Source organism: Osmerus mordax, chromosome 4 (genome assembly GCF_038355195.1).
Source record: "Osmerus mordax isolate fOsmMor3 chromosome 4, fOsmMor3.pri, whole genome shotgun sequence".
NCBI classification, from domain to species: domain Eukaryota; kingdom Metazoa; phylum Chordata; class Actinopteri; order Osmeriformes; family Osmeridae; genus Osmerus; species Osmerus mordax.
Genome location: NC_090053.1, coordinates 20699732 through 20771820, shown reverse-complemented (window position 1 = coordinate 20771820; position 72089 = coordinate 20699732). Strand labels below are relative to the sequence as shown.

At 46.2% G+C, this 72089-nt stretch overlaps 1 protein-coding gene across 1 annotated transcript; it reads right to left on the bottom strand.

The window, feature by feature from the left end:
• Positions 1 to 16535: 16535 nt before the first annotated feature.
• si:ch211-272n13.3 (ankyrin repeat domain-containing protein 26) lies at positions 16536 to 42772 on the bottom strand. Its single transcript, XM_067235144.1, has 42 exons — positions 42570 to 42772; positions 42051 to 42165; positions 41654 to 41827; positions 40929 to 41035; positions 40682 to 40819; positions 40365 to 40525; positions 39650 to 39686; positions 39481 to 39550; positions 39341 to 39401; positions 39064 to 39257; positions 38733 to 38852; positions 35301 to 35364; positions 35137 to 35198; positions 34948 to 35044; positions 34560 to 34652; positions 33913 to 33995; positions 33751 to 33829; positions 33592 to 33636; positions 32997 to 33311; positions 32799 to 32900; positions 32438 to 32694; positions 30090 to 30301; positions 29473 to 29691; positions 29136 to 29166; positions 28787 to 28934; positions 28007 to 28220; positions 27531 to 27714; positions 27107 to 27253; positions 25991 to 26959; positions 25671 to 25823; positions 25163 to 25338; positions 24800 to 24893; positions 24658 to 24681; positions 23914 to 23991; positions 23033 to 23167; positions 22645 to 22757; positions 21801 to 21942; positions 21106 to 21396; positions 20569 to 20804; positions 20073 to 20316; positions 18073 to 18118; positions 16536 to 17963 (listed from the first exon to the last, which is right to left on the bottom strand). The coding sequence occupies exons 1-42, from the start codon at positions 42770 to 42772 to the stop codon at positions 17821 to 17823; spliced, it is 6576 nt and encodes a 2191-aa protein (XP_067091245.1). The 3' UTR covers positions 16536 to 17820.
• Between the last annotated feature and the right edge of the window lie 29317 nt (positions 42773 to 72089).

Here is a 72089-nt window from a genome sequence, read left to right as displayed (position 1 = left end):
TGCAGGAGCAGTCAGACAGCAGCTTGCAGGAGCAGTCAGACAGCAGCTTGCAGGAGCAGTCAGACAGCAGCTTGCAGGAGCAGTCAGACAGCAGCTTGCAGGAGCAGTCAGACAGCAGCTTGCAGGAGCAGTCAGGCAGCAGCTTGCAGGAGCAGTCAGGCAGCAGCACAGGGGAGGGACGAGCTGAAGGAGACACCAGCGGAGGAGGGAGCACAGAGGAGGTGCAGAGTCTCCAGCACAAACAGGTACCTTCATCCTCCTTCTCTTCCTCCTCCTCCTCTTCCTCCTCCTTCCACCTCCTCACTCTTCATCCTCCTCCTCCTCCTCCAAACTTCTTTCTAGAACCTCAATAATAACTCCTCGTTAACTGACAACTTTGTCACAACTGTTCATAATGAATGTGTAAAAAACGAATACATTTGATATCTATAAAATCATTGGGAACACTGTGATTAGACTACTAGACCACAGTGACTGATATAATTATATTGTGGACTTCTTCTGGGAGAGAATTTGGTGTGACACAGTCATGTTTGTTGTGGTAGAGATTTCATATGAGGTGTAATCAGAGTGGAGAGTTTACACGCTGCTGTTTGTCCTTCATTATTACTCTGTAACACAGGGCTGGAGAGCAATCACTGTCGACAGAGCCAGTCCAAACAAATGCAAGGAAAGACAAACAAGCACAGCCAACATCATTTTATGGTTGTCCGTTACAATTGCCTGTGAGAGAATCTTAATCGAGGGAATCAATATAAGAACAGAGAGGATGAACGTTCCCCACCCTCCTCCTCCCCTCATCCTCCCCTCCTCCTTCCCTCCTCTGTCTGTCTCTCTCTCTCTCTACCTCTCTACCTCTCTGTCTGTCTGTCTGTCTGTCTGTCTCTCTCTCTCTCTCTCTCTCTCTCTCTCTCTCTCTCTCTCTCTCTCTCTCTCTCTCTCTCTCTCTCTCTCTCTCTCTCTCTCTCTCTCTCTCTCTCTCTCTCTCTCTGTCTGTCTTGTCTGTCTTGTCTGTCTGTCTGTTTGTCGTGAACCTTGCTTTGTCAGACAGCACTTTGAAAGTATCTGCATGACCTTGAGCGTGCTTTGTCTGGTAACAAGAAAACATAGTGACATGATAATAGACATTATCATGGAACGTATAAAAGAATGCGTTTGCAAGTGTGAACTTATTGTCATTTCACATTTTGATGTGGCTGATGTTAGGGAAGTCAGTCTACATGCTTGAACTCTTTTCAGATCCTGAAAGCAGCAAAGACCTTACTGCGCCAGCAGTACAGGACTGGCCTGGAGCCCCAGAGCACTGCTAAGAGTCAGCCTCTTCAGGTGCCATTAAACGCTTTCATATCTTAGAGAGGATTCTTCACTGACACAATCACAGTAATTTATTAGGCCCTGCAGATGAAAGATCAATTATTCTGTGTTGTACAAAATTATTCTCCGGCAATTGCTTGTGTAATCACAAACTATCCTTAAAACATTTTAACCATAGATATCCTTACATGTACGTCTAAGGACAAAAAACATCTAAGGAATAAAACTATTGATGTTTATGAAAAGCCCATAAAATGATTTTTCAAATGACCACCACAACCCTAACTCAACCTTCATGTCCTGAATTCCCCAGTCACATGGTTTTGTCTTTTTGATTATAATTGTATTTAATATTCTGTAACTCTCACAGGTATGTATACAGTAAGGTGAATTCCTTCAGTTACAAATCAGTTGATCTGTGAAGAAATGCCTACCTTATCTTCCTTGAACATGAAACTCATGTAATTTCATCCAGTCTAAGATATCAAAAGAAATGATCCATTGTTGATCCTTTCTTGCCAAACCTCTGATGTCAACACAGACTGTCATTATTCTGGGGGTGTTTGCCTCGACTAATGTCCATAAATTTCTATCAGGCGTCACAACATGCATGTAATTAGTCTGCCGCTGTAATTAACTACTCAATCATCCTCCATCTCATTTTAGGGTCACCTTTAACTGACACGACTTCTCATCATGGCTCCGTAGTCAGTTTAGAGGACTGTGAATCTGTGATCGTTGCACTTTTAAATGTTCCATCCGACTGTCTGGCGCCCAACCCTTGACATGTGTCCTGTTTGGCTCCACATCCCCTCCTCTCTCAGGTCTCCCTCGCCCTGATGAGCCCCCTTCCGGTGCACCATCTCCTGACTCCCAGCCAGATCCAGCTTCTGCTTCAGCAGCAGCAAGCCGTGATGCTACACCAGGTAACACCCCACACTGACCGGTCGTTGTACTGAAGTCTAAGGTAGCAGCATCTAATTCATTTCCCCCCAAATTCTCTCAAATCAAGCAACACATGAAGGACTTTTACAAGCAGCAGCAACAACAGATTTACCTCCAACTGTTGCAGCAGAAGAACCCAGAGAAGAGAGTAACCGAGGTTTGTGACCTAAACGAGATCCTTTCCTGAGGCTTCATGTAAAAATAAGTCCTACATTTAAATCTTCCGAAGCTAGTCTGTCGTGGTCTGACTGTGTGTTCTCTCGGCGTGGCTCAGCCCTCCCTACAGCAGCTGCTGTTTCAGCAGTTGCAGCAGTTGGGACAACTCCTCCTGCCCTCACCCGCCCTGCCTCCAGGTGAGCCTGTCTGGGTCGTCCTGCCAACAGCACTGGGACGTACCAAAGCTTGACCAAAGTCGTTCTTCAGCATTCAAGAACGACTGGGAAGATAAACACGCGGCTCGCAACTATATGGACACACACACGTGCTGTTTGAGAATGGCATTGTGTTATACACACGATAAATACATCACTTTGACTTTGACAGGTGAAAGTAGAGGAACTAGCCCGGACTGTACCAACTCTACCACCACCCCACCGTCTACCCCCTCTACAGCCTCAGTGAACCTGGACCAGGAGAAATCTCAACCCCCCCGCAGAACTGAATGGTACTCCCCTCCCGCTGTTGTTCAGTCAAGAACAGAGTCGATAATACCTGTGTGCACGCAACAAAGACCTGTCAATGTCGGGCACCAGAGATGTGTGTTCACGATTGTAGCAAGGCTTCACTTCAATCCCCACGGGGCAAACACATCCCATTTTGTTTGTTTGTTTACCTTTTTAACAGGCAAAGTAAAATATATTCTAAAAAGCCGTAGATATGTTGAACAGATACGAAATCAAAAGCCAGGTTTTCATTAACATTTTTTTGTGTTGGCCTTCCACCCTGTTTTAAGAAAAACATAACAGCATGTCGTTTTTGATGCTGTAGAGTGTTGATTAAATGTGTTCATCCAACTTGCCCTTCCTGTTCTCCCTCCAGCGTCCCTGATGTGGATTGCTCAGCCACACAGCGGCTCTACAGTCACGGCGTGTGTAACTGGGCTGGCTGTGAGTGTGTTTGTGAAAACATCGGCCAGTTTGTGAGGTACAGTATGTTTCCCAAGACTCTTCACCAGTTTGATATTCATTATTGCCCAAGAATACATGTATTGCAAAATGTATAGATTTAACCCCAAAATGTGTGTGTGTGTGTGTGTTTAGACACCTGGGTAATGAGCACCCCTTGGATGCCCGCAGCACTGCCCAGTGCAGGGTCCAGGTGCAGGTGGTTCAGCAGCTGGATCTCCAGGTGAAAGACCACCTCTTACTCTGTCATGATTGTTTCATAACGAGCTAGTCAAATGCCCCAAGCTCTTAAAACAAATATGCCTAAATATTCTTCCTCACCATTGTCCGTCTCCACTTGGTTTCATCTTCTTGTAACTGTAAAAACATGTCTCGACAACTCAATGCCACGCCTGAACTGTCTTGCTGACTCTTGACTTCTGTTCTCCTCCCCCTCCTCCTCTCTTCCCCTCCTCCTCCTCCTCCTCCTCCTCCTCTTCCCCTCCTCCTCCCCCCCTCCTCTCCTCCCCTCCTCCTCCTCCCCCCTCCCCCCCTCCTTCTCCCTCCCTCCTCCCCCCCTCCCCTCCTTCTCCTCCTCCTCCTCCCCCTCCCCTCCTCCTCCTCCCCCCCTCCCCTCCTCCTTCTCCTCCTCCTCCTCCCCCTCCTCCTCCTCCCTCCCTCCTCCTCCTCCCCCCCCCCTCCTTCTTCTCCTCCTCCTCCCCTCCCCTCCTCTTCCTAAATCAGCTTTCTAAAGAGAGAGAGCGTCTCCAAGCAATGTTGGCTCACCTGCATCTGCCACCAGAGCCTCAGACACCATCCTCATGTGTGAGTCTGTCTTTCACACACATTCACACACACACACACACACACACACACTCTATCTGGGCCTGGGTGACCCGTGCAACTGTTTTGTGTCAAACTGAGAAAAAGCAATACAATTTGAAAGTGTATGATTTTGAAGAAATAATTTAATTAATGCTATGAAGAAACCCTGTCCCACACCCATTTGTGATAATAACACATCTTTCTGCAAGCTCATCTTCTCTGTCCTGCAGCATTGGTTCAGTGTCCTGTTGGTCAGTAATTTATATTTAGTTCCATGACCTAGAGAGCCATAACCTAGAGAGCCATGACCTAGAGAGCCATTTACAACTGACTGAGCATGACAAGATGTGTCTTAAGAGGAGAAAACGGAGAGACGGTTTGGAGGAGGTAAACATGACATCAGGGTTCCAGACTGAGGCTTCTCTATCAGGGTTCCAGACTGAGGCTTCTCCATCAGGGTTCCAGACTGAGGCTTCTCCATCAGGGTTCCAGACTGAGGCTTCTCCATCAGGGTTCCAGACTGAGGCTTCTCCATCAGGGTTCCAGACTGAGGCTTCTCCATCAGGGTTCCAGACTGAGGCTTCTCCATCAGGGTTCCAGACTGAGGCTTCTCCATCAGGGTTCCAGACTGAGGTTTCTCCATCAGGGTTCCAGACTGAGGCTTCTCCATCAGGGTTCCAGACTGAGGCTTCTCCATCAGGGTTCCAGACTGAGGCTTCTCCATCAGGGTTCCAGACTGAGGCTTCTCCATCAGGGTTCCTGACTGAGGCTTCTCTTGGAGGAACGTTTCAGGAGGATTCCTGAGCTCACAAATAGAATATCTTCAATGCGGCGTCCTCGTATTTCTATACATGATTTCACAAATAGATGCAGAATGCTTTTAGATTTTTGTGATGATTTATCAAACTGAAATTTCCTGAACCAAAAACGTTTGATCTATGAAAACGTTCTTATCTGTGTTTATCCCTCCATGTGTTGGCTCTCTGTCTTCATATAACACAGCTGTTGACACCAGATGCTACTGTTTTAAAACAGCAGTCCACCAGACAAGTCAGGATAACAGAGAAAACGACTCCTTAGCTAATCCATCTAATCAATACTGCACCGTAATCACAATTCATACAATACAATTTCACAGTTAAATTAGTAATGATTGGCTTTCTTCTCTTCGGGATATTAGAAGAATCACAGCAAAGGAAGCCTGTCTAATCGCATCTGTTACAGGCTATTTAAAAGCTAATTCCTTCTCTATCTCATTTCTATCCTTCTCTGCCCCCACCCCTCCCCACCCCACCCCACCTCTCCCCTCCCCTCACCTCCCCACCCCACCCTACCCTACCCCACCCCACCCCACCCCACCCCACCCCACCCCACCCCACCCCACCCCACCCCACCACACCCTACCCCACCCCACCCCACCCCACCCTGCCCCTACAGCTGCCCCCTTCGTCTCCAGAGCTGCCCCAGGAGTCCCCTCCACCTGCGGCGGCCCCAGGCAGCCCCCTGTCTCTGGGGTCTGGAGGACCCTACCCCCCCTACCCCGCCACCATCCCCAGCGCAGGAGCCCTGAGACACCACTCCGAGCAACACCCGTCTTTCCTTCCCCTGTCCTCAGGTATCAGTCATCCTTACGAACACTCACTCATTGCAAAACACAACACTTTAGAACCTCACTCTCTCTGTGAGTGAGAAAAGAGAATCTGAACTTTTTATTATAATCTGGGAGAGATGATACTGGCTCCACAAGAGGATTTTTATGGTGACGACCATATAAATCTTGTATGTTTTTAAAACATAAAAAATAACAATAAAAGACATGTAAAATGTTTAAATAAAATCAAAAGTTCTTGTGTAACTGTCTGATGATGCCATTTCTTTCCTAGATACTGGACAAACTTTCGAGCTGTACGAGAATGCAGATATCCGACCTCCTTATACCTACGCGACTCTGATAAGACAGGTATGCACTTGCCACAGTGTTTAATCACCTCCCTGCATCGTAAACAGTGGACACTCGAAGGTACCTCTGCTCTTCAGTCTTGATCTGAGTAGTTTGTGTCCTCCAGGCCATAGTGGAGGCACCAGACCTGCAACTCACTCTCAGTGAGGTCTACAGCTGGTTCACCAGAACATTCGCCTATTTCAGACGCAACGCAGCAACTTGGAAGGTACTGCTAAACACATTTGGAATTTAAGAATTGTAATGATTATATATATATATCGGCACACAATGTTCTTAAATTAAAACGACTTATGAAGGGATGATGAATCAGGCTTGCTCTGTCACCCGTCACACTCCCAGAATGCCGTGCGGCACAACCTGAGTCTGCACAAGTGCTTTGTGCGCGTGGAGAACGTGAAGGGGGCCGTGTGGATGGTGGACGAGGAGGAGTACCTGAGGAGGCGGTCTCAGAAGATCTCAGGGTGAGATGCTGCTCTGTCCCTGTCCAGGACACCGTCCGGTCTGCTCACAACACACAGCAGTGGTCCTCACCCCTGGTCTGCTCACAACACCGCACAGCAGTGGTCCTCACCCCTGGTCTGCTCACAACACCGCACAGCAGTGGTCCTCACCCCCGGTCTGCTCACAACACCGCACAGCAGTGGTCCTCACCCCCGGTCTGCTCACAACACCGCACAGCAGTGGTCCTCACCCCTGGTCTGCTCACAACACCGCACAGCAGTGGTCCTCACCCCCGGTCTGCTCACAACACCGCACAGCAGTGGTCCTCACCCCCGGTCTGCTCACAACACCGCACAGCAGTGGTCCTCACCCCTGGTCTGCTCACAACACCGCACAGCAGTGGTCCTCACCCCCGGTCTGCTCACAACACCGCACAGCAGTGGTCCTCACCCCCGGTCTGCTCACAACACCGCACAGCAGTGGTCCTCACCCCTGGTCTGCTCACAACACCGCACAGCAGTGGTCCTCACCCCCGGTCTGCTCACAACACCGCACAGCAGTGGTCCTCACCCCCGGTCTGCTCACAACACCGCACAGCAGTGGTCCTCACCCCCGGTCTGCTCACAACACCGCACAGCAGTGGTCCTCACCCCCGGTCTGCTCACAACACCGCACAGCAGTGGTCCTCACCCCTGGTCCTCAGGGACCTCCTGTCCTGCATGTTCTAGATGTTTCCCTGCTCCAACACACCTGATTCTAATGAATGGCCGTTACCAGGTTTCTGCAGAGCTTGATAACGATTCATTAGAATCACTTGTGTTGGAGCAGGTAAACAACTAAACACTGCAGGGCAGGGGGTCCTGAGGACCAGGGTTAAGAACCACTGCTGTTCAATGTAGATTCCCTATTGTCCTGGCGTCCTTAGATTAGGAAATATAAGTTATCATGTTGATTGCATACAAAACATTGGTTTGATTGAAGTCTGTCATGTGGGCGTGACTGCAGTGTCTGATGCAGATATGAGTCAGGATAGATATGATTCTCAGTCAGACTAAATTAGGATCTTGGTCGTGGTGATAGACCTTGCCTCTGGCTATGTCAGTCATCAGGGTTTGAGAACTCATACCAGATATTGATTGTTTGAGTATTTCAAATGTATGAGGGCCAAAATGACTTTTTCAGTTTCTGTTGCTTTATTGTTCTTTCCATCGAAGCACATCGGTGGGCAAGCACCTGGCCTTGAGCCTGCCGTATGGGACCACCGTCACAGCCAGAGCGCAGGTGAGCTGATCCCCTCCTCGTCACCGCAGCCAGCTGTGGACGGGGCTGATGTGACACTGGCTGTCCCTGTCTCTCTCGTCCTCTCAGACTTCCCTGGCCGAGGCTGCTGGGACAAGGAGGGGAGACCCAGGGACGAGGAGGGGAGACCCAGGGACCAGGAGGGGAGACCCAGGGACCAGGAGGGGAGACCCAGGGACGAGGAGGGGAGACCCAGGGACCAGGAGCGGAGACCCAGGGACCAGGAGGGGAGACCCAGGGACCAGGAGGGGAGACCCAGGGACCAGGAGGGGAGACCCAGGGACCAGGAGGGGAGACCCAGGTGTGAGAAGGGGAGACCCAGGTGTGAGAAGGGGAGACCCAGGCTGTATCAGCAGCAGCTGCCAGGAGCCCCAGGACTCTGACTCCCCCAGCAGACCTGGCTCCCCTCGACACGCCCAGAGGTGAAGGCCAACTACAGTTTGATAACGTGATAAAAAATAAATAACTGTTATTGAATTTGATTGGCCTGTGTCACGTCACTTAGGTGTACTCTGGTGGGATGGGGGTTGTAACTCAGAGAATTTAACTGTAGATCAAGATCACGGGTTCAAATCTTCCCGTATGTCTCTTGGTTGAAAACACTAAATGAATACATTAGATGTATCTTAACAAGCAGCCTTTGGTATTCCTGACAGGCCAATCATGGAAGATCAAGAATGTCTGTCAGTGGTGACAACAACCAATCACAGCCCAGAACCACGGCAGGATGCAGAGCTAGAAGAGGGGCAGTTATCAGACCTGGACTGACCCCATGTGACCTGCAAGGTGCATAGCCTCTCCACATGGCTTCAGACAGACACGTTTTCATAAAATAAATTGAGATTTCTGTTCCGTGTTCAGCTTACAGCAGTGTGTGTACACAGTGTTAGGGGGGTGTGGTTGTGTGGTAGCATTTACACATAGTGATGTTTCTTCCCTCAAACTGTTGACGATATGTAATTGTTGTCAGTGATTCTATGTGTCTGTAGTGTCTGTGAAACACTAAACTTAAAAATGCGAAGAGAATGTAGTTTTTTTCACAAATGTTTCAATGTATTCACAAAACATGTGAATGTTCTGGGTTTATGGCTGGAATAGACCCAAACTGTAAAGTTTTTAAGCATGCAACACTCTCTACCTCCTAACAGAAAACACTATATGGTGTATGTCCTATATACCCAAATGTTTAATTAGTGTAATAAATACAGGCTGATTGTTTCAAATTGTGTTTGATTTGTGTAAGTACTATGACTATTCCATATTACTGTGAACATTTCTAATGAAGACCAAAAACACAAATCAAACTAAATAGTATAAGAGCCGACAGGTTACACTGTGGCTTGTAATTTTATTGTTATTATTATATCTATCTTTACAAACAACTAGAGTGTAATAAACCACCCATGCATGTCTGTGAACCTCACACCAGTGTTGCCAGGAAAGAGAATCTCCTAATTAGGTAAAGAACAAAGAACCCATCTCGCTGTTTCCTGTTTTAACTCTGCGTTTCAGGCTCATGTCAGTAACTGCCTGTGGTGATAAAGAGTCTTAGTTAGGTTTACTGTTGGTTTACTGTTGTTTCAGGGTATGTTTTGATTCTCTGTCAGCCCATTAGGAGGCCTTTTCTGATAACCTCTCTCTGACGTGTTTGTAGACTGAGGGTTAGCATGGAGGGAGACAACTGGAACTCTTTTCCTGGTGGGAGGGGCTGCGTACCTTCTCTGAAGTGCCACGTCCTCATTGTGAGACGAGCAAGTCAACATGTTCTTCTAGACATCTCTTTGACAGAAGTTAGTCAACAACCGTAAAGGGCTTCAACTCAAAACTTATCATGGCACTGTTGTTTTTCAATTAGTTTTATTTTTGATTTCAGTGTTTACAAATACTGGACTGGCTATCACTACTTCCATGAGTATTATCAGTTATTTATAAAAGTGTAAACATTGTCACATTAATAGTTACACACACAGGGACCACACTGAATTTGATCACAGTAATACATGTGATTACAATTAAAGGAGATTTGATGAAGAAACAGTTATATTACGCTTGAGGTGTTGAGTGCAACAGCAGAAATGACACTAATAAGTGTCCTGCCTTTGCAAGTCATGTTCAAATGACTGCATCCCCCCTTCAGCAGACCAGCTGTGAACTAGTAAATGAAAACACATTAAGACCACCAGCCCTAAACAACGATCATCACAGCTACTAAATTACTAGTATTATAAATAACTAATAATATAATAATAAATCCTCCATGTGCTTCCGCCTAATTCCTGGTCTAGTTGTACATTTCATCTCACATCCAGCTAAGTGAATCCGAGTGGCATAACTATGCTTGTCGGACAATTTAGTTGTTTCAAAACCAAACTGTCGACACAGCTTTCCGGCATCGTAACCGTGGGAGTGGGCTGACGACAGAACAGTAACGGCTCCACGTTTGCGAGCCGTGAAGTGGCTGACAAGCATCGTTAGTGAGGTGAACACTGGCCTTCCTTTGAGGTTTGTTTTCCAAGCAGCAGCAACCCCCTTGCTTTAGAAGATGTGACCACTTACCCATCCATCCTGTGTACCATCTTTAGACACTGATGCCAATCAGGATCCTAATGATGAAAACGTGTGTTTTGTCTCTAACCAATGCTGGTCTCTAGTCGTTTTTATGATAATAGGGAACAGTTTATCAACAAGAAATAGGGACACTACAGAACATGTCTTATAAAAAGAAGTGCCATTTCCTCTGAATTCAAGAAGAACAAGGGGGATGGAACGCTGTTACGTTACTTAAACACATTTACGTGTGCTAAGACCTGTCAGGTGATCTGGACAGGAGCTGGTGGAGGGTTTTACAGGGTGTGTGTGTGTGTGTGTCAGTGTGTGTGTCACCACTTCCTTGTGTGTGTGTCTGCTCATCTAACAAGCGTGTGTGGCATGTGTCTCCATTGTGTTAGAAGCGCAATGCAGAACATAGGAGTTTCTCGCCTTCCCGTCCTCCCCACGTTCTGACCGTCTGTCCTGGCCCGTCTGTGCGGCTGGAGGGGAGGGCGGGGGAATCAGACACTCTTTGGTGATTTTCAAGTGTCTTTAAGACAACAGATGACAGACTGATACACACACACATGCACACACACACTGGCCTGAGTCAGAGGGCTGGAGTGGTTCAAAGTGTTTTTCTGTGAAGAGGAGTGCTGACTTGTTGTGAGGAAGGTACATCTTCAGATGAGGATGTTGCTGGGGCAGAGATTTCTCCTCAGTCTAGTGGTTATGAATTGACAGCATTGGACTCAGGAGCTATGTGGATAAAAGAAATCAAAGTCAAGAAAAACCCATGGACGGAACACTGGACGACATTCATGAGGAGCAAAAGCCAGCACAACCAGGCAAGATTATGATATAATATAAGAATCTTGTATAGTTCTTTTGCTTTGTTATTCAGTATTAATATATAATGTTACACTGTCAGCAGAATATGGTAGTGAAATGGTCCCTTTCTATGTTGTATCTACTGCAGCAAGCTTTTTAGTCACCTCTTTATAATGTTCAAATATAATTAATGTGACTTTACACTTGTTATGACTCGAAAGGTTGTTTTTGCATAAACAATATATATATATATAAAGCCACATTTCCTGATAGACTGTAATTTTTCCATTTAAAAATAGTTCCATCCATTCTAACTGAAGGAGATACATCTGGTGTTCCTGTTCAGAAGGGAATCCCTGCCCAAGGTCACATGACCAGGGAAAATACCACCAGCACTGACCTCATCACAAGTATGCATGTTGTGAATCATCAACTGTACATGACTCAGTCACATTCACAAAGCGCTATAGAAAGGCCAATCATATGTTTTAACATTAGCATGAAATGATAAATATCCTGGTGCATGTGTAATATCTTAATAGGATAGTATTTTGAGTCATCATATTGTAATATATTATTGATAAGCAACAGACTTTCTACATTGCGCTTTAGTATAAGATGAGTCATTCTCAGCACTGTGTTAAACTGAGTCAGGGATTAAGAATGTAAGATCCTTTCACACCTTCCAAAGTTATAGAAACGTCCAGAAGACACACAGCAGCTAAGCAGATACAGTCAGAACAACAACACAACGAAACCTCCATGTTCTTAACAAAGTAACCTTCTCCTCTTCCTCTCAAGCACAGCCCCACCCCTCCACAGCTCCACCTCCGGCCCAGACGCCCTGGTCCCGGCCCCAGAGGGTCCTCCCCGGTCCTGGGGCACAGCAGGGTGGCCGTGGCCTGCCCCCCCTGTGCCCAGGCCGGGTGCAGGGCTCCTGTCTCTCGGTCCACAGCACCAGGAGAAGCCAGAGCAGAGAGAGCCTGGCCAGCACACGGACGCCTGGCACCAAACAAGACGGTAATTCACTTTACAAACTAAACACAGTAAAACATGATAGTAATGGAAACTGTGTGTGTAGTTTCAAATAACAGTCCAGGGCTTTCCGTATCACACAAACAGCCTCATGGAGTTGTCTACATAAAAAAAAAAAAAGATTATTTCGTTAGTTACAAGAGTGTTGTGTGTTGCATGGTGTTTTTACAGTAACAATAGTCATGATTACGTAGAACTGGGCTGGAAACAAGCGCTGAACACATTCTGTCCATCCTGAGTTTGATGTCCACCGACATCAGCGTTGTGTCTGTGAGGAAGATGGCCCTGCTGCTCCGCAGAGAAAAGATGAACCTTTCTCCCAGGAGACCGCTGCCACCTTCGTTTCATTTACTTACTTTAGTAAACAGGATGAAATACTCCAATTTGCATAAACCTGCTCCATATCTGGTCCCGGTAAAAGATAAAAACAATAAGCGCAGCTACACAACAATGAGTGGGCCAATAAAGATGCAGCATTAGGCATAACAAGGGTTAATTTTATGTAATTTTGCAGAAACTTAATTTCGATATCTGAGCAATTATCCTCTGACAGGTTTATTTGCTTAGTGGCTCATTACAAGTGGCCTTTTCAACTTCCCCTTGATTCTCCCAGAGGAGGAAAGTGCTGTGATTAGGTAAACACTATCGCACGCTAGCACTGAAACAGCTTTTTTAAGATAAGGATGGCACACACGGGAAATAAGAATACAGATGAAGGGAGGTTAACGTAGATCTTTTTTCCGGTTCTGGAAGCTGCTAGTCAGTGCTTGGTACAGTACTAACTCGCTTGGTTCCATTGTTTTTTCAACGTATATTTATTTCCAGACCCTGGAAATGTTCCACACCTGTTTCAAATGAATGGGTCGTTATCAAGCTCTGTAGAAGCCGGGTAATGACCATTCATTAGAATCAAGTGTGTTGGAGCAGGGAAATATCTAAAACATACAGGACAGCGGCTCTCGAGGACCATGGTTGCCTACCCCCGCCCTAACCCTACCCTTAACCTTTAATGTTATTCTAACCCTAAAACAACAACAAAAACTTTAAAAAGCATTAGAAGTTATGGGCTGCAGCAAAAGGGCCCCACAAGATCAAGATTATCTGGTTTCACTATAGGCCTACTCGAGGACATTTGGTCTCCACAAGGATAGTTAAACAAGACCACCACACACACACACACACACACACACAAAGAAAGAGAAAGGTTGCTGCCAGAGGCAGAGCCAGAAGGTTTTTCTATGGCTCTGGTTGCTGCTACTGAAACGACAACATACCCTAACATCCAGTCCTCTCTCTCTCTCTCTTCCTTCCTCGATATCGGTGACTTGTGCCCGGTGCTGGAAGGTTGCTGCCTGCCCCTGGTGATGGCCTGCCTGTCGTGCCAGTGCTCCGTGGTTGTCCTGGCCCTGCTGGAGGCCTGCTCCTCCTGCCTCCACTCCCTCTGCACCTCCTGCTGCCGCGGCTGCGCCCGCTGCTGCACCGCCCTCCAGGAGGCGCCCGTGGAGGAGCTCAACTGCCACGCGCACTGCCATTCCGTCCTTTTCGAGTCCTGCTGCGAGCCTACGGAGTGTCTCGAGTTCTGTCTGGAGTGTTCGGAGATCTGCCACCACAGCTAGCAGTCTGTGTGTGCCTTTTTCAAGTTTGTTGGACCTATTATAGTTACAGCATTGACCAGAAATGTAGGGGAGAGAGGGGGGGAGAGAAAGACATGCAGAAACGACGCGAGCCGGTGTTTTAGCGAAATCGGTGACCTGTCTAAAACGGTGACCAGGGGTTGCTGTTCAGCAAATGTTAGGGTTAGGGTTCAAACATTTGCAGAACAACGACCCCCGGTCACAGTTTTAGGTACAACACTGGAATCGAAACTGGGGCCGCTGTGTTAAGGCTAGCTAGCTAGCTACCTTAGCGGACACTACCTCGGTGAAGCAACAGCGTCTAGCGGACCAAAGCTAGAAGAGCTTTCAGCTGGCCCTCATTAGTAACGAACTGAAGAACAGTCCCCGCTACAGGACATGCTGTATCATGTAAGCACTCTCTTCATGGCCATTTGTTCAAGATTTGTATTCTCTGTTGATAAAGAGCATCCTACCAAGATAATGCCGTTGTGTCTTCGGTAGATAAGCCTACTGCTATTGACCCATTCAAAGCCACATCTAGTTGGACTCATTGTGTCAATTAAAGCAGTGAATAACAATCAATCTGCCGTCTTGAACACCAAAAACTCATACAAGTATGTGCTTTTTGATCAAAAATACATAAATAGCTGAAATATGTTTAATTCAACTGCTATGATTTGACATGAAGTAACTTTGGGGGCACGTTAACAATTAACAGCATGTAGGCTAATCATTTTGACCCGAGTGACCCATTTATTTGGAGGGTCTTCTTTAAATCTGCTAAAGTTCAGTTAGTTTTCCCCATGCAAGTCTCCAGCTTTGACTTACACCTTTAAAATCCTTTACAGCTAAGGAAAGAGGCGACGCTGAAGTTGTCATCTCTTTTTCGAATTCCTTTTCATAGGTGTCAGATAAAGCACTTGCAACATGAAAGAATGCCAGGCGTTAACTCGCAAGCTGACAAGAAGAGGGAATAAATGTTATGTTTATCCCCTGTGTGATTTTTGCAAGATAAATTCAAAAGCATCAAGGGTGCTTTTGAAACAAGCAATGTCCTGAAGATCGATGTCGGCTTCTTTAAGCTCGTTTCAAACAATGACAGGGAAGAGGCGAAATAAACAGCCCAAAATACAACAAAGACAACTAAAGACAACACTGTCAATGTGTCTGTTTGCCAAGAGACTAATTTATGGCACGTTGTAGAGTGGAAATCAAATCAAAGCAGCCCCTTTACCCACAAATCTCCTTGATTCGGTCGGCGACAAACAGTGGTGGCATTTTATTTTGAGCTCAGTGACCACAAACAAGCAAATAAAATACTCGTGTTTGTTTCCCATGTCCCTTTCAATTTATCCATTTTCTTATGGTTCCACTCTGGCCTAATGCCTTCCTCCAACAGGCTGTAATAAACCGCAGCAGGTAAATCAGTCTGTGGGAGCAGGGTGGCTCTGGTCAGGTTAACTGGACTGGCAAGAAAGGGGGGCGGGGGGTGGCGTGCTGTCATTTTGTAATGACAGCACGACACCCCCAATGATTTCCTGTCATGTTCAGGGCAAGTAAACATTATATATTATTGAACCACGGGGCCTCCATCCCTATCGGAGGATGTCAAATATAAATGTTGTATTAAAGCACTTTGACATTCACTGTTTCCAGTGTCCAGGTTTAGATCAACTTCATTATAAATTGAAAATTGACATGAATTCTTTCAAAGTGTTGAAGCACTATTATAGACCATATAAACTGTCCGTAAGTTCTGGTTTTTACCAATTATCGCTGTGTTGTTTAGCCGGTGGTGGAAAACGGACAGTTTTTTGCACGTGATTGGCTGCAGGCAAGCAACTCGAGTGGCGTAATCTGCAAACATTACAGGATGACCCCCTGTCGAATGATTTGTTTAATGTGTGCGTTGCTTTTCAAAACAAACCTTTCAACACGTCTTTATTCCAACTGTCTTCCCGTATCCCTGCCTGTCCTACAGCTCGGTGATGATGTTTGTAACCCCTTCAATCAAAACAGGATTTATGTATAGTGTATTAACTTGCATAAAAAAAGAACAAGTGAATAAAAGACATAATAGGTAGTCTGTCAATGTGCCCATCTATGTGCAGGAAACAAAAATAAATGCCAGATGTTAGAACATTTGAATATCCGACGTTGTTGGCTGACAAAGATAGATCAAAGGGAGGGGAGCCACGGGGGGGGGGGGGGGGGGGGGCATCGCACACACAGCGCCTCTTTTTAATAACTAAGGGGATCGAATGTCGCATCAAGTTTCATATGATACACACGAATGAAGCAGAGCAGGAAAAAAAATCACAAAACTAGAAGATAATGAGGCTTGGGTTACGCATGCAGTATCGCAAATTACGAGTCCACTACTAGTTATTAAACTGAGAATTTAAATGTGGTATGACATGGTGGCTGTACTCAAGATCTTAGTCGTAGAATTATGTGGGGTAACTTACTCGGTACATATCTTAATATCACTTAAGTAACATAAGCTTTGGCAGTTTTAGTTCATTGAGTTTCATTAAACTAAAACTACTTATTTGAAATAAAATACAGTACTAAGTCATTACATTACACACAATAATTTGATGCAGTATTGTTTCAAAAACTTTAATTTCTCAGTTCCCTTTTTCATGTTAACGGTCGTCATAGGTCAAGACTAGTTTCTGGCCTACAGATTTTGGATTATTAGGCACATTCCTAAAAACATTGTTTAAACACAAATATTCACTTATAAGATTGTTCCATACAGCTGATTAAAGTGTACCATCTACATAAAACATATACTTTGTTTGTATAATGAAAGGTTTTCTGGACCTTTATTTACTTAACAATATATTTTCTGTATCTTTAGAAATGCACAGGTCCGAAGCTCCAGGGGTCATGAACGTGCTTCTATCTCATATTTTTCTTAAAGTAACAATATCCTAAAATACTGAAAGTTTATTTTTTGGTAACCACAAGAGCAAACAAACAAAATAGTTATTCAACCAAGTTAGCTCGCAAAGGTACCCTGTTTAAAAGAACTAGAGAATGTTCTAGTTTGTCTCATTCAAGTATATCTTGTGCATGACAGAAAACAAAACAAGTTTCTTTTACAAGACAAAAATCCATTATTAGTCATCCATTATTCACCATTACATGGCACACATTAAATGAAAGTTCTAGGCAATATTATCAATAACATACAGTCCAACACTTACAAATATGCACAAACATCAACCAGGACTGTCTGCACACAGCACCCTATATACAATACTGTACACATATCGTATTATAGAGACTCAACTAATAAAGTTACAGTAAAAACAAACCCGCTCTGGAGAAACAATACCTAGAGTACCTCTCCGTTCGTACACATCGATAACAAAGATTTTCAAAATATGGCTTTTGAAAACATTCTAAAAAAAACAACAAAAAACCATCTACTCCTGAGTGTGTAAGTGCAACGTGCAATCATGTTTGTCTCCATCTTTGAAACGGTGCGAAAATAAATAGGATTAAAAAAACAACAATTAAAATGATGTAAAAGCTGGCGTAGCATTAGTGGAGTGGCTTCAGCCCTAGTGTTGTTCTCTTGAGAGTAAACAGGCCATGAGGGGGCCCCAGCAGCTCTGGTGAGGGGGCCCCCCAGCAGCCCTGGTGAGGGGGCCCCAGTGCCGTGGTGAGGGGGCCCCAGGAGCCGTGGTGAGGGGGCCCCAGTAGCCCTGGTGAGGGGGCCCCAGTGCTGTGGTTAGGGGGTCCCAGCAGCCATGGTGAGGGGGCCCCAGCAGCCCTGGTGAGGGGGCCCCAGCAGCCCTGGTGAGGGGGCCCCAGCAGCCCTGGTGAGGGGGCCCCAGTACTGTGGTGAGGGGGCCCCAGCAGCCGTGGTGAGGGGGTCCCAGTACCGTGGTGGCTCCAGCACGTCTCAGATCATGTAGTTCCTCTTTAGCACCTCCAGGTACTGCTGTGTAGCCCTGCTGACGGGGTCCAGCTCCACCCCCAGGCTCCTGGTGGAGCCGGAGGCCGAGCCCACGGGGGACACCCGGGCTGGACTCCCCTCCAGCTCCGCTGAGGACACACACAGCGAGACGTCATCCATTTGATCCCATACAGGGGAAATCTATATGATTCAACTGTGTACGACTCAAAAAATTAGAATTTCAGAGACAAACATTACCATGGTCCAATTCCTTTGATATATTTCTCTCCAGTTCTTTCTGCATCTAGGGTACAAGGAGAAAATACAAGTATGAGATTCAGGAGGTCCACCTTCAGCCTGGACTGACCTTTAAACCAAACTGCATGTTTCGATAGGGACAGGTTCATTCTGGCAGGAGAACTGGGGTGTGTTTCCCGAAAGCGTCGTAAGCCTAAGTTGATCGTAGAATCGAAGGACGAATCTTAGTTTTACGGGCCGTTCCTAAAGACATCGTAGCTAAAGTGTCTCTTGAAAATTCGTAACTCTTGAAAGTGCATAGATTAGCCCACTCATTACGAGCATGTTTGGGAAACGCACGTAAGAAATATCGATGGTTTCGTTTTTTGCTCGATCGTTGCTACGATCCATCGTTATTGGGAAACGCAGCCCTGTTCAGTTAGCACATTACACTGGGCTGAATGCACACTGTGGCAGGATCAGCTGGTTGACAAGGCAGGCAAAAACAGCAACCAAACACTGCGGTGGGGAACTGCAGGACAGCTCAGCTGTGAGAAGGCAACCATGTGAGCACTGATGGGACTGAGGCAGCAGGCCAAGACACCATCCAACTTGAACTGCTATTTTTAACACATTCTTAACACGTCATCCTACAGTGGTGTTTTCTAAGATCGGAGTATGGTACACTGAAAGCAAATTACAACATAAAGAATGTGCGAAATGGTAAATGAGTACAAAAGAGAGTGTATTTTTCATTTAGTTTCTCCAATAACGGCTATAATACACACGACTGAGAACTCAAATTGTTGAGTTGCACAAAAAAAGGAAATTTCAAACTGCTTCTGAACCCCTCAGACAGTTGTCACAGCTTGAGAGAAAATGCTTCAAATCAAGAGAACTTGAGAAGGATACAGAACAAAACTATCTATTCCCATCTTTCATGGGAATAGATAGCCAAATGAATTGAGGTTGATGTCTGTGACAACTGCACTGCAGGACACTACTGTATTGTAGATGCTGTCCTACAATAGTTTGCCCCAATGCTTTTAGAACTAGCTCTGCTGCCACTCTGCGATGACTATAACCCAGTAAGGGCTTTAGTATGGAGGGGTGGACCAGAGGAGGGTTGCAGGGTTGGGGATGGACCAGAGGAGGGTTGCAGGGTTAGGGGTGGACCAGAGGAGGGCTGCAGGGTTAGGGGTGGACCAGAGAAGGGTTGCAGGGTTAGGGATGGACCAGAGGAGGGTTGCAGGGTTAGGGATGGACCAGAGGAGGGTTGCAGGGTTAGGGATGGACCAGAGGAGGGTTGCAGGGTTAGGGATGGACCAGAGGAGGGTTGCAGGGTTAGGGATGGACCAGAGGAGGGTTGCAGGGTTAGGGGTGGACCAGAGGAGGGTTGCAGGGTTAGGGATGGACCAGAGGAGGGTTGCAGGGTTAGGGATGGACCAGAGGAGGGTTGCAGGGTTAGGGATGGACCAGAAGAGGGTTGCGTGACAGGACAGTGAAACGAGAGCATGGACAGCTACACACCACTACACACCTGGTCACGAGTCTGGCTGTAGAGAAGACAGGTGAGAGACAGACTTTTGAGCTAGAAGCTAGAGAAGTGAGAAACAAGATGTTAGGAACAATGTCCCACTACAAGACACAAGAGGAGGACAGGCGCAGGAGAGAAGAGATGACATGTATGGAAGTATCATGTTTAAAAGTCTAGTTAGTAAGGAAGAGTGAGAGAGCAGTGGAGAGGGAGCGATCCCAGCAGTTTGGTTGTTTCATTTATATAACGGGAAACCGAACAAACGGGAGTTGTTGCCATCATATAAGCTTGTCACCATCTCAGAAGGCTTGCTGATGCAAAACACACATTCAATACAAAAACTACAAACAATGATGGAACAATGGAGATGTTTGAAAATTGTAAAAAATCTTTAAACCCCCGATTGTCTCACGAACCCCTCAAAGTCACCATGACATGAGCCTGTGCACAGCAGCTGCCACTGGGTGACCCTCTGAGAGCTCACCTTAGCCAGGTAGGCCTCCACCCTGCTGCCATCCCCCAGGGGGCTGAGGAGGGGGGCCCCCAGGCCCAGGCTCCTGTTGAGGGGCCCCAGACCGGCCCCGTAGGCCCCCACAGAGCCCAGGGAGCCCACGTCCAGCGAGGGCCCCCCCAGGCTGCCGTTGACGATGCTGTTGGCGATGAGAGACTTGCTGCGTTGGCGCTCGCTAAGCAGCTTGGTGTTGGCTTCTGCCAGACGCTCATTTGACCTGGGGGGGAGGGAGGGGGAGGGGCAGATAGATAAGGAAGACATGTCATTATGAGGGGGGTTGCCTTCAAATGGAGAACCACAACTCCACTGCAAAGCTTCGAAATCATCCCCTTACCTGGTGAGAAGTCTATGGAGCGACGGGGAGACATAAATCATTGTCAATCGGGTGCCCCTTCGAGTTTAACTTTACAGAACAAAACTACACACCCTTCCCCCCCCCTTCCAGGTGCCTCAGAAGCCCCTCCCTCACCTCTCCAGCTTGGCCGCCAGGGCCTTGCGTGTGCTTAGCTCCTGGCTGTACAGCTCCCGGTAGCGCTCCAGCTCTGCGCGGGTGCAGTCCCTCTGGCTCAGGCTGTCCTGCTGGGTGGAGCGGGCTCGCCCCAGGTCCCCCTCCAGCTCCCGGATCCGCTGCTCCAGCTGCGAGCGCAGGCTGGCCTCGTTGGCTGCCTTCATCTGCTCCAGGGCCTCCTGGGAGGCTGCCTGGGTCTGGGGGACAGGCATGGATACATCAGGCACTGTCCAGAGTAGCTGTCCTACTGTACGGTCAAGTCAGCACTGGGTCTAGTGGATGGACCATGGATACCTCACACTATCCAGAACTTAGGCTGAGTCATCAGTTAAACTAATATTACCTGTGATCTGATCTGTGATCTTTGTCTGGGTATTGGTATGTTTGATTTCAACATAATTATGTTATATAAAACATACATACACATATAAAAGCATATAGATATAGGGCTGTTATGTCTCATGCCCAGGGCCGTGCAGGAAGAGGTTGCAGGTTCACCTGCAGGAAGAGGTTGACCTCCTCCAGTTTCTGCCGGACCTCCTGGCGCGCTCTCTCCTCGGCGTCGCGGCGGTACGTGTCGGCCTGGCTCTGGTCCAGCGCCCCGGCCTCCGCCTGGCGGCGCAGTGAGGCCAGCTCCTCCTCCAGCTGACGCTTGCTCCTCTCCAGCCTCTCGTGGCTGCGGCCCAGACCCCTCGTGGAGGCCAGCTGCTCCTTCAGATCCCCGTTCACCCGCTCCAGCTGGCTGCAGCGCGACGCCTCCTTCTCCAGCCTGCCCTGGAGCTCCTCCACCTGGGGGTGGAGACGGGGAGAGGAGGCCTTTAGTGGGATGAGACACGCAGGGAGAGGCGATGACAACACACACAAGAGCTCGGGTGTTTACTGATGGAATTCCCTCTCTGCTTTCCTAACGTTCCAGGGCAGCCAGGAGCAGCGGTCAGCCACTTGGCGACCCAGGAGTGGCGAGTCTAAGTGCTCACTCATGTCCTGGTCAGGACATTGCATCTGTTATGCAAGTTAATATTTTTAATATGAAGGTTCTTTATGGAGGAAAGCCATGTGAGTTTGTGGAGAACAGAGAGGCCTAGGAGACAGCCCCACTGAGCAGCGAACAGCAGCCCAAGCAGGAATCAAACCCAGGATTGACACGAGGCACTGTACCACGACAGCAGCGAGGGCTGTGAGGGGGACAGTACCTTGTCCTTCATGCGGCCCACGGCTGCCTCTGATTGGCTGTGTCTCCCCGGCTCCCCCCTGGGGCTGGTGAGAGGAGAGCCTAGCTCCGCCCCCTCCTGCTCCCTCAGCCTCTTCTTGGCGGTCTTCACCAGGGTCCTCAACCTGCAACACGGCACCCACACGTCACCCACACAGCCCCGCCCGTTAGTGACCAACGCTGACAGGGGCGATACAGGGAGTGTCTCTAAACCTTCATCTGACCTCATGCTGGAAAGAGACACACTATGCCTACATTTCTTGCAATGCAAAGTAGATTGACTGCATAGGAAAATATGCAGTTTTATCATTAAAAAGTTTGCAGACTAACTCATATTTTAACAAAATGTTCAAGGTTAAAGAGTACTTGAAATACAACCTTTGGGACTCAACATGGTACGTCTAAAGTTTGAAGAAATCATCTCAAATAATCAATGTAACATAGAAAACCCTGAATTCAACAAATACTACGCACAGACATTCAAAAGGACAAACCAAGACAAACCACACGGAACAGACACCAAAACCACGGAGGGACACGGGGTTGCTGAAGCCGGAGAGAGAGCATCTACTGGGTTCCAGAGTGTTCTGCAGGTTCTAGAGTGTTCTGGAGGTTCTAGAGTGTTCTGGAGGTTCTAGAGTGTTCTGGAGGTTCCAGAGTGTTCTGCAGGTTCTAGAGTGTTCTGGAGGTTCCAGAGTGTTCTGCAGGTTCTAGAGTGTTCTGGAGGTTCTAGAGTGTTCTGCAGGTTCTAGAGTGTTCTGGAGGTTCTAGAGCGTTCTGGAGGTTCTAGCGTGTCTGCCGCAGGTGAGGAGGAGGTAAGGTGTCACCTGTACATTTCTTTCTGTAGCTCGGTGTTTCTCTTCATCTCCTGGTCCAGCCTGGTGTCCACACACTTCTTCTGGTCAGCAATCTTCCTCACCTTCTTCTTCTCCATGTCCATCTACAGGACACGGTCAAGGCAGACACGCATCACATATCTCCTCCAACACTGGTCCCATTTGGTCAGGAGTTAGCGCTTTGAGTGCAAGACAGGCACATTACAAATGTGATTGAAAATATGATGAAAAATGTATTACTGATATTATTAATTGTGACAGAGGGAAAAGCTAATCTCACGTCGTTAAGACATCACAAAAACCTCTGCCAGTCTGTCGGCATGCTGGGTACTAATCAGGCGTTCTCCAGCCCAGCTGTCAGGGTGGTTGTCATGGTCACCTGACTGCTGAGCTCCCCCTTCTCCTTCTCCAGCTCGGCCAGCCTCAGGCCCAGCTTGGAGCGGCTCTTCAGCTCCTCCTCCCAGAGCGCATGGGAGTCCTGGGCGGTGTGAGACAGCACGCTCTGCTTCTGCACCTGGAACACGCCACAGACAGGGTTTCACACGCAAGGTCAACATGTTCAAAATCCATGATCGTCTCACGGATCCTTCAAAGTCACGGAGATATGGGGCTGTCACTTATCTGACCTGCTCACCTTGGACAGGTAAGGCCACACTATCTGACCTGCTCCCCTTGGACAGGTAAGGCCCCACTATCTGACCAGCTCACCTTGGACAGGTAAGGCCACACTATCTGACCTGCTCCCCTTGGACAGGTAGGGCCACACTATCTGACCAGCGCACCTTGGACAGGTAAGGCCTCACTATCTGACCTGCTCCCCTTGGACAGGTAAGGCCACACTATCTGACCAGCTCACCTTGGACAGGTAAGGCCACACTATCTGACCTGCTCCCCTTGGACAGGTAAGGCCTCACTATCTGACCAGCTCACCTTGGACAGGTAAGGCCACACTATCTGACCAGCTCACCTTGGACAGGTAAGGCCCCACTATCTGACCTGCTCACCTTGGACAGGTAAGGCCACACTATCTGACCAGCTCACCTTGGACAGGTAAGGCCCCACTATCTGACCAGCTCACCTTGGACAGGTAAGGCCCCACTATCTGACCAGCTCACCTTGGACAGGTAAGGCCCCACTATCTGACCAGCTCACCTTGGACAGGTAAGGCCACACTATCTCACCCTCTGAGAGCTCAATGCAAAACGCCAGAGGAATAATTCCCGGTTGGCTGACGTAACTGGACAAGGTGAGGCAACCAACCTCATGGTTGAGCTGATCCTCCAGACTCATCTTGCTGCCCTGCAGGTTGGTCACCAGATCCTCCAAACGATTCCTGACCTGGGGGAGGGGAATGTTAGGAACGGGAATTTATTTCTGATGAGGATCACCCCAGGAAGACAGAAAAACCACATGGACCTGGAGCAGCCTCTCCACCCTGGTCCAGGGGACCCCCTGCCCTGCTGGTCCCAGACGTTTCCCTCCTCCAACACAGCTGGTTCAGATGAACGTTTCGTTATCAGGCTTCAGCAGAGCTTGATAATGACCCGTTCATTTGACTCAGCTGTGCTTGAAGAGGGAAACCTCTAAAACATCCAGGACAGTGGCCCGAGGACCAGGATTGAACCGCCCTGCTCTAGAGCATGCAGGGCAGGGCGTACAGAGGATCAGGGGGTTAAGACGCTGATCTAGAGGATGGAACATGCACCATGCAACTCTAACATCTCCAAAAGGGAGTCCTAGATACCAAGGTTAGATTTCTAAAGGGAGAAAAAGAGATTCAAACAACGCAGACTTGCAGTAGAAACCAATCATTAAGAAGGAACCATCACCAAGAAGGAACCATCACCAAGAAGGAACCAAAGGATTTCAAAGACACTCAGTGATAAAGTTCAAAATCTATTGTCTTTGGATTCCTGGTGTACAAGTGTTTTTGGTGTAGGAATGTCCACGAAGATAAAACAGAAAAAACGATTCTAGAGAAGTCACCCCAAGAAAAATACCAACCCCTCCTCCTTGTGAGTCAGACGGCTGTGAAGAGATCAAACATATTTAAAAACAGATCTACAAGTCAGAGCAGCTGGACAACGACACTTTAAACCCATGTGAAGGTTCCGGAACCCCCCGGGGCTCCAGGTGGAACACTCACCCCGGCAGCCTCCTGGGCAGCTTTCTGCAGGGCTTCTATCTTGTTGGTCTGCTGTTTGGCTGTGGCCTCCAGCCTGGCGTTCTCGATCTCCAGCCTGCAGCCGGAGCGCAACACCAGCGTTAACTGACCTTCACTGAAACAGTGAAAGTCCTTCTTCCAACACACCTGATTCTAATGACCGGGTCGTTATGAATCTTAGCAGAAGCCTGGTAACGACCAGTCAAAGAACCGTCTAAAACATTCAGGACAGAGGACCCTAAGGACCCGGGTTGCGCTCTGAGGAGGGGGGCTCTGAGGAAGGGGGCTCTGAGGAGGGGGGCTCTGAGGAGGGGGGCTCTGAGGAGGGGGGCTTGTTCAGCTCACCTCTGCACAGCCTCCTCCAGCTGGCGGATGGTTGTGTCTGATCGCGCCGAGGCAGACACGGCCTCCTGGAGTTTGTGAGCGGAGGTGTTGAGGTCTCTCTCCCTCTCATCCACACTGCTCTTCAGCCCGTTGATCTGCCTCTCTGCCTGAACGTACTGGTCCTCACTCTCCTCCAGCTACACACACACACACACACTTGTATTGAGTATTTGTACACACCTTGTGAGAATCTACCATTGACTTCCATTCAAAATTGTGATCTCTCTAGGCCTTAACCCTACACCTATGGTCCTCTCTCTCCTCTCTCTACACACACAAACACCAACCATCAGCTTTGAGCTCAAACCAAGTTCAATCACAGGTCACCCGTGGTCAGCAGCCTGGTTCATTCTACTGATGAACAACGTTGATCTAGCTAATCTGAACAGGCTAAGCAGCTTGATCTCTAGTGGTTCCCCAGCGTGGTAGCGGCGCTGTGACTCCCTCTTACCACAGGAGGGCAGTGTACCTTAGCCTTGAGCTTGTCCATGTCCTTGAGCAGTCGTGTCTTCTCGTCCTCCAGGTCATTCCGGTAGCGCGTGTTCACCTCGAGGGTGGCCTCGCTCATCGACAGCTTCTTCAGGGAGTCTGCTAGCTCCTGCTGCAGCTGCCTCACTCCAGCCTGCCGCGGCGGGAAAACCAAAAGCAGGGGGTTTAAAACGTCTGTTGAAGTTTCCGAGTCAGAGCTTGATCTCCCACAGGCTGACACGGAGGGAGAAAATGCTGCTGCGGGGGGGGGGGGGGTGGGGGTGGGGGTAATCCTCTTACACTCGTCTGTCCCGGCCTTACCTCTCTGGCGTTCCTCTCCTCCTCCAGCTTGTACACCTGCTCTCGGAGGTCCGCCGCTTTGCCCGCCAGCTCCTTGCTCCTCTCCTCCGCCAGCTGAACGCGCTCCTCGCAGTCCGAGCGCAGCTGGGCCAGGATGTCGCTGAAGCGCTCCTGGGCGTCCGTCACGGCGCGCTCCTTGGCCTCCCCCTTGTTGTGGGCCTCCTCCAGCTGCTGCCTCAGCAGCATGGCCTCGCTCTGCACCTGGGCCAGCCTCTCCTGGGTGGCCTCCTGGCGCGCCCCGGACCGGCCGACCTGCTCCCTCTCCGCCTGCACGGCCCCCTCCAGCTTCCGGAGGGTCCCGCAGGCCTGCTCCTTCTCCCTGCTCAGGGCCTCCAGCAGCAGGCTCTTCTCGGTGAGCGACAGCGTGACGCGGTGCAGCTCGTTCTCCAGGTTGTTGGCCCTGCCCTCGGCCCTGGCCAGGTTCTGGGACAGGCCGCTGACCGCTTCGCGCTGGCTGGCCGCCTCGTCCTGCCTCTTGTCCTGGGAGCGTAGTCTCTCGTCCCTCTCCCTCTGCAGGGCCTTCTCCGCCTCGGCGCGCCCCGCCTGGCAGCGCTCGGCCTCCTGCAGCGCCCCCGCCAGCCGGGCGCGGGCCGACTCGGCCTGCGCCTCCAGCTGCTCGCGTGCCTGCCGCTCCTGCTCCAGCCGGGACGCCGCCACGGCCAGCTCGGCCTTCAGGGAGCTGAGCTGGCCGCTGTACTGGTACACGGTCTGCGCCAGGGCCTCCTCGTTGAGCTTGAGGTCGCGGCGGGCGTCTTCCAGGCGCTCCCGGAGGCCCTCGCTCTCCTCCACCAGCCGGGCCTCCTCCTGCAGGCTGTGGGAGCGCCGGCGCTCCAGCTCCGCCCTCAGGCCCCCCAGCTCCTCCTGCAGGGTGGAGAGCTGCTGCAGGAGCTCTCTCTCCCGGTCGCTGGCCTCAGTCAGCTGGGACAGAGCCTGGAGAGGTTGAAGTCAGAGCGGTTGATTTGTCACACGCACCAAATAGCACAGCATGAGCAAAAAAAACACGTTTTAAATGAATAGTGGACACACCAAGGAACCCAGACCCACACAATCTAAAAAAACCCCAAGAAGAGCTGTGACCTCGTTGCTCCTGCTGACGTTCCTGCGGTTCTCCTCCTCCACCTCCTGCTGCCTGCGGAGGTGGGAGCTGAGCAGGCTATCCTGCAGGGCGCGGGCGCTGCGCTCCTGGGCCAGCAGGCGCTGCATATCGCTGCGGTCGTCCTCCAGCTAGGGGGCGACATTCAAAACACTGCTCACCTCGGAATCTCAACAGGAGAAGGACGGCCCGAATCAATCGGTAATCAAAAGGAACACTGGCAGCAACAACAAATAAACCGATGCATGAAAGGAATGTGGTGTGGTTGACGGGTGTGGTCATGAAAGATGTGTTGGGGTTGTGATGTGAGGTGTTATGAGGTCTGGGGGGTTGTGAGGTCTGGGGAGCTGTGAGGTCTGGGGGGCTGTGATGTGAGGTGTTATGAGGTCTGGGGGGTTGAGCGCAGACCTGTTTGTTGTTGTTGGCCAGCGTCCTCATGTCCAGCTCCAGGTTCCTGAGGGAGAGCTGCAGGGTCTGCTTGTCCTCTGCCTCAGCCCGCTGCTGCTCCTCCTTCCTGCCCAGCTGCACCCGGGTCTTCTCATACAGCATGGAGGCGTTCCTGTGCTTCTCAGTCTCCTGCTTCAGCTGGAACCTGAAGCCACGCAGGAGCAGAGGGGGGCGGGGGGGGGGGGGGGGAGAGAGAGGTGTGGGGAGGGGGTGTGGCGAGGGGGGGGGAGTGGGGGCAGGTCAGCTACACCTGCTGCTGAAGTCATCTAACGTGAAGAAAGTAATCAAACTAGAAGAAAAGTGTGTGCTGCCGTTAAATAGGATTTTCTTAATAAAAAGTGTGTGTGAGGTGGGACAGGACAGATTTGCAGTTCCTAAAAGCGTGTCATGAAACCGACGCCCCAGACACACACACAGACACCCACACACACACATACTTGAGGTTGTTGAGGTCTGTCTCCAGCTCCAGCTGCTTGTGTTCCAGGCCAGACTTGAGATCCCGGACGTCCTCCAGAGCCGCCCTCAGCTCCCCGCTCTCCCCCTCCAGCTGGCTCAGCTTGTCAGCCAGGCGCGCGTGGCGACCCCTCTCCCGGTGGATGGTCCTCTCGTACTCGTGGAACATGTTCTGCAGCTTCACCACGCTCACAGAGTCTGGAGGAGGAGGCACAGCGGCGGGGTCCACCCCGGGCGTTAACAGAGGCAGCATTGTGCCTTCATGCTGTCAGCTGATCTCCTTGTCTGAGACTTAAGACTGACTTAGATTCCACTTTGTAAATGTTAAGAGGCTACAATCAACTTTCCAACACAATGGGAGTCAGGTGGCTGAGCGGTTAGGGAAGCAGGCTTGTAATCAGAAGGTTGCCAGTTCGATTCCCGGCAGTGCCAGATGACGTTGTGTCCTTGGGCAAGGCACTTCACCCTACTTGCCTCGGGGGGAAAGTCCCTGTACTTACTGTAAGTCGCTCTGGATAAGAGCGTCTGCTAAATGACTACATTTAGTCATTTAGCAGACGCTCTTATCCAGAGCGAAATGACTAAATGTAATTCCACGATAACATGAGTACAATATATTCCAAATTCTCCCCCAGGCTAATAGATACAGTGAGTTGCAATTGGAAAGAAATGAAGCACCTGTTGGTTATCATAGGGAACCTAGTGAGGTTTCAAACTGTGAGTTTATAGAGTGCAGTGTTGATACGGGGTGGAGGGGTGTGTACCTAGCGAGGTGGCGTCCAGCTGTTTGATGAGCAGAGACGCGTGGTGGTACCCTGATGCAGACGTGTCCATGTCTTCTGTGCCCGTGTCAGAGGACTGCGTAAGCTCGTCAAAGTCCTCCGCCATCTCCATATCACCTGCAGGCTGAATCTGAACACGAGACACCACAGCAAATTGCATTTTAGATCAAATATGTCAAGCTACGCTAATGAATAATAATAATAATAATATTTTCATTTCGCAGACGCTTTATTTTTATTCAAACAACTTTACAGTAGAGGGGGGGATTTGGACCTGTAACCTCTCAAACTGTACACAAATTGCTCTACAGGTGGTTAGTGAAGGCTTTACCTTGTCTCTCCGGCTCCCAGCAGACGGGGACCTGGGGGCAGAGAGAGCAGAGGGGAGGCGGGGTTACTGGGGAAGAGGTGACACGTCCCACCCCCTCCAGCTGGAAGCCTGGAGCGCACGCCTTGAGGAGGTGATGAAGCGCTCAGCCACAGTGTGGGAAGAAGCAGCGCACCTTTCAGAGTTAGTCAGGAAGCGGACATGCAACAGGACCGAGCGGACCCAGACCCAGCCAGAACTGAATCCACTCCAGAGACCAACCCAGCCCATGCCCCCCCCCCACTAACCCCAGAAGAGTCAGGAGTTAGTCAAATGAGAGAAAAGCGTACTGCATATATACCTTCCGTCATCGTCCGACACGTCACTGACAGTACTATCGTCAAACACAGACAGCGGGTCTCCGTTAAGGTGGGTGTGTGCCGGGGGGGCTCTGCGCCGTCGGGCCCCCTCCGGGGGGGGCCCCCGCGGGGTCCTCTCTCTAGCTACAGCCCCCCTCTCCTCCCTGCCACTGAGGTGCTGCTGCAGGGGGGCCTGGGGCTCCTCGGGGGCCCTGATGGCACTGGGGACAGCGTAAAGCTAACAGTGAGCGACACACCCATGACCTCACTGTTCACCACACACCCAGGGGGGACTGCCCCGGCAGTGGTCCTGGGAGCAGCTTCTGTATTGAACAGCATGGAATCAAACAGTGTGACTGCAGGTTCTCTCTGGTTGTGACGGTGTCCTTGGGTTACCTGGGGGGGTTTGGATGTTTAAGAGCGGCGTGAGCTAAGCCTGTTGGCTAGTATGGCCCACACACCTGAAAGGAACTGCAACTGTAAAACTGGCAGTAAGGTTTAAGTCTTCACGGTTATCTTTCCTCTACGAACCTGGTGCTTGGGTGCTACAATAAAAGAAAAAGTAAAAGGAGAACGTAATTCTTTTTTTTTTTTCACAGAGGGGAAAAAAGACACGTACCTCTTTGGACTGTTCGACCCCAGTCTCGGAGAAACACAGCCACCAGCTTTGACTTTCTGTTCCATCTGAGCGGCTCCATCTAAATATCTAGACTCTCTTTCAGGCTCTTCCTCCAATAGTTCCCTCTCAGCCTGTTGGCCTGGTTGTCCTGCAGCCCACAGAGAGCTGGACTTCTGCACCTCCAGAGAGCTTCTCCTCCTCTCGTGGCTCACCTGAAAAATGAAAAGGTAAATGTTTAATGATCGAGGCAACAGAATTGACAACAGTACAAACCGAGACAGGCTAGAACCGGCCTTTAAAATGAGGTTTGGAGCAGGTTTACTACCACATACATAATTTAGACCGTCACCCTTCCCCGAAGAGACCCAACACCTCACTGCGGTGAGTCCACAACGAGACTGTGTAGTCATGCTTAATTACAGGCTTGAGTCTTTACCGACTGCCTTTTTTCAAATCAATACAATTCTACTACTTTACACTATTACAATACACCATGTTATAAAAACTTAAAGTGGACATTCAAAAGGCTGGCTAAATTGGCAGGTTTCATGTTCATTTTGACATTCCAAACAGTACATGAATTCCTGTGAATCACATGCACGTTAGGGAGATCACATTGGCTTGCATCACAGAATACCCCATGCAACACAGAATAAAACATAACTAGGCTACTAAACAAACACTGCAACACAATACTTTAATATATATAGTATTTCTACATACAAACACTTCAGAACTGCTACTGTATGTGAACCATGCATAAACAACATGTCGACAGACATTTCGCTATATGAGGCTGTGTGCGTAGCTCATAGACGGAGACAATCAACACAACGAAAGAATGTCAAAGAAGGATGACATGAACGATGGCAAAGTACATGCATGGTATAGAATTATTGTGGTATATATAATGTATATACACACACACACACACACACACGCACTACTGAGGAATGGAAAACAGGCCAGGAAAATAGACACAGATGTAAAACGAGAGGCTCGTTTGTCCACCTAAAGTAAGAGACTATCTGGAAGACTACAGGAAGACACGTCTGGAGGACCTTTGACCCCCCAGACTCAGCTGAGGCGATGAAATGGAAGGCAGAAACAGAGAGAGAGAGAGGTGGAGGTGGGGTGGCAGGCAGGCACTACAGGGGTGAGGGCGACCGTCCTCTACCTCGTTCTGGAGCAGGGCCTTCTCTTTCTCCAAATCCAGGAACCCAACCTTCAGCATCCCTACCTCCTGCTTGAACCTCTGCAGGTCCTCCTCCAGCTCATCATCCGAGACACCAGAGGGCGCTCTGGGGCCGGCGCTCAACACCGGGGGCTTTGAGGGCGTTTCTTCCGGATCCTCTTCAGAACTGGAGGAGAACTCTTGGTCTGTACCTCGGAACCCACAGGCAAGTTCCGGGCTCGTGGCCAAGTCTGGTTCAGGCTCACGCTTGGTCTCCTGGTTGGTCAAAGACGAGTCCACGTTTGTGGCGGTTGGTTTGGGTTCCGTGTTTCGGTCCTGGAAGGCATCGGTGGAGTCATCGCCTCTTGTACAGCTTCCTCCAGCTTGGGAAGGAGACCTGCTCTTCTCCTGCTGGTGGTCTGTACTGGCATCGTCACCGACAAGCCTCGCGTTGCCACCCTCTCTTGTCCCAGCGCCCAGAGCAGGCTGGTGGTTGCCAGATTTGGTCCCATCCTCACGGAGGGAGTTGTCAGCCGACTCGGTCTGGGAGTCCTCCAGGCCTGATTCCCTCTGCTCAGGGATGGTGAGCAGGACAGTGCTCCTGGCTCTGGCGGTCGGACGGATAACGGCTTCCCCCTCATCTTCATCACTGGACGACGACTCTGCGCTTCCACCAGGGGCTTCCACCTGGTCGTTCAGATCCTCTGGATAGTCTTCCCAGGTTGCAGGTTTTCCGGCCTCTGATTCAGCAAGCTCTCCAAACTTCTCCTTCAGCTCGGCTGTTACGTTCCTGTAGCAGGTCTTGACCTCCCTTTTCTCCACTTCCACCCAGATCTTCTCGTAGCGTTTCTCCCATGGTACCCCTTCATTGGTTTCTTCTCTTTTTTGATCTCTCCTTTCCTCCTCCTCCTCCTCCTCTTCCTCTCCAGTGCGGAACCCCACAGGGCTCAGGTGGTACGGGTTACTTAGGTCTAACTCTGATACGTCTAACGCAACATCTCTCTCCTTTGATGGCATGAGTGAACAAAAAAAATATGGTTAACCACAAAGCCAACACAAAAAGGGGGATCCACAACACATTAGTTACCAAACCACAGAATTACAGAAAGGGATCGAGGAACCATCCAATCACAACACTGCTAGATGAATAGGATACTCCTAGATTTAGACCCACCTCTGGTGACTCCTCTATTGGTCGCTCCTCCTCTGGAAAGTCCTCCTCCAATGGGGAATCCTCCCTCAATTGGGGCTCCTCCAATGGTGACTCCTTCCTTGTTGGGGGCTCCTCCAATGGGGACCCTTCCCTCACTGGGGACTCCTCCCTCAACAGCGGCTCCTCCAATGGGGGCTCCTCCTCTGGTAGCTCCTCCCCCAGCTCTGGGCTGTTCTCTCTCTCCCGATCTTCCGGTGAGGGCTCACGCACACCTTGCTCTGCAGGGGAGCACAGAAGACAGCCAGGCCAGTCTTACTGAGACCTGCTGTCAACACACGTACACAAATAGTCCTGCTTAACGAACCGTCAGGGTAGTCCTCACCTGGGCTCAATACTCCTTCACTTTCAGCAATGTTTGGCAGAGGTGCGGCAGCTTTGAGCGGGCTGGAGGTAGAGGCCACCTGGTCCGAGTCCCAATCCGAGTCTTGGAGCGCCACGGGAAGAAAAAAAACGCGAGTTCACATAATGAAAGAAGGACAATTAGCTTCAAATGAGCTTCAGAACCCTCCTCTACCCACACCTTCTTCACTCTCAGCTCTCTGAGGCAGAGTCTTCCTGACCCGGGGCTGGGGACATGGCAGGGGCAGGCCAGGAGAGCGAGGCGTGGAGGAGCGCGGGATCGGCAGTGGAGGGGTGTCTGCCGGAGAGGATCTCCCGCCCGAGTTGCGGCTGCTCCTCTGGCCTGGAGGGGGTACTGGAGGGGCGTCCTGCTCCTGGGCCTTGGGCAGAGGAACAGGGAAGGCCTCGGGCAGCTGCTCTGCTCCTGGGGAGGGCACTCTGCGGCCAGGGAGGGTTCTCCGGCTTGCGGTGCTGGCTGTGTCCCAGTCGGAAGCATCTGTAGCCAAGACGATGAACATGTTTGAAGTGTGGCATGAAACTCCAGTGTTCAGCCTGGCTATTTGACCTCTACAGCAGCTTCTATGGTCTCTACCTGATCTAGAGTACTCACTACAGCAACCGTATAACCACTGTTATATATATATATATATAACTGACCTGCTAGATTTTTGGGAGATTCTTTAGTATGTAAAGTGAAGGGGGGAAAAGACATTCAATAGTGATTGGTTCCTTTTCTCAAATGATGCTTTTTGATGTTAGAATTGTCTGATTGTTACCTTCAAGATCATCCACATCACCTAGCCCAAGTTCATCCATAATGTCTGTAACAGAATGACAGACATGTATACATTTATAATGCATATCAATTCTGAAGTGGGTGCAATGTATATCCATGCTACAGGGTAGAAGCAGAAGCTCTGAGGGTTTCACATCACCTGTCTTTCTGTCAGCATCTCCTTTGGATAACTCCAGCTTGCTTATAAAAGACAGTGGTTCCCTTTTAATCCTCCCTATCTGTTGAGAAGCAAGATACCGTTTTAGATACACATACAAAACACCTGACACTTGGTCAAATGGACTTGCATAGCTGACCTCACCTCCTTGTCTGGGATGGCAGTGTCATTCCCATTACCAACAGCAACATCCTCCTCATCCTCCTCCTCTGGGTCATTCTTTAAAACTGTCATTTAATTACAACAATGCAACAGGTGAGACACCTTAGAAGAGGACAGGAGCCAACAGACCGACAAGGAAGACAGAACAGATCTGGTGCAGTTAGATGAGCTGGTGATGGTGATGGTGCTGTATGAAGGAGCTGGTGATGGTGCTGTATGAAGGCAGAACAGTGGGGATATCTCTCATGCAGGCCATGCTCAGTGCGCTGGATGAAGTGAAAGGTGGTTAATAGGGAATGGGTGAGCATTCAAAGCCGTTCTGCATTCTCTGGTCTCAGAGGGACACAAAGGCATGCTTTGTGTTTTGGGTCGGAGTTTGCGACTGATTCGATTTAAATACAGCAACTCCCAAAAAAAGAGTTTAATCAAAGGATCCGGAAAGTCCAAAAGTTACTCAGACACAAGCACGCCCAGCCCAGCTTGTGCCCCCCCCCCCTGAGCCCACATCTGGGTTCACATTCTAAAGGGGACAATGTGATGGTGATGCTGTGGATGCACGGAGTCATGGTGAGTCCTCTGGTATGGTTGACATGCTGTTGAGATCCAGCGGGCTACAGAAACATTCCTACCCGCTCCCTGGCTTCCTACACTCCTCCACTGCTCTACACACGGCGTCCTATAGCTCCCAGACCCCCTCGAGAAAGAGGGGACGTATAACCGGTCTAGAAAAGGAACGTGATGAAGGCCGGAAATATTTGTTAAATAGGCGTTAGATAATACAGAACGGGACATGGAACACATACATTGCTGCATGTAAACACGTCATACTGGACATCAAAAAGAGTCGTTTTATGAGGTTACGGCTTTTTGTATAAAGGCTGTACCTCTTCAGGAGCATGAAATGATAGCTGGAATGATCTTATAGAAAGCATAGGTAGACTATGTAAAGGTCACTTTTAATTGATAATACATACCTAAAGGAAAGGACAAAATAAAATACAATAAAGATATATTAACCTTCTTTGCCCTCCTCGGAAATACTGGACATGATGTGCGCCTTGGTCAGGGAACTCTGGTCCTCCCTGTGAGGTTTCTTTGGACTGTCAGAACAAGACTGAAAGGAAGAAAATATATCTGTAAGTCACTTTGACCACTTACATTACCTGATGTAACTAACTTGAATTCAGACCCTAGCTCATTCTGTACCTCAGAATCCCAGGAGTCATCTTCATCTTCTCCCTTCTCCAGACCCAACTCAGACAGGAAATCTGTCGGGGAAAGAATGACATGGATCTAATTAGATCATGTTCATTTGTAGCATTGTCATGCTACATGCTAATACCATTAAACATTTTCATGACATGAATGACCTCTTTGTTGTTCTTTGGAGTTATCACTTTTGGGGACTGGTGTTTGATCCCCGGCTGTAAGGGAATCATCCTCTTCAGTTTGATGGTTCATCTTTCCTTTAACAACCTCCCCAACCTCTTTGGATTCTCCCTCTTCCCTCTCCTCTTCTTCATCACCTTCCTCCTCATCGGAGTCTTTCTCCTGTTCAAAGAAAATGTTCTGTCACTTTTTATTCACGCGCTTGCTGAACAAGGCAGCAATGAGCTTAAAGCGATCATGCATTAAATAATACATTACCGAAGAAAGGCAGCTTGCTCAAGCTGTATGGTCTCACATTTTGTACTTTTTAAAATTATATAACCATAAAAACTTGATGACTTTAAATTACTTGTCAAACTTTCAAATACTTTGAACAGCAAGTCTGAACCTTAATCATCTAAATGCATCCTTTCGTTTATCCTGCAAGAAAATATCTTATGGAGCAACAATCAGGCAACATCAGACCTGTAACACATCTAAATGAGTTTCTCACAGCTAACAGACCAACTGCACCACACAGATGCCTAATGTCTACTTGCACTACTCACAACCTGTCTTACCTGTGCAAAAGACACCTCAGACATTTCCTTTATAAAATTATCTACCTCATTTTCAACCGGTGAGTCCACATCAACATCATCAATGTCAGTTTGTGGGATTTCCTCATCAGAAACGTCACTGCCGTCAGGCTCCAGAACCCCTGAGACATAACCTTGGCCTGTGGTAGGAGCGCATAACAGTTCATCATCTTTCTCTGGCTCTTCCTCAAAGCTATCCAACAACTCGGAGGTCTGTTGTGCTGTTCCAGACTCTGGCTCAGGAACGTCTATGTCTGTAGTAGGAGCAGCCTCCCTGTGCTTGGGTGCTGGATGATCCTCATCAGGCTCAGAAGGATCTTCGTCGCTGGAAACGTTTCCATACATGCTGCTGGTCTCGGGATGGGGTTCACTGGTCTCGTGATGGGGTTCACTGGTCTCGTGATGGGGTTCACTGGTCTCGTGATGGGGTTCACTGGTCTCGTGATGGGGTTCACTGGTCTCGGGATGGGGTTCACTGGTCTCGGGATGGGGTTCACTGGTCTCGGGATGGGGTTCACTGGTCTCGTGATGGGGTTCACTGGTCTCGGGATGGGGTTCACTGGTCTCGTGATGGGGTTCACTGGTCTCGGGATGGGGTTCACTGGTCTCGTGATGGGGTTCACTGGTCTCGGGATGGGGTTCACTGGTCTCGTGATGGGGTTCACTGGTCTCGTGATGGGGTTCACCAGTGTTTGTTGGATTTGGACTTGGTTTAAGTCGGTCCTTGTCACCCGAGTCCCTCTCATCCTCTTGTCCTGGGCATTCGTCCACAATGTCGTCAGAATCATTCGCCTCATCAGGAACTCTGAGTGTCCCACTGGCAAAGTCATATTGCAGTTTTTGGTCTTGGCTGTCCGAATCTCCACTGTTCTCATCTTTGCCGCTCACGTTGAGTCCATCCTCCTTGTTGCCGTCTGTCTCTTTCTCATGCTGCCAAGAGTCCTCGTCTGTCTCAGCTTCCCCTACAATCATCGACACAGGGACATCCTCCTCCTCTTCATCATCTCCAGCCTCAACGTTTAGATATTCTAAGACGTCCAATTCACTGGATCCTTGTTTAAACTTCTGGTCATTTGCGCTGAGGGGTCTGGAAACCGGGGAGTGTATATTTCTAGGTGTTGAGGGGCCACCTTTCAAGACAACATCTTGATCAGCATCCTCCACCCTCCGATTCGGGGACAGTGAAGGAGTCAGCACTTTGCTTGGGGAGATTGTTTCTAACTTCTGTAAAGGGTTTTGTTCAATGGATTCCATGGTTGCCATTTTCTCCTTATCTTCATCATCATCATCCCAGCTATCATATGCCATCTTTTTACCCTCATCTTCTTTACTTCCCATTTTTGGAGAACCATCAATGGATGCATCTCCATCATCCTCCTCCTCCTTTTCATCTTCAGATACAAGTTCTCCAGAGGCATTTCTGTCCTCCGGCTTTGGAGATTCCTCTGGGTGTCCATCACCGGCTAGCTCCTCTGGAGGGTGTTCCTCACCGGCTAGCTCCTCGTGAGGGTCTTCATCACCGGCTAGCTCCTTGGCATACCCTTCGTCTTCATCATCCCAGGAGTCATCAGAGCATCGTTCTTCGGCCTTGTGTCTCAAAGATGCAACGCTGCTGACTGCGGAAGGCTTAACCGTCTCCGCTGGACAAAGAACGTCTAAACCCTCGTCTTTAACCGGTTGGGTGTCATCCTTATGATCGTTTTCATCAGAACTGGAGTCCCATGAGGAATTTGGTTCACGTACCTTCGATTTTAGTGATAGGCTTGGTGTTGTCGGTGCTGGTTTTATATCTGCTCCTAGATGGACACCAGCCTTCTGGTCATGTTCCTCTGAAGCGGAATCCCAAGAAGATTTTGGATCATCTACCTTTGATTTAGGTGACATGCTTTGCAAGTGTGGAGTTGTGGGAACTGGGCTGCCCCCTAAATCTACTGCTTTGCTCTGAGGAGTGTCGGTCCTGACCCCGTCATCTTTAGTTGGTGAGGCACCTCTGTTCTGGTCATTTTCATCAGACGAGGATGCCCATGAGGACTTGCGTTCATCCATCTTTGATTCATGAATCTCTTCATCTAGCTTGTCATCGTCATCTTCTGCCTCAAAAGAATCACCAGAACAGTTCTTCCCTTTGGCTTCCAGTAGGGGACTTCTCATGTTTGGTTTGGCGAAGACTGTAGTACGACCCTTGTTCTTGTCTTCGTCGTCACCATAAGGATCCGTATCATCACTCCAGGAACCTGCATCTACGTTGTCAACATCATTAGCTCCCTCTTCTTCAAATACTTTGTTGTTAAACTCCCTTTGTGATGGAGACCCTACGTGGTGTTGTCGAGCCACAGGCTCTGCAGGAGACGCAGAGACTGAGCAGCTCTGATGATCCGGCGTACATCCAGCTCGTTTTCCTAGGCTGTCATCTTCATCGGAAAATGTTGACTCCACCCTAATGGCTGACACAACACAGCCGTCCTCCACATCTAGTGCCGCAGGGATCCCGTAGCTTGACGATCCAATAGGCGCCTCACTGTCCATTTCCTCATTATCTGGGCTTTTAGCATTGGAAAGATTTTCTGGACCCTGTGTCAAGTCATTTAAAAGGCCTTCCATCTCTGAACCAGCTACTGCTGTATTTGAGGAATCTAAAACGCACGCAGTTTCACCATCACCACCAACATTTTCAATGTCTGCAGTGCTTGAGGGTTTAGTCAAGTTCTCAGTTCCAACGCCCTCCACTTCCAAGGAAGCCAGAGCAGTAGCAGCCTCATCTTCCTCTGCATCTTCATCATCCTCCTCCTCCTCCTCTTCTTCTTCTTCTTCTTCTTCTTCTTCTTCTTCTTCTTCTTCTTCTTCTTCTTCTTCTTCATCATCCTCTTCTGCCTCATCATCTTCGCTTTCCTCCTCCTCATCTTCCTCCTCATCGCTTTCCTCCTCCTCCTCCTCTTCCTCTTCTTCCTCCTCCTCCTCCTCTTCATCTGATTGTCCTTCTTGGTTCTCCTCCGGAGACTCACCCCCTCTCTTACTACCTGAAGGCTGCTCTATGACCTCACTTCCTTCCAGCTCAGGTCCAGCACCTTCTTGTATTAGTTTGTGAAAAGAAAAAAAAGTACAAAAGAAAGAAAAGAGAAAGGTGTCACAGAAGCTCAACTCACAGTGTTAATTAGTGGCACATTACCTTTCTGGAGCTTAGGACTGGGGTAGAGGTCATCTGGGGAGGTTTGGAAAAGGAGCTGGGTGAGGGGGATATTAGGTGCTGAGGATTTCTGCTGCTAAGAGGTAAAGCCTTGAGGAGGGATGAGTGGCTCTGGGCCTGTCTGTCCTGGCTCTCTCCCTCACACTCAGCCTCCCTCCAGGGCTCTGGAGGATCTGCTACAGCAGTGCAAGGGGGGGATAGGGTTACTACACAACCACAGGGTAAACTACCTCACAACTACAAATATGTTTGTACTTACCGCTATTACTTCTCTTCTTGGCGCTACCCATGAGTTTTTTCAGGTTCAGCTTGTTAGGTTTCTGTCAGACAGAAGAACAACAATCACAAACCACACTGATGGCAACTATCACTGTCAGGATAACAGACTCAAAAAAGTACCTTTGGGCTTAAGTCCGAATCATCGTCTTCATCTGAAGAAGGCCAGTCATCAGCAGCACTTTTTGATGCACTTATAATTAAAAAAAAGTATAAGAAATTAGTGAGAAAGGGACACCAATTAGATTCTTAATGGAAAAAACAGGCAACAGACAAAAAAAGATTTACTCACCGACTTACAGACTCTGTTTGTGAATTGTCCTCAGTGTCTGCGAAACAGTATGAAATATTTATCAATATTTATGTATCAGCTCTCATCGTGAGTCTGTCACTTAGGATGAATACTTGTTGAGGAACATTGCTAAAACTATATAGCACTACTAGTTCAGACATTTTAATTGAATCAAGGGAGGATGAAGATTGTGATAAGATTTAAAGTAAATCGTAAACCAATTGATCAAAATAATTGAACAGGATTCTATCATCTTCCATCCCTTGAAAATGATCAACTACCATCAACTTTTAGTTCAGTGTGTCTGATCTTGAGGTGTTATTTTCAAAACTACAGCCACTTGCAGTAATACCTCTCCCTGCTTTACTTGCTCCACGTTCTAGATCCAGTGAAGCGATGTTGCATGAGGAGTAAATGAAATATTCAAGGTGAATGACAAACATTTACTTCATGGCCTTGATGACCCTAACCCAAATGGCAGCAATTAAGAGCAAAACATCACCTGCAGAACATGGATACTGACATTTAGACAAACACATCATCTAAATCTTACTGATGATTACCTTTCTGGGAAATCCTGAGATTTCTTTCATCACATTTTTTTTAGGAACACATCTGATAATTTGAGTATTTGATTTGCTCTTATTCAACAAAATGTTGGCCTGCAAGTCAGCAGACGTACACACGACCACATTACGAGAAGCTCTGGACCTACCATCTCTGTCAGTGGCCGGCCCTCCTAGCGTAAAGCCCGCTTCCACTCCTTGTGAGGAGCTGCCCATCACGGAGGACTGCTTCTTCTTGCTCGGGACGAGATGTGAGGGGGAAGGCATCGACCTCCGCTTGGTTCCATGCTCAATAATGAGATGGGAACAACTGTAACACACAGAAGATGTTCATCCGCAGTGTTCACCAACAGTCTTCAAGTAAAGTGCTGCTTCCATCTCCCACTAGCCAGGGGTGCTTTAAGGGCTGAATGATGGGACATACAGCCTACCCTGGTGTTGGTAGAGGTAAGGTTTCAACACTCACGCATGATGTCCATTCATCACTGCGTAGTCGTCTGACGACCACCCGTTAGTGTCCTTCACTGTGATGTCTGCGTCACACTGCAAGAGCAGGCGCACCATGCTGATCTGTCCATTACATGCAGCTATCATCAACGGCGACCTAGATGTGTGAAAAACACATATACTGCTGTTAATACAATACACATGACGCATATGTAATTGTAATCATTTTGCAATATCATAAATGTGCCTCCTTCTGTAGCACCGACCTTCGCCCCTGATCTGCAGTGTTCACATTAGCACCTTCCTTCAAGAGAAACTCTGCCATCTCTATGTGGTTCTCTTTCACTGCCATGGTCAAGGGGGTATACCCTTCCTGCAAACACATTACACCTCATTTCTACATGCAGCACTGGTAAATCTGTTGATCAAGTGCGTAAATAAAATGCACGTTAATACACATTATAACAGAACATCTCTGCTGTTTATGTGACTAAAAAGAAACACTACCAAAAAAACGAATGGCTTTTAAAAGCATTCAAGAGATCTCCTCCCATCTCTCTTGTTTCCACGGTAACCCTTCTTTCTTCTGGTTTGAATGATGGCAGAGGTACAGAGCCTGACACAATATCTGTTCTCTAGCAAATACACTGTTTCATCTGTGCTCTGGTCATTCATTCGCATCGGCCAGACCAGGGTGTTCTGTGTTCAACCCTGGTCCTCAGGGTGCACGGTCCTGCATGTTTTAGATGTTTCCCTGCTCCAACACACCTGATTCTAATGAATGGGTTATTATCAAGTTCTGTGGCAGCCTGATAACGACCATTCATTAGAATCATGTGTGCTGGAGCAGGGAAACATCTAAAACATACAGGACAGTGGACCCTGAGGACCAGGGTTAAACACCCCTGGGCTAGACTCTAAGCACCGACACCCGGTGTGTTCTGAGCCGTGATCCCAGACCAGCAGCCCCTCTCCCCGGGACACGGCTGACCTTGTTCTGAGCGTTGATGTTGGCCTCGTGCTCCAGGAGCAGGCTGGCGGTGGAGATGGCAGGGATGCAGGCGGCCAGGTGCAGGGCCGTGTTCCCGTTGATGTCCAGGAGGTTAGGATCAGCCTCGTGCCCCAGCAGAGGAGCCACGCAGCGGTCCTGCTGGCTCTGCACCGCCTACGGGTGAACGCACACGCACACTTGAGTCGAGCGTAAAACGGTAAACGTTAGAACGCAAGTGACATGGAGGAGACGTGGGGAAACTGAGGTCAGATTGGGGACGAGTGTAGGTCATTTGAGGCGACTCATCGTCTCTTGTCGTTTCAGGCGTGGCTGGTATGAACCTTCAGAAGCATTTCACGGGGCCGTGTATAGGAACCTCACATCATGTTGCATTTACCTTCATCAAGGCGGACCTGTTTTGATTGTCGCATAAGTTGAGCTTTGCTTTGCTCTCAACCAGGAACTGGACCACCTCTGCATGTCCATTGGCACAAGCAATGTGAAGTGCTGTTCTGTAAGTAGAATATGGGTGACAATGAGTTCTTTAATCTAAATAAACCTTTTTGGATAAGTGGTTTGGATTTCAGGTAGTTAGGCCAGCTGGAAGATACCAGACAGAAGGCTGGTCAGTATTAGCTACAACTACACACACTTAACAGGTACAGCCGTACAAACAAACTATAAAAAAGTGAACACAAAAAGCAAGTGGGTCTGTTCATGGACCATATTTTTACAGTTACCTTAGAGTTACTCATGATAACATCGAGGCTAATTATGAAAATCAACTCCAGTACTCCACTTACACCATTCTCAAGCCGAGTACCATGCATTGTCAGTCTGAGGTAACAAGATCTTAGCTTGTAACATAAGTAGAAAAGTACCAAAGACCAGATGTGACCAGAGAAGTATTTCCTACCTGTTCTCCTTGTCAAGTTGATTGATATCATTTTTCTTGGCAAGCTGCTTTAGCTTTGCCAAGTCACCCACAGAAGCAGCCTTGTGGACCTTCCCGAGGTCCTTGTCTTTCAGATCATAACCGACGGACAGCACACTCCCTGAGTCGGAGGCGTTTGGAGAAAAACCTTTCTTTTTCTTTGTGAAGTTAAATATCTTCTTCATTGTATATGGTTGCACCGTTGACAGTAACGCGACAGCATTGCATTTGCAATGTCACTACCTGGCGCTCAGGTACCGCTGGAAGCTCACCACAGGTGTCTTTCCCATCCCTAAAAATAAAACAAGCAAAGCGGATTAGAAACTGAACAAAGCCGGTCTGACACACGGCAATGTAGCCGTTAGACAGTGTAAGTTTCAAAGAGGACATTTCAATTAGCTAACGTTAACGTTCATATGCAGGCTAAACAGGTAGATCATACAGAAAAGACAGCATTACATTAATGACTAACTTGGCTAGAGCTAGCAAGGTACGTTTCAATGTTCCTAAAAATAGATAGGTGGGTACTTTATTAATCCCAAAGGGAAATTGCGGCGTCACAGCACTGCAGTCCTGATTAGAAGAAACCAGTACTGTAGAGCTACAGTATCAAACATAAAAATAACATTCATATGTGCTTCAGATATGTGGTAACAATAACCTGACTTTACCTATAACGGACACATTCAATTACACTGGCGGATAGACAAGTTGGTAGGTTTAGGTAGTTTCATTTAGCGTTAAGCATTGTTGAGTATGCTTGTAGTACTGTACTGCTGTCTAAGATACAGTTGTCAAGCTCTTTAAAATTATAGGTCATATTGGAAAGCTAGCTGCCAGAAAGCAAGGCTACCTACCGTCCCCTCTCGCCTCTTTTAATTTAATATTTTGATAACCTTGGTTGACATCAAGCGGTCGTACCTTACTACAGAAGTGATATAACCATGCACTGGATATCGTAAAAGATCATCTATTTAACCGTAAATAAGGTTAGCTAGTCTAGGTAGTTCCTTGGCATCTTTAGCTTGCTTGCTAACAGGCTCAGTATGAGCGTCAAGAAGGAACGTTGATCCAGTCCGTTACCATGACAACCAATGGCAAGAAACCATCTGGGGGGACGAGGGTTTAAGCTTTATAATTTCGATTTTAATAAGACTTGCTAGGCCCCCTTAACAACCAGATATTTAAACGTGTATGCATTAATTGATTGCAAATCAAAGGGAAATAATTTAATTACTTGAAACGTTAACTTCGTTCAACACATAATATAGAATCTAACATTCTTTTACCAGACTAGCAACTGTTGATTGAGTAGCTTCTAATAGTGCTATCTTGCCATCCACGTCGATAGTCGCGTCCAACACAGAGGACCGCGATATTTGAATTTGAGCCAAACAGTCTTGGTACTACATAGTTAGCTAGCTACTTAGCTCCTGATTTGTGATATGAAGTCACCTAACGTTACTAAAGCCGAATAGCTAGAGCTAGCAGCTTAAACAGATAATGAAGTTTCGGTTGGCTGTGTTAGAAACACTAGTTATCTAGCTAGCTAAGTTGGTTAGCCAGCCTGCAACAGACTGTACACTCTACAGTAGCTAGAGCTAGTTAGGATGATACAAAACGTAAACATAACATTGCTAGAATAAATAGTTACCCACGACCAGCGATCCGTGAGTACATGGACTTGCACACACCTTAAGGCAGCTATATTCCGAAATAGTGAGAAAAAGTTCAGCAAAAAACTTGACACACTAACCTGTTGATCACCTCAAAAATAAGCTTCCACACTACTTTGCTACAGACATGTAGCCTACCATGTTGCTATTCCATTGATCCAATCAGAAGTCAGCATTATCAAATGTTTCCACTAAACTGACCAATAGAGTGGTCTTGTCAAATACAGTCAAACTACAAATAGCCGGACCACATGCAATTATACACATATTTGAGGGTATGTTTCCATAGCCGACGATGTTACTACACCAGCAACCCAAATCGGGAATACTTGCACATATTGTGAATCAAACCTTTCTGATTTTATAATGTACCCAATGCATAGTTGTTTTTGACCTGATCCTGCTGGCGAAAACCACTTCTTCTACCACTTTTTCTACCACTGCTAACTTCTACCTCTACAACTAGTACGACTTCTGTCAAATCATATCATGATAAATTCAAAGATATAATTTTTTTAATAATTATTTTACGTATTATATGATGGCGAAAACATACATGATAATAAACCTATTTAAACTATGATGATCGTGTTGGAATGAGGTTTTCCCACTAGATGGCGTAAATTACTTACATGAACTGGTAGAAGGCAGCTTGTACGTTTAGTGGAGACGGCCTCATCATTGCTTCGGCGAAAGTGCTTGATTTAAGCAGGAGCTGAGTGTGACTGTCTGAATATCTAATACAAATCTGATCTCCATTTGGTGCACATTCTGCCGCTCTAGCAAACATATGGACTATTAGACCAGTACAATCCAACTTCATTGACATTTGATTGAATAGAAATGTTATGTGCAATAGCCTATAATCTAATAGCTGTGACAAATACTCACTTAACTGCTATTTGATTTCGCCTGATTACTGTTCTTCCACTGATCTCACCCTGTACAAGGAAGGCTTGAGGGTACAGAAGAGGCATATTGATGTCTACTGCCAGCCACGCAATTAGATCATTGTCTAATGAAGAGTAGTAAAAATTGAATCAATGTCATACACTAAAGCACAGTGTCAAACATTTGCCTACAGCTGCGAAGATTTGTAAACGTGACTGCTGACCTCATTTTAGGACAGTTTTTTTTTAAATAAATCTTTACGATTACCAGTGTGTGTTGTCCTTTGAAACGGTACCCTTTCCCATACTTACACGAAGCACACTTAAGTCTGTCCCATGTGAGTGGCTTTGACATAACCTCAGGCCCAGTGAAGTGGAAGGACAGAGTCTAATGTATATGAGGGTGATGAGGAAGGAGATCCAGACAGAGATTTAATGAGGGATTATGTCTGCCTGCACAGAATTTGGTCACTCTCAGAGGCCTGTGCTTCGGTCAGGGCACATACCGTACAGTAGCCTAGGTGGCACAACTCTGAATGCATACATTTTATGTTGTTACGTAACTGTAACATAGTCTTGAATTTAAGCCTATCATCAACAGGACTTTTCACAGTCTCATCTCTGTCTGGATTATAGATCTGGAGATGGTTGGTCATGGTTAGAAGGATTTAGTGGGGTTGGAAACTGACATATCTGGATAGGAAGGAGCACCAAAAGCTGGTGTTTGTTTTTCTTGAGCTTCAAAAGAATCAGTTTTATTTAGCACAGTCTTTGCCATTCCCAAGGCCACAGCCCCAGACCTCTCCCTGCTGTGGGTCTTAGTGGTGCCCTCACTTTGTTCATGTTTACATTAGACAAATTGGATGTTTATTTTTTCTAATTTTACTGACTTTATAACCTCTTCCCACCCCGCCGCCCAGTAAACTCAAGGTTACAAGTTTGTCTGACACATCTCTTTCATTATCTATATATAAAGATCAATAATGTATTGATTTTTATATAGATATTTATTAAAACATATCTGCATATGTATTTTTTTATTGTGCAGTATGTGACCATGATGGTCATGCTGTGATGCATGTGTTTCGTATCTGTGGTAACAGGGAAACCTGGGCACAGAATGACGTTACTAAGAACCAGCTGATGGCTACCCTGGCCTCTGAACGCACCCTTCCACGGGTCATGATAAACGGCTACAGGCTCAACCAGGGACGCAGCCAGGACATTATTTTTGGGGGGACCAGCTCTGGCCAGTCTTTTATTTGGGGTGGCACTTGATTGTCAAAAACTACTATTTTAAAACTCACACACTGCAACCCTCAGAGCAGCAGTTTTCTAACGGTATCCAGTGGTTAGCTGCTAGTCTCCATTGAAGCGCTGTCAGAATGCAGGTACGTTGGTTTGCGTCTTGCACTGTTGATGGGGGCGTGGCCTAACATGTTGCGAATATGGGGCTTGTAGCGTAAGTGACACATGACAATATAAGACGACTTTATAAAAAATATATTAATGCATTTTTTCAGCTTTATACCGTTTCTGTTCAGGAGGGTTTAAAAAATAAATAAAATAATTGTTTTTGTGAGGTTGGGGGGGGGGGGCTGGCAGGGTGGCCATTCTCTGACCAATGGTGGCTGTGGCCCCCCCTGGCCACCACGTGGCAACGCCCCTGGGCTCAACACTACCGTGTCACATAGTCTGAAGGAGGAACACAGGGTGATAAATCAACACAACTATATTTAAATCCTCCTTAAATCCTCTGTTCCTTCACTGGAGCGCAGTGACATGAAGTTGCAGGCTTTTATAGGAGGTAGAAGCCAGGGTAACAGAAAGGATATGCCCACAGCTTACTGTCTTGGAAGCCTAGTGTTTAAACTTTATTGACTAGGGAGAGGATATTTACTGGTGAGTCTAATGTGTCTCTTATGATAAGAGGAATGGATGGAAATATGTTTATACAGGCAAAATGAGAAGAATATCCACGTTCGGTTCACTAGAAACGGATGTGTGACAACCATGAGGAGCTGTGAGGGGAGACTTAGAATGTGTCACGTTACATCAGACCAAACAGTCTGAAAGGGATATCTAGAGAAAGCCTTAGATTTTCTTTCTTTGAAGATAATTAATGAAAAGTGTTATTTGACTGTCGTCATGGTGACCTGAAGGGACATCTTGTGCTTTGATCTGCCACCATCAAGTTCTTTTGTAAAAATTTGGAGCATTTTTAGATGACTTGAGACCATAGCTGCAGACCGTGGTGTGTCTTTCCCAAACACAGAGTTCAACAAACCTACATTTGGGAAGCAGAACACAATTGAGATTGCAATTACTAGAATTACGAGACCTTGCGAAAAAGGGCATAATTCGGGCTTTCTGACAAAGTAAGGAAAAAAAATAAAAAATTGTCTGTGCTTCGTTGAATTTATTACAACTTTTTTATTGATTTACCATTGAACAGTTAGCTGATGCACAGGAAATTATTTCACTCCTCTAATGATGGAGCAATTAAAAAACTTTCTAACCCACTCAGTCAGAGACTTTGAATGTTTAAAAATTGAGATATAACGTGGTAGTGCTTGAATACTTTTTGAGACGATATTCAATGATAAGCCCATTTTGAGTAATGGACTCCTATTTCAATGTGACAAGTCACTGAGTTATGACTCAATCTGTCAACAGTCGATTTTGGTTCCAGTGGCGATGGCAATAACCGCTCCACCATAGCATCTTTAAACTTCCTGAGCCATGAATCATAAGTCAGACGGATATTCTAATTTGAGGTGCAGGACTTTGGGTACTCCAGGGCATACACAGTCTGGGAAATAACTAATTTGCAGCCAAATGGAGAACATGACCAAAACAATGGATAAGCATAGAATAACAACTTAATTAAACAGACAAGGACACAGATAAAGAAACTAATGATAAATTGATATCATTTTTCCTTCCTATGGTTTTAAATCAACGGCAGAATTGCAAAGTAGATTTGCCTTTTAACTCTATCAATAAATTAAAAAAAATGACAGAATATTTTCCTCTGGCATATTTCCTCTCCACAGTAGGGAGCGTGGATGACAGTCAAGTCTGTGTCAGGATGGTTAATGACATTATGATGTGGCTGCATGGTAAGAAGACAGAAGACCTAAGATGAAAAATGGATTTGGAGTTATGGGACATTACACAGTCTGGGACAGTGAGTTTGCTTTTAAGGTATAATCAAACAAAATAAAAAAGCACATGTTTATGTACATTAGTTTAAAACGCTGTAGTTTTTATATTTTGGTTAAACAATGTTCAACTATTTTTTAGTAGTATACTGGCTACAGTTTGACCATGACACTAATATGCAAATCTCTCATGGCAGGATTGCTTGTTACCTACCGGCCCATCTTTTGCCAGGTATGTTGTCTGTAAGAGTCGTATTTAGAGAAGGGTGCAGAGGAGGTTATAGGTTATACAGGGTGTAGAGGAGGTTATACAGGGTGCAGAGGAGGTTATACAGGGTGCAGAGGAGGTTATACAGGGTATAGAGGAGGTTATACAGGGTGCAGAGGAGGTTATACAGGGTGCAGAGGAGGTTATACAGAGTGTAGAGGAGGTTATACAGGGTGCAGAGGAGGTTATACAGGGTGCAGAGGAGGTTATACAGGGTGCAGAGGAGGTTATACAGGGTGCAGAGGAGGTTATACAGGGTGTAGAGGAGGTTATACAGGGTGTAGAGGAGGTTATACAGGGTGCAGAGGAGGTTATACAGGGTGCAGAGGAGGTTATACAGGGTGCAGAGGAGGTTATACAGGGTGCAGAGGAGGTTATACAGGGTGTAGAGGAGGTTATACAGGGTGCAGAGGAGGTTATACAGGGTGCAGAGGAGGTTATACAGGGTGTAGAGGAGGTTATACAAATGGTTCCATATTCATTGAGAAGACTTTGCTACATTTATATTTAGTCATTTAGCAGACGCTCTTATCCAGAGCGACTTACAGTAAGTACAGGGACATTCCCCCGAGGCAAGTAGGGTGAAGTGTCTTGCCCAAGGACACAGCGTCAGTTGGCATGACCGGGAATCGAACTGGCAACCTTCGGATTACTAGCCCCTCACCACTCAGCCTCCTGACTCCCCACTTGCTAATTGATTTTCATTTCCAAACCGGACATACAGTATATTAAAAAAAGTTTCAGAATGGTAAAACATTATTCATAACATGTTTATGAATTCATTATATTTATTCAGAATGTGCTGTAATAAGTCTCAAGAGCACCTGCTAGGAAAGTCCATAATACGACCATATTGTTTCCCATAAGGCCATCTGCTTAACAGAATCTCTCATGTTTTGGTACTGGCAACAGAATAAAGAGCAGAGCAAAGTATCTGTCTATCCTGTAAGAATGCAATAGATCTATTTGTAAATAATAGTTTTTTTAAGTCAGGACTGCACCTGTAAAAAGTGCCTGAGCTTCACAGCGTTTGAAGAATTACCATTTCAACAGACTGACGTGTACTTTAGTCCTGGATAAGATTTTCTTCAAGTCAAAGAAAGAAGCTTTATCACAGTCAATTGTTTTCATCCATGGCAACAGACTGTGTGAGAGTGTGTGGTAGGTGATTTTGTGCAGCAGGGAGCAACGGCCAGACAACAGTCAGACGATGGGTTGTTGCATTCTCACTCACTCTCAGTGCCAGGTCACTGCCTGCACCACTCCACATTCCTCTCTCTCTCTCTCTCTCTCTCTCTCTCTCTCTCTCTCTCTCTCTCTCTCTCTCTCTCTCTCTCTCTGTCTCTCTCTCATGGTGTACAGGTGAGCTGTTCCTCCTCAACTCTCTCATCTCTGATGTCATTATGTCCCTTGCCAGGAAGCAGCCTCAGGCTGGCTGACATCACTGAATGAGTCTGACCTCTCACAGCATGTCTCCTGACCTTCCATCTCCACCACGAGCATCTCCCTACGTTGTCACAGTGGAGGGCTTGGTTCAAAGCCATCTGGCTTCCACAGGGTTTACTGACAAGGTCCAAATCGTTTTAGTTACTCTGTGTGTGTGTGTCCCTTCATTTGAGATGCAAAGCTGCCATGACTCATGAAGAAAACAGCTCCGGGGAAACGTTTTTCGTACAAAAGAGCATGCCTCTGCTTTCTAAGTGCTTCCCGAATGTTCACCCAACGTGAGGAGAAATGAGAGGGCCGGCAGTAGCCCGACCCCATCTAGACCTTAGAGATTCCCTGAGTTTAGATTGCAGGGGATGGACCCACCGATCAACTGTGTGTGTGTTGTCACACTGACGCCTACACCCTGATGCCAAAAGGGACCTGACCCCGATAATTGATTCTCATTGTATGAAGACTATTTGTACCAAGAGGTGCAAGACCCTGTTTTGTTTAAAGCAAATCTAACTACATATTTTCCGGTTGTACCCTTCAACCAGGTAGTTGGTCTCCTTTTTATCTCCCACAGTTGAGTTAAAGGTGTTTGGAAACAAGCGTGTGTTGATATGTGATTTGTGTCTGTTTTTGCAGGGGATTGGGAATAGCACTGAAGGAGAGATCTCGGTACGCAAACACTTCCTGGTCAGGCTATACAGATTATGTCACAGTAAATCAAGTGTTGAATTAAAGTGGAAAATAGGACAGCTTCCAAAACGCTTTTTTCCTTTTCTTCTGAGAATCATCCCTTGCTTTTATCACTTTAGTGTAGTTGCCAAGTGTGCTCTTCGCTGTTCCAAGCTTGTCAATGGAAGTTTGTCTCATCCGGTGCAAACAAAGGCCGTGCGGTCCAGTGGTGTTTGTCTGCTTGTTTGCTAGCACAAACCCCCGCCAGAAGAGCTCTCTCTCTGTCTCCAAGCACTGCCTTTTCCTACAAAGATCTTATCGACACACAAATATCTATCAGACGCTACTGTATGTGCAGCTTTCAAGAACCATAGATCACTCTCAGCTGTGGAAACTGCTTCTGAAACATTTCATGTTATTTATTTCATGTTATTTATGTGTTCCAACAACAGCGTCCGTTTGACAACTTGAGCACGGGGGACAAAAGGATGGTCGGGTGGCGTGTGAGGATTCACCAGCTCCCACGCAGATGAGGTGTTTCATTCGTGGAGTTATTCCTCAAACTTCGTTTACGATTCTCTTGAAAGTCCCCATTTGAACTTACCCTGAAACAACTGTCTACAAAACAAAGTTAGGATAAACATGAATTCAATTACTCACAGTTGTGGGAAAATAGTGATAACTGTGTATACAGACCACATCAAAATATCAAGGAACCCACCAAACACGCAAGGCATGTTCTTGGGACCAAACCATGTTATTCCCATGGACGCATCATTCCCATGGAAACAGGTCAAAGGTGATTGGGATTCAAACAGGAAGTCAATAATGGTCTTATCTTTGCCATCTGTTGATTTCCCATCTTGGGGCTGATCCTATGGTCAGGTTAACTGACCATTTCTTGGGGAGATGGGGTCATTAAGACAGGATGAGATATCCACTTGGAGGAAGTCCATGCAGAAATATCCCCTTCCAGGAATTGTCTTTGATTGCTCTACTTGTGATGCTAAGAATGCATGGAAGGATATACAATGAATATCCATATTTAGTTCACTCATACTATAAGTTCTGACCGCATCTGGGCGGCTCTCAGTTCTGAGAAAACCACAGTGCAAGCTCCGCAAAGGAAATGCAACAGCAGTTTCCTAGGAGGTGTAAAAACAAGGTCTCCACAGACAAAGCAGTTGCTTCTACAGCTTGGGTAACCATTCCCATATGCCCCTGCCTTACGCATTAATCAATTCCAACAAATAATGTAAAAAGTAAAAAAAAATTGAATTAATTTGGAATGAATGGGATGAATGGGATGTTCAATAATGTTCTATAAAGTTCAAGGTTAGAGTTAGGGTTGAATTTGCACAGTCCACTAAGGAAAACATGTATTTGACCACATTGTGCTGGTACCAATCACATTGTGCTGGTACCAATCACATTAATGTATTATTGTTCCATTGTTGTGGTGATGGAGGCTCCTGTCATGGCAGCTACTGTAGCTTGTGTTGAGAAACCATGATGTCACAGGCGACAGAGCAGCACCCGGAGGACCTGCGTTCATCTCGCCTTCTCTCCTGCAAAGAGCTGGACACCTGCGTTCATCTCGCCTTCTCTCCTGCAAAGAGCTGGAAGTGGATGATGGATTGGTCTGTGGAGTCAGAATAGTCCTCATGATATACACTCCTGACCTCCCTTACTGGAAGTATTCATCACAGGGGCCAAATCGTGGTGGGGAGTAAATTCACAAACGACTCCCATCCTTTAAAGTTTAAACAAGTCCTTGGATCAGAGAGAAACAAATGTAGTTTTCATTTCTTCATATAAAATGAAGCAACAGTACTTATTTGCGTAATTCTTATCTACTTCTAGTATTTACCTTCCTGTTCATCATTTCACTCACCTAAGAGGGATTAGTTAGGGCAAAGTGGTTTAAAGGGTTTAAGGTCATTTTAAGATAATGTTTTGTAATACAAGATTGTAAAATCAGATTCTTGATCAGAGAGTGTACGTATTATTTTTACAATTTGCCAAAAGATGTCTCCATGTCGGTGCAAATAAGTTATTGGGAGGGAACATGGCATGATTCATCACTATTAATTTTTCTTTGCACTTATCAGTGCTTCCATACCTTACCACCTACCAGCTGAGATTATTGAGGGCCAGGGTTTGTCCCACATTCATTTTTTTAATGTCAGTTCTGTAAACCAGTATTTGTTTATATGTTAGATTACAGGATATCAGATATCAGATCATATTCGTTTTTCTGAAGTTAAGATGACACCAGTTTCTGCAGCATTTTTGTGCTGATTATAATCTACTTTTTAAAGAGAAGATAGAGAAGTAACGAAGGTTACAGATTTAACGATGTGGATTGATTCCACGAAAGGGTGAGAGGTTGGGAAAGGGTTACGCTCGATAAGCAGAAAAACTGTTATTCTGTGATGATTGATGGTGTTTACAGAATAAGCATGTGACTGAGATCTCTGCATGCACTTTGCTTCTGGGAAGATGTCCAAGGAGAGATCCACAGCATGAGTCATGATGTGAGGGGATTGGCAGCACATTTATGAGATGTTCTCAAGGACTTTCAATTCCTGACTGGAGCAAACAGTAGGCAGATATTTTCATACAAATGATACAATGACCTCCCAGCCATCTAAATATTGCAGTACTCCAGTGGCGCTAAAGCAAAGCTTATCAACCCCCTTTATCATCATATAGTGACTGAGGAACTTTAAGCCGCATGGAAACGAACCTCAGATGTTATTATTCTAATTTAACCTTTTCACACTGTTGGTGTGATGCTTTTATGAACCAAAATGTTCTTATTTAACAATATCAATTCCATTATCAACCAACAAACAATCACATTCATCAATAATTTCTTGAGAAAAAACACAAATCCTGCTGATTGGCTGTGGGGGATTTTATAACATATCCAACTTTTTTTGGGGCAGTAATCAACAGCTATAACATTGAGCTGTCAAGTTTTTGGATTGAAGGTTTTCTGAAAGAAAGAGAGGATTTTGTCTGTAAAGAAGGATGCACTTGCTGAACGAGTGCATCTGCAGCAGCCTAAAACCATCAGGTATTTATGATACCATGTATCTCTACTGAATTGAAGCTTATATGATTGTAGATTTATGAAATGTAATACTTTCTCACCCTATGGCCACCAAATAGTAAGCCAGTGATATTACACTCTCTCTCTCTCCCTCTCTCCCCCTCTCTCTCCCTCTCTCTCTCTCTCTCTCTCTCTCTCTCTCTCTCTCTCTCTCTCTCTCTCTCTCTCTCTCTCTCTCTCGCTCTCTCTCTCTCTCTCTCTCTCTCTCTCTCCTCCCTCTCTCTCTCTCTCTCTCTCTCTCTCTCTCTCTCTCTCTCCCTCTCTCTCTCTCTCTCTCTCCCCCTCTCTCTCTCCCTCTCTTTGTGTGTATACTGTAACTAGCTTTCCAATACCCCTGTAAACAGCACATATTATGTTCCTTCAGGGAACAATTCTGCAGGACAGTTTCCTTCTGCATCATTACCTGAAGTAAAGATTCAGGGTGAGACAGAGAGCACATCCCAGGCACACCAAAGTGCTGCAGAACTCAAAGCAACATCAATCCAACACATCTTTATCCTCAACAGTTCATCCATCTGACGCCTGTTGTGTAGTGTACGAGTTGTGGAAACCTGTGGATACCGTCACAGCAAGACACGATTCCATGCTCACCTAGGTGGCTGACGTGTGGAAACCAAAAGGCTTTATTCATCCATCCAGCAGAGAGATCTGGATCAGATTAAAGATGCAGAGAGAAATATGTACGAGGGAAAGGGTTCCAGATGTGGATCCTCGAATGTTTACCTGGTGGTAGTGGATAGAGGTGTCAGATAGTTGAGCCCCCCCCCCCTTGTCGAACTAGAGCACAAAGCCCCCAGACCTTCCCCAGGACTGTCATCCATGACACTGTCATCCATGACACTGTCATCCATGACACTGTCATCCATGACACTGTCATCCATGACGTCCCACTCAGTTAGACGTGCAACACGTGTAGTTGTGCAGGGGGTGCTGAGGGGAATCAGCAGAGGCTTCAACTGAACGAGATTAAAGAACAAGATCTGTTCATCGCAAAGCCTTTTCATTTGATCTGAGAAGATGCACTGACAAATGCTTTTGACATATAACAGGTTAGCCTTGGATCATGCAAAAATATATTAGAAGCCCTTCAGATTTACACGTTTGTTGAAAGCATTTGAGCTAGATGGGTGACAGAAAGAAAGAGAGAAAGATAGATAGAAAGAAAATGTAAATTGACAGGTTTTACCCAAGGAGTCAAGGTCTCCACATCAGGAAGTGATGACACGAGTGAAGGTCTCCACATCAGGAAGTGATGACACGAGTCAAGGTCTCCACATCAGGAAGTGATGACACGAGTGAAGGTCTCCGCATCAGGATGTGATGACACGAGTCAAGTTCTCCGCATCAGGATGTGATGACACAAGTCAAGGTCTCCACATCAGGATGTGATGACACGAGTCAAGTTCTCCGCATCAGGATGTGATGACACAAGTCAAGGTCTCCACATCAGGATGTGATGACACGAGTCAAGGTCTCCACATCAGGAAGTGATGACACGAGTCAAGGTCTCCACATCAGGATGTGATGACACAAGTCAAGTTCTCCGCATCAGGAAGTGATGACACGAGTCAAGGTCTCCACATCAGGATGTGATGACACGAGTCAAGGTCCACATCAGTTGAGTCAGAAACTCATGAAACCTGAGGGAGTCTCTTTAGCGTTGTCGAGCTTGTTGTTCCTGAACCATGTAGGCTGACGACCACGGGGGCCCAGGTTCGATTCCAGCCCGGGCCTTTTCCTGCATGTCCTCTCCTCCTATGTTTTCTGTTCCCCTACACTTTCCCCAAAAATCAGAAATTCCCTAAAAATATATTGTTAAAAATAAAATAAAAAAACATCTGGAAAGGATTTGATTGTTTTCTCATCGTCTGCTTTTAAAACTTTGGCTCCGATTCAGGAGAGCACAGCTACACCATGAGTCACGTCAACATGAGGTGGGGGAGTTTAAGGACATGCTTTTGCTCCACAGGACAATTAAAGTTTACTGGCAATGAGGACCTTGAGAAAGTTGTGACTTTCATAGATTTTCCTTTACGGTGACCTATAAGTTCTTTTGAAACATTAGACTATTGTGCTTGTCCAAAATAAGTAAGAATGACAAGGAAATGAATTTGTCGTATCATCTCAGTCCTTCTCTGTGGTGTACCACAAGCAATCATAAAACTTTAGTTTGAAGCTAATATTACATATGTTTCCAATAAAACAAGGACACAGTAACATGCTGGCAACTTGCAGACTCATAATTATCACAAGCAAATTAGACCAATATTGAACCTGTAAACATGTGCTTCTGTTAAGTTCTTGTAGGAGAAAACATAATTTGCTTTGAATTCCTCGCAGTCTCAGTTTACGTGGCTTTGCAACACGTTTTTTTCTCCAGATTTGCAGGATCTTTTAAATGAGCCTCACATAGGCCTATGCTACCACTGACAATGTTTTCTTCTTCTAGTAAACAGGTGTCTGTCTGACCATTGCCAAATCCAACATTGTTAACATGGAACACTGATTATGAACTGTGCGTGCTTTAGTTACCCATACCTGAAAGAAAGAACAATTCAGCCAATGGCCTCTGTCTAAGATGAGATCTTAATGGAGACATACAATACATTATTTCCTCATCACGACAATGTTCCTATATAGGAAGTTGCTGGCCTGGTTTCATGCTGTATAGAAGTAGACAATTCAATGGTGTGGAAATCCGTGAAATAATGTCTTATGATATAATGACCCACTCAAGACAGCTGTGGCGGTTATTAAGCACCATTCTGAGACTCCTTCGTGGGAGGCAATTCTAAGACCTGCAGGTGTTTAAACTGCATTTCCTGTCAGACCTGATTCTAAAGCAGAGACACGCTTCAGACAACGACCAAAGGGAAGTCATGATCGTGATTAAATCCAGCTTGGCTAAAACCACACGGCACGTGACCAACGTGATGAGAGAGAGCACAGTGTGCACCCAGAGAGAGAGCACACTGTGCACCCAGAGAGAGAGCACACTGTGCACCCAGAGAGAGAATCACAAGAAGACATGTACTGTGACTTGTACTTTATTTTATTTATTATTTAGACCTCTAGTCAGTGGTTACCTGAACGATACAGAGAGTTCAGACTAGCAACAAATGACAAGTGAAGAATTTTCAGGAATTGCTGACGTTTGTGTTGAACTATAGTCAGGATGACTCTCAAGCAGGATGACTCTGTCAGGATGACTCTCAAGCAGGATGACTCTCAGTCAGGATGACTCTCAAGCAGGATGACTCTCAAGCAGGATGACTCTGTCAGGATGACTCTCAAGCAGGATGACTCTCAAGCAGGATGACTCAGTCAGGATGACTCTCAAGCAGGATGAATCTGTCAGGATGACTCTCAAGCAGGATGACTCTCAAGCAGGATGACTCTCAGTCAGGATGACTCAGTCAGGATGACTCTCAAGCAGGATGACTCTCAGTCAGGATGACTCTCAAGCAGGATGACTCTCAGTCAGGATGACTCTCAAGCAGGATGACTCTCAAGCAGGATGACTCTCAAGCAGGATGACTCTCAGTCAGGATGACTCTCAAGCAGGATGACTCTCAAGCAGGATGACTCAGTCAGGATGACTCTCAAGCAGGATGACTCTCAAGCAGGATGACTCTGTCAGGATGACTCTCAAGCAGGATGACTCTCAAGCAGGATGACTCAGTCAGGATGACTCTCAAGCAGGATGAATCTGTCAGGATGACTCTCAAGCAGGATGACTCTCAAGCAGGATGACTCTCAGTCAGGATGACTCTCAAGCAGGATGACTCTCAAGCAGGATGACTCTCAAGCAGGATAACTCTCAAGCAGGATGACTCTCAAGCAGGATGACTCAGTCAGGATGACTCTCAGTCAGGATGACTCAGTCAGGATGACTCAGTCAGGATGACTCTCAAGCAGGATGACTCTCAAGCAGGATGACTCTCAAGCAGGATGACTGTCAGGATGACTCTCAAGCAGGATGACTCTGTCAGGATGACTCTCAAGCAGGATGACTCTCAAGCAGGATGACTCAGTCAGGATGACTCTCAAGCAGGATGACTCTCAAGCAGGATGACTCTCAAGCAGGATGACTCTGTCAGGATGACTCTCAAGCAGGATGACTCTCAAGCAGGATGACTCAGTCAGGATGACTCTCAGTCAGGATGACTCAGTCAGGATGACTCAGTCAGGATGACTCTCAAGCAGGATGACTCTCAAGCAGGATGACTCTGTCAGGATGACTCTCAAGCAGGATGACTCTGTCAGGATGACTCTCAAGCAGGATGACTCTCAAGCAGGATGACTCAGTCAGGATGACTCTCAAGCAGGATGACTCTCAAGCAGGATGACTCTCAAGCAGGATGACTCTGTCAGGATGACTCTCAAGCAGGATGACTCTCAAGCAGGATGACTCTCAAAGTGTATTTGACAAATGTAATATATTTCAAGGTACGCCAGCTGGAAAAAACAAGTGAGTCACAAGGTGGTTTGAATCAACACATCCAGATCCCAGGAAAGAGGATTTGGAAACTTTAAGCTGTCTTAACTCCACTTTAACGAGACCCCTTGTATTACAAGCACCCACTTCAGGGCTGGTTTACAACATCATGATTGTGATAACTGTAAATCCCTGCGCACAGGAGTTAGGTTTCCTTGGCCTGAGCCCTGGCAACACATGTAAAGAATGTACAATGTGGAGGTCTGTGAGGATAAATCAATGAAGCTAGATAAATACGTCCTTATCTACATTTAGACATTTAGCAGACGCTTTTATCCAGAGCGACTTACAGTAAGTACAGGGACATTCCCCCCGAGGCAAGTAGGGTGAAGTGCCTTTCCCAAGGACACAATGTCGTTTTGCACAGCCGGGGAATCGAACCAACAACCTTCAGATTTATAGCCCAACTCCCTAACCGCTCTGCCATCTGAAACCCCAAGAACATTCTTCAACAGACCATTTTATAGATACGACAGTTCTCAAAAGTCATTGGTCCATCCTACAGACATGCAGCTATACCAAATCTCTTGTTGTTGGTTAACTCCTAAGAACAATACAGTTGAATCCACATTGTCTCCAGACCAACTGTCTCTTCCTCCCTAGGTGACAAGAACTCTCCCAGGTCACCCAGACTTCCCGTCTCTAGACTTCACGTCTCCTAGTTAGGTGTCTTAAAACTGCAAATGGCATCTCTACCAAATGGAGTTGAATCAACATTCATTGTATCAAGCTTCTTAACCAACTGTAAACTTCTCCTAAAACTCATTCATTGTACATAGGCCCAAAATTTCTTTCACACCCACCATGTTTCATCTCCTCCACATGGGACGAATGACTCACACACAGAAGAGTCTCCTCTGAACCAAACGGGAAGCTTGGCGAAGGGGAAAATACGAAAGGAAATTACCTAAAAAAAACAGAGACGTTTTGGGGACAGCAGGACTTCTTTAGTCCAAAAGTTGTGAAGGGAGTGACTCCGACCAATCAATAAGCCAGCAGGTCTTAAAGGACAGCCTCACACCGCTTGCTGAACGAGGAATCCTGTCATGAGGTGAACAGTGGCCAACCAAGAGTGGCTTGTGCAGAATTTAAATAAATGTTAAACCAGGGGGTGCATTTTCACATTGAGATCTCAGCCCCGGTCGGGAAAACAAGCACAATGACTTCTGCAAAGAAGCGCTGTGTATCGTCAACACTGTTCTAAGCATAAATAAACATCTCCTTTGTGTGTGTTCCCTAGAAACCCTGCAGTGCTATACTGCAAACACACACAGAACAGGAGATCTAACACCAACAACAACAATGATGGCAACAACAACCAATCCAGGAGGATTTCAGACCATGCCGCTGTTGACAGGAGTCTGCCTGTAAAGACTACCTGTGGGGAACTTTGAGTCAGAGAGAGGCTGGCTGCCTACAGGAGTCAGAGCTCTGACACAATGCATGCCCACAGGAATTTCATTAGGCCTTGAAGATTATAGTGGCAAATAATGGGCAGCTATGTGTGTAAGAACTGAGTCTGAATTATAAAGACCTGCCTTGATAGAGCTGGATGGTGCCTGGGTTTGCCTTGCAGGTAGCTGGGGTATCTGTGTGTGTGAATGTGTGAAATTGCGTGTGTGTGTGTGTGGCTACGTGCGTCTGCGTGTTCCTGTGTGTGTGTTTGGCTGTGTGTGTGTGTAGCTGTGTGTGCATGTGTGTGCGTGTGTGTGTGTGTGTGTGTGTGTGTGTATGTGTGTGTAGGTTCTTTGTGAGTAAATGAAGGAGCTGAGCAGAGATGTGGGACGACAGGCAGAAGAAATCCCGGGAGGGAAAAAAGTAAGAAATTCCTCAGCACCTTCAACATTTGTTCTCCAACCAAGCGTTCACATAGGTTAATCAAACACACGTCTCCTATTGGATAATCGTCTCCACAAATCTCCCTGAAAACCTACATCGGCTTCAGATACTTCCGAGCATGACCTGAAGGCAAAAATAATTTGTTTACTCCTGGATATCTTCTTGTTGAGCACTAATGCCTGAACCAACCCAGAGCCATGCTTAGCCTGGGGAGTCAGAGGACAGGCAGACGTAGCCAGGCTCGCAGAACGCCTTGACTGGATACACAAACAACATTCATCATCATGTCAGGCAAAGGCCATCCAGCTCTGCTCCAGCATGTTACACAACCCTGTTTGGGTGTGAGACGAGGACAGTCTAGCCAGCTGAATAAAACAGGGAAGCACAGGTAGTGGCTGAGAGTTAATCTACTCTGACCTAAGGTTGACTCTTCTTGGTAATATGGGGCATTTCATACAGTTTCACAAAACCATAAAAATGGTGGCGTAAAACTACAACCATGGTGGAGTAAAACTACAAGCATGTGTAGTGTACTCAGTCCTGAATCCTTACCTGAGATCTTAGAAGACTGTAAAAGTATAAATTCTGATTAGGAGAAGGTCATTCAGGGAACAGTCACTGTAATACAGCACACTGAAATGAAGAGGTTCAGTTTAGACGTGAAAAGAAATTCATGTTTACATCTGGTAAGAGTTAGGGCTGGTAAGAGTTAGGGCTGGGGTAACAAAACAGATGAACTTGAAGACTCATTAACAGTTGCAATTAAACAGCCAAATTGTGTTCCTATCGGTTACGCATATTTGAGTCGCACTCCCCTCTGGTCTGCATGAAACTTAAAGCTTTATTCAGTATGCCCAGACATCCTGTTATATCCTCCCTTCACACCGACTGTATAGCCATACCATAGGGACTACTGCCACATGAGATACTTTTATGATTCATCAAGCTGATGTATAACACACTAATTAGAGAGTTATCATGGATCAGCTATACAGCAACACAGCGTGTGTCTTCACAGGCTGGGTTGTGTAAACAATTGTCTCAAACAAATGTAAGATTGTCCACTGAACTAGAAAACGTCAAGACAAAAATTAATACTTCATACTTCGGTAATAACAGAATATGCTGAAGATATTTTCTTCAAGATTTGTCAGGACTTGTCTAGTCAGATCTTCATTTTCACACCATTGAAGATTGTGAAAGTAACAGGATTATCGCAGGCTTACAGTTGTGTAACCTAGTTACTGTATGCATGTCTTCCCGACCCCTTTGAAAGCCAGACAAACATTGATAACATTAATAACACTGACTGGTTCTGTAGTGCTGGCTCTGGGAGGGGGAGGGGAGGGGGAGGGGCTCTGGGGGGGAGGGGCTGGGGGGGGGAGGGGTTATGAGAGGGGGAGGGGCTCTGGGGGGTAGGGGCTGTGGGAGGGGTTCTGGGAGTGGGAGGGGCTCTGGGAGTGGGAAGGGCTCTGGGAGGGGTAGGGGCTCTGGGAGGGGCTGTGGGAGGGGTTCTGGGAGTGTCTCTGGGAGGGGGAGGGGCTCTTGGAGGGGGAGGGATTCTGGGAGGGGGAGGGGCTCTGGGAGGGGCTCTGGGAGGGGTTCTGGGAGTGGGAGGGGCTCTGGGAGGGGCTCTGGGAGGGATTCTGGGAGGGGGAGGGGCTCTGGGAGGGGGAGGGGCTCTGGGAGGGGGAGCTGCCCACCTCAGAGGTGCTTCAGGGCATTGGCAGAACTCCGGGGCTCTGGTTTAAGCTCAAGGAGACGACCACAAATCACAAGACTTTGGAGACATTTGGGTCAAATAGAGGAAGCCAGACTTAATATATTATAACTGACTCCAGTCATTGCATGGGGAAAATTATTTATCTGAGATTTGGTTCAACACCAAATCTACAAGTTGTCATTGTGCTTTACATAGTATGATCCCCTCTAATGGTATTGGCTCCTGGAGTTAGATTCACATCTGTGAGACTCAAAGTCAAAAGCCAAGAATTTCAAGTGACTCTTTTCACTTCAGAATCATATACACTGACAGTTATGTGGACAAAACTATTAGCTCAGGTCATGAGTGCAGCTGGGATCTTCTTGAATGGACCTTGCACTGTGAAGAAGTCTAGTTGACTTGGAAGCACTAATCAACACATTCCTGGAACATAGATAAGGTGACAGATGTCAGGTACATCATCTTTCTTGAATGGTGACATGCTAACTTACACTAACTTACATGATTTTTATCAATAACTCTTGCTACTTAGTCCTAAATGGACAGTGCGGTGGCCAACAAGAAAAGTAAAACTGTACGTCTTGTTTTTAGATATTAAATATAGTTGGGCTTGTTTCGAGTATAAATAGCTCTTTTAGTGACTTAATTTAAGTCAACGACACATTAGTATAAGAAATCTTAGCAAGGGAAATTGTCTTTGCGCTGGCAGCCAAGTGAACTTGTTTTGAGCATAAGAAAGCTAATAACTCATATTTCTTACCTATATTTGATTATTATTGCAGTGGCAGCATTGCTAGGAGTTGTAAAATAAGCTTTTTGTGGTTGTGTAGGGTGTTATTCATATTTACATCCTGCAGCTGCTTTCACAGCTGGTGGGAAGTTCATGTCTTAAATGCTGATACCATTCCGTCATGTCCAGTTCATACTGGAGACCAAGGAGACTCCATCATGTCCTTGGCATGGAGAGTCTCTCTGCTAGCGGTTGTTAGCTTAGCTCTACGCTGCCAATAGATCCTGTGCACGGTCCGTAGTTAAAGCACTTGGACTGTATTTTCATGGTTGCGTTTAAACCCAGTCGGGGTGAACTGCTTTAGAATGCACTAACACGACCACACAGTCAGCTTGTGTAGAAGCAATGCTACAAGAGGTCTCCGTTTGAAATAGAAAAAAGAACTCACAGCCTAAGAAAACAGGCATATAGAAACATACACCATGTCAGAGACTATTCCTTACTAGAATAACAGCATACCAAACCCAGGGGGTTTCTCACACCTCTCCTTTTGCTGTGGACTCTGTTCTTGTCTGGAGGGGAGCATCAGGGGGGCTGACACAGCCTGTCAACCTCATTAACACAAAGTGACTCAATTGGATCAAAAGGATTGGTTTCCATGTAAGCAGCCACTAATGACCTTACCAGTGCCTGGAACTGCATGGGATTTATGCACAGCCTTTGACAGGTGACCATGCATTTGTGCATAATGTGGGTAATTTCCGTTATCACTTGAAAGACTAATGATCAGTCTAATGCTGAGAGAACTCTGCTGAATGCAGCTGGGAGTCAAATGAAGGAGCTGACAGCTTGGGTTACTTAACTTTCAAGTAGCTGCTGTACTGTAGATTGTTGTTTAAGCTCAAGATGAATACAGCCTACTAAAGATAATACTGAGAGTACATTATTAATAGCTCCTATTATTACGTAATTTTAACTTATAAAATCATGTAATCAATTGGGTTGTGAGCATTGATATGGTCCAACCTTAATATATTGTAAAAACATATCAAACAAAACTCCCGCCAATCACCATGGTGGGAGGAGCCAATCACAGGGGTGGAAGGAGACAGTCACCATGGTGGGAGGAGCCAATCACAGGGGTGGAAGGAGGCAGTCACCATGGTGGGAGGAGCCAATTACAGGGGTGGAAGGAGACAGTCACCATGGTGGGAGGAGCCAATCACAGGGGTGGAAGGAGACAGTCACCATGGTAGGAGGAGCCAATCACCATGGTGGGAGGAGCCAATCACCATGGTGGGAGGCAGGGGCGTCGTTAGCCCCTTTTTGTAAAGTGTAAAGTTTGAGTTTTAACAATTTACTTTTAGTCTTGCATTCATTTAGATTGATAATCCTGGAAAAAGTCAGTATCCCAATCAACGCTTGTAAAATTAAAGCAGTTTAACCGAAAACACAAACCGATGCCCGCAGAATTACGTGTCAGCGAGCTCTGCGTTGAGTTCAACCCTCTGAAATGACTTACTTTACCACTGTCTTTCACCTACATCTCCCAACCCTTCTATTCAACACCCTCTGCAGGCAGAAAGCATCTCCCTGGATCACACCAGCATGTTTCAAACCGTTATATCCCCGGCCTATATAACCGGCCTATCCCGGCCCCCTGATGTGCTGATGTTAAATCTTTCAAACACCACGAAGAAACATATTAAATCAGAAAATCTGTATTGTTGTTTTTCACCTCTTAAGCATCAAATAAACCCCTCCCACGAGACATGAAAGGAACTTGATGCTTTTGACCCAAAACGGAGTTGCGTAACAGGTTGCAGCCGATCAGTGAAAGATCTTGAACTTTTGTGTTGAATGAACAGGCCAAGTTGGATGGAGCCTTCTGCTTTCCATATGCTGTTTGGTAGCAGGTAGGCGCCAGCTCCACAGATCACTCAAAGTTCCCTGCTTGACGATTCTAAATGTCATCTCTCCTTCTGAATTACGATCCTCGTCACAGAGCCATGCAAAGGCAGCCCGGACAGAATTTAAGAAGGTTCTGTAAAATAAGTAACTTGTGAAACCGACTTTTAACATGGTTTAAACAGTAGCTCCTTTTCCACAGATATTTACATGTAAAATATGAAACGTACGTGTGAACTATGCTGCCCTCAGCATAACTTCATTGACTCAAGCGATGTTGCTGTGTAATATTTGTCCGGACTGAAGGAAAGCGTCATCGGTTTGGGAGATGTATCGAACCAACTCCTCTCTACTCGGCTTCAACTGGGATTGGACTCCGTTTGAGATGGCCCTGCTACTACTACCTCACACTACTGAGCACAATGATCACAAACAAGATGAAAATTAGTTTTTCTCCCCCGGTATTTATCTAAACCACATAGCTTATGGGCTAAATAGACAGCAATTTTCTTATCATGCTCTTGTGTATTGTGCTGTTTGAGGACAGCCCAGGAAAACAAAGAAATAACCAGCTAATCTGCAAAAATCAGTTATCGAGTAAGCAATGGAACATGCTGAACATTATTTGAATAACAGCTATCAGGTTATGTAAATATGACCAGAGTGGGAAGAAGGCGCTAATCTCACCTAGCTCACTGCCAACAGAAGACTTGTGTTTGGAAACTGAAGTCTGTTACCCTAAAGTATGACAAACTAATAAACTATACATGTATAGCAATCATACTGCATTATATTTAAAGTAAAACATACTGTATTCATTATATTCTGATGGATGGATGGATGGATGGATGGAGGAATTACCTACTGCTGGTCCTTCAAAGTCAGATTAAATGAATTGGTTCAATGTTGTGCCTCCTTTGTTTAAAGCATTTTGCAGCAAATCCGGCAGTGGAACATATCAGAGTCCTGGTCCTATTATGACCAGCCCTGCGTGTACAGTAGACCAGCCCTGCGTGCACAGTAGACCAGCCCTGCGTGCACAGTAGACCAGCCCTGTGTGTACAGTAGACCAGCCCTGTGTGCACAGTAGACCAGCCCTGCGTGCACAGTAGGATCTAGTTTGATCACAGCACACTGGCAACCACGCTCATTACGCCAGAACTTCAACAAACTGTCTGCTGGCTTTAATGAAGACAAATGAAAATCCCATTGAATGCAATTGTAAAACTTCAGACATGGTACTTAGGACAAGGCCACAGACAAACAAATCAACCTTAATGAACACTGATTCCATTTCAGTGACACCAGCCAACCACAAAAGACTCCTGGCGGGTTTATTGTCACAGCCTGATAAACTGTCCTGACAATATACACTGTGATATACACCAGCCAATCAGGCGCTATCTCTGCAAACTGTAAAATCAACCTAACAATGCATATGTTTTTGTTTGTTCCAAGCTAAATTCAAGCTGATTGGAGGTGGTTGACAGCTTATGTAATATTATGCTTTGGGTGGAGGTCACAGGGGAGACTTGTGGTAAAGCAGACAAGGAGTCAGCGTCTTTGGGACGAAAGTGCACGAGGTCTTTACTTGGAATAAACAAGGTTTAACAAAAACAAAGGTCAGGAAAACAAAGGTCCGACGCCACACGGCCATAACATGAAAGAATAAGACTCCACAACGAAGTGGGAAACATCTCGGCTTATATAGCCGTCCTAATTAGTCCCAACATAAAACAGGTCCGCACTAGAACTCCGGTGACGCAGACCGGCGCACCGGCGCCGTGCGCTCCGTGACAAGTCTCTGTCTCCAAATGCACAGCATTCCCTTCTAGATGTGTTAAGCTCCACGTTATTAGGTCGTCAAGGGTCTATGTGTGTTGTGATGGCGGATTTGTTTTTGGCAGGAAATCAAGGATGACTGATGATGTGAAAAACAGCGTGGGGTCGAAAGTATGCACCATCTTCTTCCCTGTGTCTTGCAACACAACACGAGGACAGTAAAACAGAGATGATTTAAAGCAAAAAAAATATTGACATTGTGCAGAATAAAATGCATATCCTGTTATTTGCATTTTGTCAGTGTCTGTTTTGGTCAAGATAACTGTTTGTTTAATTCACCTTTATACAGCTGTTTTAGGTTGAAGTAAGCAAACATGTAGACAGTTTGATAAACTGTATATACGTATATATCATTGTTTAAGTCCCATGCCAAGCCTGTATACTGCAATATGGCACCTTGTGCCATATTGTGTAGTGGTAGGAATGTTTACTTGACCTGGGAGGAATAAGGACATCCTTAACTGTAAATATCGGAAAGGGAAGTGTCCTTGAATTGCTCCCTGGTGGGGCGGCTAGCCTGTTCAGCCTTCCCTTCCTTCATTCAGCTATGACCCTGTGACCTCTAGTGACTGGGGCGCTGTTAGACATAAAGCTCTACTGGGGCACAGGCCCCTATACATATGCGTTTTTTCTTCCAAGCTTGCTGCACACAATGCACTACTAGGCTATAGAAACTCCCCTTGCTTAACCCACTATACAACAGTTCAGGGACACAAGTTTGATATCAGTTTTGGCAGGAACATCAATAGTTGATGCGAGCGCGCACATTTTTCGCATTCATTCGAGCGCAAATACTGTTTTTTGAGCTTCATGTTATACTGTTTTTATGTTGTAGTCAAAATAAGATGATCGGTAGGCCTATCATGTGGAAACTTTCTTTAGTTTTGTAATGTTTTTTTAGCCTACCTCAATTCTGACTTATGTGCCGAGTCCGACACCTAACTTCTGTGTGCGTGCTGCAGTGGCTATTTGGCAAGCTCAGAAGAGCGCGCTGACACAGAATTCAGCAGGCATCGGTTTGTGTTTTCGGTTTAACTGCTTTGATTTTACAAGCGTTGAGCGGGATACTGCATTCAAATTTTACCAGGATTCTCAATCTAAATGTATGCAATTTACTATGTAAATTGTTAAAACTCAAACTTTTGATTTTACTGGGGCACAGCAGATTTATACTGGGGCCCGTGCCACAGTGAAAAGGGTCTAACGACGCCCCTGTCCATTGACCTTGTGACCTCTTTCAGAGAACGCTAAGAGGCCCACTTCTCACCTCTCAACTCTTTATTTGTTGTTTTTACACATGTAGTCATGGTCACACGATGTTACAACAGTTTCCCACAGATTAACACCTACATCCTACTTAAACCCTCAAAGAAGGCAAGAAAAATATCTTTAAAGCATTATTGTATTTCTTAACCCACTTTTCTGGAACTTCATGCCCCAACGCTAACCCTTAAAACCACTGGACCTGTTAGAATGAACAAAACAGGCACTGATTTTGAATACCTCAATAAGGTATTGAAATACATTGCAAAGGAATCTGCCTAACCACGATTGGTTTTAAATAATCTCCTCTGCAGTTTGGTCAGGTCTGTTGTCAGTATAGTAATTAGCATGGAATCCTTAGTGTCTCTGTGTGTTTTCGTCTTCAAGGTGCCATATTGCAGGCCTCGCTGTTATGTGTTCAGGGGTGTGATCAAAAAGCTCTCTCCATGTGGTGCACTGTTTGTCATATTTGCTGAAAAACATCTTGTTTTTAGACATTTTTAGTTGTATCACGTTTTTAGTTGTATCTTAGATGAAACCAGCTTTTTTGACTTTTTTCGCTTTATTGCTTTTGAAATATCTTGGAAGACCTTAATATCCCATCTGATTTCAAGAAATCTTACAAAGTGAATTTTCACATGTTCCATTGCCAGATTTATTTTCTTATTACAAGCAAAAAGTATTGCTTTGATTTTCTTTTAAATTTGTAGTTTTTTCCCAGTGGAGTCCCACTTGGTCTGACCCATTCTCACAAAAATAAATTGTTGTTGTTCCAAAAGAAAATCAATGCAATAATTTTGCTTGTAATAAGGGAGGGTCACACCAAGCTGGGCTGAGGTTTGGGTGCTGGAGGTGTAATTCCTCAAAGTTCAGCACTCACACTGAGGCCATGGGGGCATGAGAGAACTAACACAGGAAAGGGGCTCTTGTGGCAGGAAGAAATCCACTGTGTGACCAGACTTAGATAATCAACAGCTGGCCTGTTTCATTCCCACGTGTGCACAAACCCTTAAGCTTTCCAGAATGCCATGTTATGGTCACTGTGAACTCATGAAGCATCCCAAATAACTCTTTACTTTATTTGATCACACGAACATGTCTATAACTGCTTCACTCCCATGGAACTGTCAACCATTAAATATTTTAAAAGATTTGTTAAATCTTTACGAAATATTACGACCAGTGTTGGGCATCATGCATTACAGTAATAATGTTACTATTTTAGAAGCGTCACTGTATGAAGTAACATACAGTGACAGTTCTGGTCAAATGTGATGAATGTAATTACAGTAACTGAGTAAGAAGATGTTAAGAAGTTGTTTTCTGTTCCTGTCAATATGTGAAAGCAACGTTGTCCTGACCCCTACAGTAATTACACCCGACAGCTTCTTCAGGTGCCTTAATGAGATGTTCAGTCTTCCGCATAACTGTCTTGTGTATGAGAAAGCACAACCTGTGAGTCAGTATGCATGCGTACACTCCATGAGGAAAAGTCATTAACTTTGTAGTGACTTTTCTTTTTGTCTTGGCCACATTCTCGCGGAGAGTGCATCGCGGAGAGTGCATCGCGGAGAGTGCATCGCGGAGAGTGCATCGCAGAGAATATACAGTCGTGGCTATAAGTTCTGGCAATGACAAATGTTGTGTTTTGCAAAGTTTGCTGGTTCAGTATTAGAGGAAAATGTTTTCACATGTTTTTTATAGAATACTGGAATACAATAATATTTTTGTAAGCTTTTTGGGGGCGAAAATGTTCAATATATGCAAATAGTCCCCTCTTTTACAGCAGTCAATCTGCTCTTAAAATCCAATCAGAATGATAGAGTGATTTCACCTGGCTAAAACTAGTTCACACTTTCCACTGCGCTGATGGTATGACTTACTGAAATTATGTTAGCAGTTATTTTATGCCAAGGCCCAGCAAGCTTTGCAAACACAAAATGTATGTTGCTCCAAATACTTTTGGCCACGGCAGTACACATGTAAACTAAGGCAAATGATGAACTCAGATGAACTTTAAGAACAGTAGGCAGTAGGTGGGCTGGATTTTATTACAATGATGGCAAACCGAGTCAGACCATGAAGTTGTCATCTAAGTTGACCTAGTTGGATTGACTTGGATCAATTCAAAGTGTACAAAAAAAGCTAATTGTAATTTCAGTTTGATTTCAATTACAGTTTTTCTCAATTGTTTACACACAAATACTGGTACTTGAGACACAATGACCACAACATGTAACTCATGCACCAACCCCATGAACCAATTCTGCTAAACTACAAGCACAATTCCTGCTTTACACTCAAATTGCAGTTCTAAAACACACTTTTTTCAAAACACTACACACAATTCTCTGCATTTGGCACAATTTTCATGAAGAAAATCTTTTGTTTTCACATGGAACACACTGCCATTCAAATACGCACACTGACTCATCGCTTGGACAAACACCTGTCACACAGTTTTACAATTAGCAATCAGAGCTTTAGCATAAAAGGGCAACAGGTGACCTCTTCTGTTTTTGAGCAATGGATGCCAACATTGGAAACAGAGGCAGAGGAGTGAGAGTAAGAGGAGGAGGACGGGGAGGACGAGGACGAGGATGAGGAAGGCCAAGGACCATAATCTCTGAGGAGATCCGAGCCGCTTTGGTTGACCATGTAGTCAACCATGGTCTAACAATGAGGGAGGCTGGGCAAAGAGTACAGACAAATTTGAGCAGGTACACTGTAGCATCCATCATCCGGACTTTCCGAAATGAGAATAGGTAAGAAATCTACTCTCACTACAAAATTGCAGTAGGCCTACTGCATATCAATACAGTACTCAATGAGTACAGTAGTACAGTATTGCCTCTGGACTGTTCTGTAGGACTGTAAAAATAAAGTATGTTTCAAGTATTTGGAAAATGTATTCCTACTTTGTATTCCTACACAGTATTTACAGTATTTTACAATTTGTTTGGCAGAACTGAAAGATTACCAACACAAGGTGGTCGGGAACGTCTTCTGTCTCCTGAACAGGAAACTGAAATCATGAACATGGTCCTAGAAAATAACGCCATAACATTACGGCAAATACAAAGAAAAATTATAATAATGTAACTGTATACACTATACAGTAAATTATTCTGTTGTTTTGTATGTAGACCACTGTATGTGCAACTTTGTGTTGGTTGGGATGTACACTGTGTACATTGTTTTTCTGGGAAAAATACGTAAAATATATTTGTTACCGTGTATTTCTGTGTTCTGAGTATAAAAACTATATTCTCAAATATTTTACAACACACCTATGTATGTACTGTCTGTAGTAAATGTAACACTGAACAAAAAAAGGCCTAACTCACTATGATGAATGAAGAAGAAGTGTTTTCCATTCCTCATAGTGTTTTACATTGAGCACATCAGTGTTCAAATGGTTCTTATAAATGTCTATTCATATGATGGTTTGTGTTTGACATTTGAAAACAAAATACAATTTTGAGATTAAATAACATTGTTTTGAATGTAAAGTTTAATTTTGCAGGAGAAGTGAGGGGTTTTGCCCATTGTTTGTGTGTTTTTTTGATTTGTGTGTAGAGTTCTGAGAGTATGAGGTATGCATTCAGAAAATGTGTGTAACCAATCGAGAAAAACTGTAAATGTATTGTTGCTAAAACTGGAACAGAACTGTCTTGTTCTCTCATGGTGAACAGTCATGGTAATTCAGCTAGGATAACAAAGCAAATCACAAACGCATGTGCTTCTGTAAACAAGTGCTACAGAGAGAACACTTTTTACCCCCGTTTGGCAAAACATGTTTTCCTTGATCCAGTCAATTGTATTGAATTGTAGATTGTTAATTTGCCTTCTAATGTACATATTGTACAGTGTAGTATCATACCAACATATAAAATGTATGTGTCTGGAAACTAAATGATACACGGTGGTGTTAGAAAATCATTCATAATGTCTATTCTTCGATGTAATGAGTTTTTCCTTATGACAGCATTGGACATTGAAAATGTCTTTATAATTATGCCTTTAACCGTAAAGGGCAAATCTCTTGGATTTAGTCAAGTGAAAATAAAATGAACATAGGAAATCAGGCAGTTGCAGTTGTGCATGATTGTTGTTTACTGGTATATAAATGAAGTAAAACAAAGAATCACGAACATGTCGTGACAAAATCAGTCAGATGTCCATACTTCAGAAGAAACTGTCCGGACTTTAGAGAAGCTGTCTGCGACGAGGGAGCTTTGTCAACATCACGCTTGTTTCACATCACGTTCGTGTCGCATCACGTTCACGTTCGTGTCGCATCACGTTCGTGTCACATCACGTTCGTGTCACATCACGTTCGTGTCACATCACGTTCGTGTCACATCACGTTCGTGTCACATCACGTTCGTGTCACATCACGTTTGTTTCTGCACGTTTCTCTCTGGATATGTCGGCAGTCGTCTCCACTCACAGGTTTGGCTCAGCAGTAAGA

What these genes read in the sequence shown, in the direction of transcription:
- si:ch211-272n13.3 (XM_067235144.1), bottom strand. Translation starts at nt 42,772, where the DNA reads ATGAAGAAGATATTTAACTTCACAAAGAAAAAGAAAGGTTTTTCTCCA. An exon ending in CAAGAAGAGAAGTAATAGCG is followed by an intron (nt 39,258 to 39,340) that starts GTAAGTACAAAC and finishes GCACTGCTGTAG; the next exon opens with CAGATCCTCCAGAGCCCTGG. An exon ending in AGGATCAGCTCAACCATGAG is followed by an intron (nt 23,168 to 23,913) that starts GTTGGTTGCCTC and finishes GGCGTGTTCCAG; the next exon opens with GTGCAGAAGCAGAGCGTGCT.